The sequence below is a fragment of the Zosterops lateralis genome (genome assembly GCF_965231275.1).
Source record: "Zosterops lateralis genome assembly, contig: HAP1_HAP1_SCAFFOLD_49, whole genome shotgun sequence".
NCBI lineage: Eukaryota > Metazoa > Chordata > Aves > Passeriformes > Zosteropidae > Zosterops > Zosterops lateralis.
In genome coordinates, this window is record NW_028154614.1 from 1284752 (window position 1) to 1356489 (window position 71738).

The 71738-nt window shown below is 48.4% G+C and overlaps 1 protein-coding gene across 1 annotated transcript; it reads left to right on the forward strand.

Moving 5' to 3' along the window:
* Positions 1-38325: 38325 nt before the first annotated feature.
* LOC310923361 (olfactory receptor 14J1-like) lies at positions 38326-39258 on the forward strand (the record flags this gene model as incomplete). The annotated part of the gene is made up of 1 exon (XM_083885402.1): positions 38326-39258. One exon carries the CDS (start codon positions 38326-38328, stop codon positions 39256-39258), a length of 933 nt encoding a protein of 310 aa, XP_083741528.1.
* Between the last annotated feature and the right edge of the window lie 32480 nt (positions 39259-71738).

Consider the following 71738-nt stretch of genomic DNA (forward strand, 5'->3'; position numbering starts at 1 on the left):
CTTGTCCAGGTGCCCATGGCCACAACTGGGATCCCACCTCCAACATTGCCTCTTGTGAGAGATCAGAGGAGATTGTTGGCTGGAAACATTTGGTGTGTGGGGCAGGAAGGGGCAGGTCCAGCCTTGCCTGCCCTGGAACCCCAATCCCCCCAGAGCCTCTATCCCAGCCCAGCAGTGTCTGCCCAGTCCCTGGCACACCCAAGCAATGCTCCACTGCCACCTCTGCAGCCCCCAGCCCAGCTCCTGAGTGACCAGATGGCCCCAAGTCCCACCTGGGGGAAGGGCCCAGGGAGAGCAAGGGGTATTTAAGGCTGACCACAAGGCCAGCACACATCTACAGCTTGACCCCACATCCTCTTGGAATTTCTATCTGAGCATCACTGGAATCCAGGAGTTGGTAGCTCTGTGTGTGCTTCTCTGTATCTTCATCTGCCTTCATCTTCTAATTCCCTGCTCTTGCTAATTTTGAGTAACTTGAAATTGAACAGGCTTAGAGTTTGTGAAGTAGAATGGGCCAAGTAAATGCTTTGAGAAGTGGTTTTTGTTGATTGAAAGTCATATTAAACCTTTTGCCAAAGTTTCTCTGAGTTTCTAAAGTTGCCAGTAAAGGTCATTTGGTTTTATTAAGCTCCTGAGAATCTCTTGTTGGTATTTCTCCAGTGTTTCTAACTCAGAGTACACAAACAGTTGTAATTCCTATTAAATGTCTAATCCAGAGAGTTTTCTGGGAGATGGGGGTCAGGGCTTGTCTGTCCTGCTTGGCACAGCCCAGGCAGGGCTGTCACAGCCACATTGCACACTCCATTTCCCACCTGGACCTGCTGGTGCCTCTGAGTTCTGCCTGCCCAGCCCCAGGGACGCTCTCCTTGTGTGCCCATTCCCCCACGGTCTGTGGGCAGGGATGGCCTCAGTGGGGGCTGTGACATCCTCAGACACTTGGGGGCTGCTGGAGGATTTGACTTCTCCAGAGGCTTGTTCAGCCTTCAGCTCTTCAGTTCAGGAATTCAGTGCCCCAGGGCTCATCAACATTCAGAACACCTTAACAGGCCAAGCCTCTGGAAATAATTTAAGTTTTCAAATCTATTCTAGTTTTTTCAATAGATGTATTCAGAGTAAATATATTGTATTTTAGAAAGACAGAAAATATTTTTAAAGTCTTGTTTAAGTTTTTTTCCTTGTTAATACATTGGTATATGCAATCTCCAATCGACACAGAATCCAAGTACCTTCTAATGTTCAGTTTGAATAGATATGAAAATCAAGACCCTTTATGTCTGACAGTCAATCAGACTCTGTCCCTACCCCCACCCCACCATTTCCCCCATCCCAGCCCTGGGACTCAGAGCAGCCTTGTGCAAATCTGAGCTCCCTCCAGCCTAGGCTGGGCCTGCAGCTTTCAGCTCCTTGGCTCCAAATCCCAGCTGCTTTCCTTGGAGAAGAAGAAACAGAGGGATGTTCATTCATTGTCAGCCAACAAACCCAAGGGAAGGCACAGCTCCATCAAATGCAAAAGTCATTCCTCTGCTGGATATTAAATCCACTTTCCACAGCAGACAGTCTCAGACTAATGGAAAACACTTTCTGTGCCCAGCACAGGTCCCAAGGTCCCCCCAAACCCTCCCTGCCCAATTCTGCCCAGATTTGCTCTTTGCACACACCAGTCACACGCTGAAGTCACAAACTCCCTCTGTGTCCAGAGGGAGGAAAAGAGAGAAAGTGGATGAAGAGCTCTCCTGTGCAGGGCCAAGGTCCAAGAGTCACCAGAATGGGAACCACAACTCATCAGATTTGTGTCCTTTGGGGCCCAGGGACTGCTGGGACTCAGAGGCACAGAAAGGTTTCTTGCCAGCAAACAGAAGTGAACATGATACAGTTTAATAACCATCAGAGCTCTTCCCTCAGCTCTCTGTGATGTCCCAGCAGCATCTGACATGTCCACCATCCCCAGGGGATTTCCATACAGGAACAGTTTTAGACAAAGATATGAGAAGACGTAATTCTGTAATAGATATAGATACAATTAAGATGTTGACTAATGTGATATTTATTTGAACTAAAGAAAAATTGGGGAACTCTCTATAGCTCAAAGCATGAGACCAGGCAATTGAGAGGCACTTGAAGGACCACAGAGCATCTGGAAGTGGAAATCTGGGAGCGGCTGCAAGGACATAGATCCAGCTGGTCTAGTGAAGAGATGTCCTTAGACATGGCCATTTAAACAGGAGAGCTGGAAACACCTAAAGGAAGGGGCGGGGGGGGGGGGGGGGGGGGAATAATAAACAGAATCTTGGTGAAACAAATAGAAGGCAAGATGAGTATTTCTTCTCCTGCCATCTGTATATTTCCAGGGAATTCTTGTTCCATGTGGGAAAACTTTGGTGCTTCTTAAAAGTACTCAAATGACCCAGCTAATTAAAATGTGCTTGTATATTATGAAATGAACAGGGATTAAAACCTGTGCCCCTTTCCAGGCAGAGATCAGGTGAGTGCCCATGAACAGGCAGTGCCACTTGTGCCCTGAGGTGCCCAGCTGGGGTTGGCATCTCTCAGAGAGGAGCTGAGGGAGAGCAGAGCACCTTGCAAGCTGCAGGTCCCTGACAGCCCCAGAGGGCTCCTGTCCCATCAACATCTGCTCTGCTCCAGGCTGAAACAGGGAGCAGCACCGTGCCAGGATGATCAGAGAAGTGAGGTGTGTGCTGGAATTCAATCCCCTCCCCATCCCGCAGCAGCCCTGCCTTTCCCTCCTCCAGCCTTGGTCTCCAGCACAGCCATGGAGGCTCTTTGGGCTCTGGAGTTTTCCTGCAGCCCCCAAGGGCAGCTGAGCCGTGCCTTTGGCACAGTCAGCCTGGGCAGCGCAGGCAGTGCCCAGTAATTCCTTGTGTGTGCCTGGCCTTGCTGTCAGCCCCCAGCAGCGGCTGCGTGGCCCCTTTGTGCCGCACTGGCCCAGCCATGGTGCCACAGCCCCTGTGCAGGCCCAGGGCAGGACAGGAGCCCTGCGGGTGGGAACGGCCCCTGTGCCGTGGTGCCCACGGCAGCCTTGGGGCTCTGTGCCCCACGGCCTCCCTGCTGGGCAGCCTCTGCCAGCTCCTGCACAGCCCGTGGCCCCTGTGGGGCTGCACAGACAGCCCTGCCCCGGGCTCTGCCGGGCTCTGGGCCAGCAGAGAGGCCGGGCAGGGCTGGCCATGGCCGGGAACAGCCCTGAGCCCCGCAGGAGGATGGAGCTGGGCCACAGCCAAAGTGCCCCCAAACCTGGGCCCAGCAGCCAGGGCTGCCAGCGCCTGGGGACAGAGGCTGCCATTGGGGACAAATGTCCTGGGCCCCCTCCCTGCTGTGCCTGTGCCACCAAGGGCACAGAGCAGCCTCCTCTCTGGGCCACTTGCCTGTTTTCAATGCCTTCCCCAGGCGCTGGCCCTGCCCCGCCAGGCCTGGGCTGAGTCCTGCCCCTGCACGCTCCCCCAGGCTGAGATGGACACGGGTGGTTTCTGTGCCAGGCTCTCTGAGCCCAGCCCAGCTCCCTGCCAGCTCTGCCAGCTGCCCTGAGCTCTGTGCAGCACCAAGGGCCTCTCCCCAGCACAGCCCAGCCGGCTCTGGCCCCACAGCTCTGCTCAGGGCAGGGGGCTCTGGGCAGGGGCCCCACGGCCTCAGCCCCTCGGGAGGGCACAGCAGCAGCTGCAGCTCAGACAGGACTCAGCCCCAGGCACGGGCAAGGTGCTGGCCCAAGGGAAAAGGAGGCTCCCCGTGTGCCCTGCTGCCCTGTCCCTGAGCTCCTGAGAGCTCTGCAGCCCCTGCTGCCATCCCATCTGCCCAGGCCAGCACAACAGCCCCGGCCTCGGGGCCCTCCAGAGCTGCTCCTGCTCCAGGCCCAGGGCCCATCCCAGAGCTGGGGCAGGCACAAAGCTGTGCCCATTTCTCTTCATTCCTGCTCTGATGAGGATGGATCCTTAGCCCCTTGGTGGTTGCTGATGAATTTTACTGCTCCAGAGGCCTCTTCTTTTTTGAGCTCTTCAGTTCAGGAGTTCAGTGACAAAGGCCCATAACCATTTGTTCAAAACACTCAAAGAAGAAAAGCCTCTGGGAATCATTAAAGTTTTCTTCTGTGGTCAATTAGACAGAGTGTATTCAAAGTGAATACACCATATTGAAAACAATGCAGAGAGAACTGTTTTGTCCTTGTTTTTTTTCCTTATTTCTAGATTGATACCAGCAATGTCCAATTGACATCCAGCACCTTCCAATATACTCTGAATAGATCTGAAAATCAAGACCCTTTGTGTTGGTTTAGATAGACAGGTATCTGCCAGGGAGGATTGGAGTCTCCCTTGCAATGGAGACTGTAACTCCCCCTGCCCCCTTTTTCTAAATCATTATAAATTTGCAATTAAAAGGTGGTCAGGCAAAGATTTTGGGACTAGGTATAGCAGTTCTTTACTAGGGATATTAAAAATACAAATGTTGTAGTACAAAAGAATTAGCAAACAAACAAACAAGAAATCCTAGAAAACCCTGACAGAGTCAGACGCACAACCTGACCCCGTGTTGGTCAGGGTGTTGGGAACAGTCCAAAAGTCAGCCCTCCTGGAGTGGTCCTGTTGGAAATAGAGATGGTCCTGTAGAAAAAAAGGGTCCAGAGATGGGTCTGGTCTTCCTCGGGGAGTTCCATGAGAACACTGGATGTCTGGTGACACTTGTGGCTCCTTTTTATCCACGTGGAAATGGTTTGGCTCCTTCTCCCTGGGTAGAGCATCTCACAATGGGATGATGTAATGTGTCAATGCATTGCTGAGCTGTAATGGCCCATTAACAGAAGAGATCCCCATGGAGGTAATGGGAGGGTGAACAGAGATAAGAATCAATGCCCCACCCGGTTTTAACAGCTGGCTTGTTATCAGAAAGGCACTTGCACCCTCCCTCCTGGAGATACAACAGATAAAGAAAAAACACCTCCACAACCAGGTTCCAAAAGACAGAATAGAATAAACTTTTTTTATTTATTTTTATTAGAAAACCCAAGCCACCCTTCATGGCTGACAGAAATTAGACTTTGTCCCCAGGCCCTGCCCACCATGTCCCTCATCCAAGCCCTGGCACTCCTATGGATCAGGAACAGTGTGGCCAGCAGGAGCAGGGCACAGATTCTTCCCCTGTGCTGGGCACTGCTTGAGGCAGCACCTCGAGTGCTGTTTCCAGTTCAGGGCCCCTCAATTCAGGAACAACATGGAGGGGCTGGAGCGTGTCCAGAGAAGGGAACAAGGCTGGGGAGGGCTCTGGAACACAAGTCCTGTGAGGAGCAGCTGAGGGAGCTGGGCTTGTTTCTCCTGGACAAGAGGAGGCTCAGGGGAGACAAGGTAGTGTCAGGGCACAGTTTGGACTTGATGATGTCCAAGGTCATTTCCAGCCTTGCTGATTGTGTGATTCTCTGAAAGCAGCCTTGCAGCAGTGTCAGGAGGAGGCCTGGGCCTCGTCTTCAGAAGGTGCAGCAGCCCAGGTCCCTCAGCTTCTCCTGACAGCCACAAAGCCCATCCTGTCAGTCCTGCAGAGCCTCTGCAGCTCCTCCTCATGGCCCACAACAGGAGCCCCACAGCCAGACACAGCAGCCCAGATGTGCCCCCCTGGCCTGGGGTGCCTCTGGCAAGGGAGCAGCGCCAGGCACTGCAGGAGCCTGCAGACAATTCCTGAAGCACTTGGAGGATGATCCTGCTCCCCAAGGGACGTTCCCATGGTGCCAACTCAGGAACGGCAATGGGGAGTGGGGCCAGAGAGGAAAGGGCAACCAGGGATGCGCTGTTTGCAGGGGAAGGGACAGGGGTGGGCAAGAGGAAGAAATTTGTAACAAGGAGTGTAAATAAAGCCAAGGCAAAGCAAAGGAAATGTTCAGGGCAGTTTTAGGGTGGCTGCCAGGCAGCCCTGGCTCTGAGCAACAACGTCTGCAGTGGCACAGGAAACTCAGAGCTGATGGGAACAAACTCTCTGTGTGACTTGAGAGGCCACGCGAAAGCTGAGTGGTTTCCCTGCTGTGGCCCAGCCCTTCCTGGCCCCAGGGGCTGATGGCATTTGTGCTCCCTCAGGTTCATCTCCCCACACCAACAGCATGGGGGTGCTGAGGCCTGCTCTGGGCAGTGCAAACAGGGGCTCCTGAGGCAGTGCTGCCGTGTCTGTGTCTGCAAGGATGCGGCCCCTGTGTGAGCTGGGGGAGAGGCCAGGGCTGCCCAGGGGGGATGTTGTTGGCAGGTGCATGAGGACGCTCTGGGACGCTGCCCTGGGGTGTCCAGCGCAGTGGGGATGGATCAGCCCCTGCTCTGCTGCTCCTTCCCGTCTCCCCCAGGGCCCTTGCAGAGCCCCAGCCCTGCTGTTTGCCCTCAGCCTGCCCAGGGCCAGCCTGGGGCTGCTCCCGGGGCTTTTCTGTGCTGAGCATTGGCCTGGGCGTCTTCTGGAGAGAGCCTGGGCAAGGAGCCTGGAGCCCATTCTTAGGTTGCAGTCTAAGATGGAACCAAAACAATGTATTCTATTGCCATCTGTGAGAACCAGGTGGGGCAGTGTTCTTTATCTCTTCCCTGACATATCTCTCATAACTCCAGGGATTATCTTCTGTTAATGGCCCAGCTGTTAAAACAAGGTGGGGCAGTGTTATCTCTTCCAGAACACATCCTCCCTCCAGGGCCTTATCTTTTGTTAATGGGCCATTGATTTTCACTGCATGACTGATAAAGGTAAATCATCCCATTGTGAGAAGCTACACCCACAGGGAGGAGCCAAGCATTCCTACCTGGATATATTCTCAGATTCAAGACAGCAGAAGCAGCCTTTTTCCACTGGATTCCCAGAGGAGCACCAGACCCATCTGCACCACCACTGGACCTTCAGAGGAAAACTACACCCTTCTACAAGGTCATTGATTCAAGAAAACCACATCTGTCACTCCAGGAGAACTGCAGCCACCAACACCCTGACTAACTGGGTGTCAGGTTGTATTCTGACTCTGTCGGTGGTTTTTCTTTTTTGCAACTGCATTTTAAGTTTAACTTTTTACTTTAGGCTGCGAGGAAGTGGAAGATGCCCCAGGACAGCCAGGCAGGTGAGGAGGAAGTCAGTGCCCTCTTCCTTTTCTCTCCTGCTCCATCTCCTAGCCCAGCACGGCCCCCGGCTGCAGGACAACCCTGCTGCCAACACTGTCCTGCTGGGGATGGACTGGGGGGATCTCCTTCCCCTTCCCTCTGGCACAGAGGAAAATCCCATCCTCTCCTTGTGCTTCCTACCCCAGACAAGAAGCTGAGGATGGAGACCAGGGAGAACAAATCCCCACAGCAGAACCTTATGGAAGAGGCTGTTTTGAGCAGCTCCACAGAACAGGAATCCAACAGTGAGGAAAAGCCCCAGAGATCCCTCAGGAGGAGGGGCTCCAAAACCATCCCAGGATGTTCTGAGGAGGAAAAATCCCTGCAGTTCCAGGAAGGTGGACAGAGCTTCAGCCGGGGCTCTGAGCTGGTCCATGAGCAGCTTCATGATGGGGAGAAGCCCCACAAGTGCTTGGAGTGTGGGAAGAGGTTCACCTGGAGGTCCCACCTGATCTGCCACCAGCGGATTCACAGAGAGGAGAGGCCCTTCCGCTGCCCCGACTGCAGGAAGGGCTTCAAGCAAAACTCCACCCTCATCAGGCACCGGTGCATCCACACTGGGGAGAGGCCCTATAAGTGTCCCCAGTGTGGGAAAAGCTTCACCAGGAGCTCTCACTTGACTCAACACCAATGAAGGCATCGATAAGGGAAGCCCTGAGAGCGCCCCGACTCTGGGAAGAGCATGATTTGAGTCTCCAACCACATCCCCCATCAGAGGACTCACATTTTGCAGAACCCTGGTGACCCACATTCACTGTGATCCATGCTGGGAGGAAATCTGTCCCCTTTCCATGCCCTTGGCAATGAAATTTGGTGGGATTGAAGAATGTGAGGGTCTGTCCATGGCCCTGTCATCGTATTCGATCCCACCTAAGGTCATGGCTAAAGGCAAGAAAGGGACTCTCTTTTGCCTTCATGGGGAAGGATGTCCTTTCCAGGCAGAAGGAAATGCATGGCTGGGAAGAAACAACTGGTGTTGTTTTATTTTTACTTGTATATAGTTTGCCATATCCCTTCTGCTATCTATATTTTTCTGGTTCCTATTTGTTGCTTATATTGTTGCAGTTGCCAGTAAATTGTTCTTATCCCAGCCTGGGGTCTTTGCCTTTTGTACTTTCAGTGGGAGGCTGGAGGGCAGCCAGGGGCGGCACAGTTTTAGTGGGAGCAGGAAATTGGGAAATCCCATACCTAAAGCCTGGCCCGGGGAAACCGAGCATCACAGCTGGTGCCAGCCCTGGCTGCCCTGGCAACAGCCTTGGGAGCGGGTCCCTGGCTGGGGGCTGTGGGAACCTCTTCCCTCTGGGGCCCAGGGACAGGACTACAGGGAACGGCTGGAGCTGCTGCCACTCCCTGCTCCAAGTGCCTCCTTCCAGCCGGGCTCTGGGGCTGCTGGGGCTGCTCTGGGCTCTGCCAGGGCTCTGCTGGGGCTCAGCAGATCCTTTAGAGGAACATCTGACCAGCCTGTCCCCATTCCATTTTATTCTCTCCACTTTGGCGTTGGCCTGCTGGGTTTGACATGGAAATTGGCAGTGTCTCCCCATTCTTCCCTCCACCCCTCAATTATAACATGTATTAAACACTGCAAATAGCCTCATTTATCTGGTGGGGAAGACAGAGGTGGAGAATATTAATAGGATTTGATTTCACAAACCCTGTGATGGTAAAGAAAATGAGGTTTGTCATTTTGGTGTGGTACTGGGTGTTGGAATTTGGGGGTTTACTTCTTGTTCTTATTATTCATTAGTATTACTTTTCATTGGTAAGACTTTTAAATCGTAGACATTATTAACAATGGCTGGATATCACTCACTGGGAAAATTTCCTTGCTTTTCCCAACCAAGATTAAACTGTACAGTCAACTCCGAGTAGCCAGTGGATTCTAAAGATGGAAAATCCTGTTAATGGTGTGTTTGGTGTGGTTTGGAGCTGGGGAAGGGTCTCATCCCCTCCCGGAGGTGCCCCAAGCCCGCTCTGCTGCCACGTCTGCACTGGCGGCCCCTCAGGGCTGCCCTGCCCTGGGGACATGGTGGGACCCCCCTCCTGCCAGGGCTGAGGCTCCTCATGGCCCCTCACAGCCCTTCATGGCCCCACAGAACCTCTCCTGGCCCCTCATGGCCCCTCACGGCCCTTCATGGCCCCACAGAACCTCTCCTGGCCCCTCATGGCCCCTCACAGCCCTTCATGGTTCTTCATTTCCACTCAAAGCTCTTCATGGCATCTCACAGCCCTCACAGCCCCTCTTGGTCTCTCACAGCCCCTCACAGCCCCGCACGGCCCCTCACAGCCCTTCACAACCTCTCACATCCCCTCAAAGCTCCTCATGGCATCTCACAGCCCTTCATGGCTCCTCATTTTCCCTCACAGCCCCTACACTCCCTCACAGTTTCTCACAGCCCTTCACATCCTTTCATGACCCCTCACAGCCCCTCACGGCCCCTCACAGCCCCAGGCATGGGGCTCCTCCCAAAGGAGGAGGGGTCGGGCCCTGCTTGTTCTCCTTTCATTTCGGTCCCTTCCCAGCCCTGAGGAAAGAAAGGCTGCAATGGAGCCTTTCCCCAGCCTTTCCCTCTGGGTTCATTGCGGCTGAAGCTCTGTGCTGGCGCTGGCCCCAGCGCCAACATCCCCGCAGCCCCGCAGGCCTTTGGTGTCCCCCCGTGTCCATTCCCTGTCCCCGAGTCCCGCCCGGCTCTGGCAGCAGCAGGAGCCGCAGCGCAGCGGGCGCCGGCCCGGCCCAGCCGGGGCTCCCGGGCAGGAGCAGCAGCAGCGCCGGCCCCTTCCCACCTGCTCCTGCCTCGCCTTCCAAGGCCTTTGTCCACCTCAAGTCGGCACTAGAGCAACAATCACCCACCAACAGCCCTGATTGCTCAGGGCCCGCCTGTGCTGCCATGGATGAGATGAGCACTGCAGAGCTCTTCCCATCCAAACCATTCCAGGACTGCACGGGGACGAGGGGCTGCTCACTGCCCTCCCTCCACTCCCCTGACTCCTCCTTGTCTCTGCTGGAGCCCACATCCAGCAGCCAAAGGCAGCCCCTGCTCTGGCCTTTCCCCCCTGCCCCAGGGGCTGCCAGAGCCAGGGGGGCACAGGTGACCTTTAGGCTCTGCAGGGCTCAGGCCCAGCGGCTGTGCCAGAGTCAGGGCTGAGGTGACACTCTGTGGGCTGGGGCAGAGGCCAGGCAGAAATGAGCCCTGAAGCAGCAGCTCTGCAGTGGTGGCCACCAGGCCCGGGTTGCCAGGGGAGGCTTCTGGCCATGGCCTGGAAGCAGCTGCTGCTGCCAAGGTGCCTTTGGTGCCTCAGGCTCTCCCTGGCACAGCTCCCAGCACGGCACTCTGCACTTGTGCCTGAGCCCTTCCCTGTCCCGGGGCTGGCCTGGGGCTTTTCCTGCAGCGGGATCTGCCTTGGGCCTGGCACAGGAAAGGCAGTTCCTGCTGGAGTAGGAGGCTCTGCCTGCAATGCACTCCAACAACTTCAGCAAGGCCCTGTTTTCTTAAAAATTTCTTCCTAGAGCAGTATTTCCTTATAATTGTTATAGCTCCTATACTGTGGAGTGAATTACTCTCTTTTTTTATTGACTCGGTGGTGTAAATGAATCTTTCTATCAAATCCAGATCTGAATCAGTCATACCTATATTTATAAAATGTATCTAGTATTCCATTGCTTATCCTGTAGGATAAAATGCATTTTGGTTCAATTCCACCTGTCCAATCTTTAACACATAAACTTCTGACAAAGTCTGGGCCTAGGATTGGATCCAGCCACTTTAAGTTTTTTTCTTAGGTGGAATTTTAAAAGTCTAGACACCCTGGAGGGGTCTGAGGATCCACAGTGGCTGTTGGGTGTCATTTCTCCACCTCAGGACTCAGCAGGAGTTTCTCCAATGCAGAAATGAAGCTTTTGCCTGAAGCTCCCACTGTGTCCATGACAGGAAGCCCTGGGAGTGTCTGGGACATCCCGGCTCTTTGGCAGCCTGGGCACTCCTGGGGTGTCACCGTGGAGCCCCCGTGAGTGCCTGTGGCAGATGGGTGCCTTTGCAGCCCAAGGTGCCCTGGGATGTGCCCATGGCATGGCTGGGACTGCCTCTGCCCACAGGGCTCTTGAGCATCCCAGCTCAGGCCTGGCGCCAGAGTCCCTTGCCATGGCAACCATTTGCAGTCCCATTGCCAGGGCCAGGGGATGCCAGAAGGGATCCCAGAATGGGCTGAGTTGGGAGGGAGCCATCAGGATCCTGGAGTGCAACTGCTGGCCCTGCACAGGACAGCCCAACAATCCCAGCCTGGGCCTGGCAGCGCTGTCCAAAGGCTGCTGGAGCTCAGAGAGCCCTGGAGCTGTGAGCCTTCCCTGGGAGCCTGTTGAGTGGCCCAGCAGCCTCTGGGGGAAAAACCTTTTCCTGAGATCCAAGCCAAAGCTGCCCCGAGTCAGCTCCAGCCATTCCCTGCAGTCCTGTCCCTGGGCCCCAGAGGGAAGAGGTTCCCACAGCCCCCAGCCAGGGACCCGCTCCCAAGGCTGTTGCCAGGGCAGCCAGGGCTGCCACCAGCTGTGATGCTCGGTTTCCCCGGGCCGGGCTTTAGGAATGGGATTCCCCAATTTCCTGCTCCCGCTAAAACTGTGCCGCCCCTGGCTGCCCTCCAGCCTCCCACTGAAAGTACAAAAGGCAAAGAGCCCAGGCTGGGATAAGAACAATTTACTGGGAACTGAAACAAGATAAGCAACAAACAGGAACAGAAACAACAGTGATAACAGAAGGGATAAGACAAACTATATACAGGGAAATTACAACCAATTATCAACTGTCACACCCAGCAACATATTTTATCCTGCATGGGAAGGACACCCTTCTCCTTGGGAGAGAGAGGGAGAGAGTCCCTTTTCTGACCCCAACAATGACCTGATATGGGATCAAAGAGAATGACAGGGCCATGGCCAGATCCTGACGTTCTTCAATCCCACCTAATATCATTGCCAGGGGCAGGGAAAGGGACAGGTTTCCTCCCAGCATGGATCATGGTAAATGTGGGTCACCAGGGTTCTGCAAAATGTTGAGTCCTCTGATAGGGGATGAGGTTGGAGACTCAAATTATGCTCTTCCAAGAGTCAGGACACTCTCCGGGCTTCCCTCACCGGTGCCTCCGTTGGTGTCTGGTCAAGTGAGAGCTCCTGGTGAAGCTCTTCCCACACTGGGGACACTCGTGGGGCCTCTCCCCCGTGTGGATGCACTGGTGGGTGATGAGGGTGGAGTTCTGCTTGAAGCCCTTCCTGCAGTCGGGGCAGTGGAAGGGCCTCTCCTCTCTGTGAATCTGCTGGTGCAGGAGGAGATCTGAGCTGGTCTGAAACCCCTTCCCACACTCGGAACACTCATAGGGCCTCTCCCCAGTGTGGCTCATTTGGTGAATGATCAGTTTGGACCTTTGGATAAAGCCCTTCTCACATTCCCCACACTTGTATGGCCTTTCCTCAGTGTGGATGTTTTGGTGGCAGATCAAGGTGGAGCGGTGGCTGAAGCTCTTCCCACATTTCTCACACTGGTAGGGCCGTTCCCTGGTGTGGATCCTCCGGTGGGAGATCAGGCTGGATCTGTCACTGAAGCTCATCCCACATTCCCCACACTCATGGGGCCTCTCCCCAGTGTGGATGCGCCGGTGGGTGACGAGGGTGGAGTTGTGCTTGAAGCCCTTCCTGCAGTCGGGGCAGCGGAAGGGCCTCTCTTCTGTGTGAATCTGCTCGTGCCTGAGGAGACGGGAGCTGGTCTTAAACCTCTTCCCACACTGGGGACACTCGTAGCGCCTCTCCCCAGTGTGAATCCTCTGGTGGCTGGTCAGGTCGGGTCTCCGGCTGAAGCTCTTCCCACACTCCAAGCACTTGTGGGGCTTCTCCCCATCATGAAGCTGCTCATGGACCAGCTCAGAGCCCCGGCTGGATCTCCAGCCACCTTCCTGGCTCAGGTTGGATCTTTCCTCCTCAGAGCCCCCTGAGATGGGTTTGGAGCCTCTCCTCCTGCGGAATCTCTGGGGCTTTTCCTCCCCATTGGATTCTTGCATTGTGGGGCTGCTCAAAATGGCCTCTCCCATGAGGTTCTGCTGTGGGGATTTGTCCTCCCTGGTCTCCATCCTCAGCTCCTTGTCTGGGGGGGAAAGGACAAGGAGAGCATGGGATTTTCCTCTGTGCCAGAGAGAAGGGGAAGGAGATCCCCTCAGTCCATCCCCAGCAGGACAGTGTTGGCAGCAGGGCTGTCCTGCAGCCGGGGGCAGTGCTGGGCTGGGAGATGGAGCAGGAGAGAGGGGGAAAGGGACACTGACTTCCTCCTCACCTGCCTGGCTGTCCTGGGGCATCTTCAACTTCCTTGCAGCCTAAATTAAAAAAAAAAAAAAACAACGAAAAATTAAACTAAAAACACAGTAGTAAAAAAAAAAAAATCTACTGACAGAGTCAGAATACAACCTGACACCCAGTTAGTCAGGGTGTTTGTGGCTGCAGTCCTCCTGCAGTGACAGATGTCATTTTCTTAAAATAATGATCTTTCAGAAGGGTGTAGTTTTCCTCTGATGGTCCAGTGGTGGTGTAGATGGGTCTGGTTCTCCTCTGGAAATCCAGTGGAAACAGACTGCTTTTGGTGTGGTGAAGCTCAGATTATATCCAGGTAGGAATGCTTGGCTCCTCCCTGTGGGAGGAACGTCTCACAATGGGATGATTTACTTTTATCAGTCATGCAGTGAACATCAATGGCCCATTAACAGAAGATAAGCCCCTGGAGAGAGGATGGGTTGTGGAAGAGATAAAGAACACTGCCCCACCTGGTTTTAACAGCTGGGCCGTTAACAGAAAATAATCCCTGGAGTTATGAGGGATGGGCCATGGAAGAGATAAAGAACACTGCCCCACCTGGTTTTAACAGGTGGCAATGGAATACAAACTTTTGGTTCCATCTTGCACTGCAACCCAAGACTTTTGGTCAAATGCATATTCATGAAGACTATACACATTTAAACATTCCTTTGTGTGCACATTTTCTGGCAATTCTTTAGCTTAGTTCGACCCCTGACCTCATCTGCCTAAAGGATGTGCCATAATTCAGATGTGATTTTGAGACTTTTGTGTTTTATTTCCTCTCGAGGCCACCTGGTCTGTGATTTGGCAGTTATTGATGGCCAAGGAGGGGTTGGTGGTGGATTCCTCCTGGCTCTTTCTGTGTTATTTGCCTGGGATTTTTTTCAATGTTATCTTATCATCCAGACATTTTAGCCAACGTTTTTCTTTCAATCAACATTAGCCATTTCACTATGGTCAGTCAGTTACAAAACACAGGCGTCAGTCATTATTTCCCAACCATAGTCACTTCTGCAAAGATAATTAGCACATTTTAATTTTTTAATATTAATATAGTCTATTAAATAGTATATCTATGTTGTTGTTTATATTTGTATTTATATTTATGTTTATGAATATTGTCTTTATACTATATATTTATAGTTTTATAATATACTTTATTTCAATATTTTGCAATACCATAAACTATAATACTTTTATCACACTGAAATATGCAATCTCCACAGGGATTAGGGTATTAACTGCTAAAGGGTGACAAATTAGACTATATCAAAAGCAGTTTAAAAGAGATTAAAAACTGCACTGTGTCAAAATAATTTGCAAAAGCCAAGATATAAGTGTGAAAGCCAAGAACTACACAGTTATTTCTAACAGGTCTCCTGGCCTAACAGAACACCAGGACTGTGCTAAATGAGCAGATTGAAGGAATTACAAGGATGCATGCTAGGAGTACTGAGGACACATGAAAGGCTGTCTTCGTTTGAAAGACAGGGATCTGCTGGGGAGGGGCAGGGCCTCCCTAGAAATGCAGGATTCTAACCCCCTCCCTCCAAATGATTATACTTTAGAAAAGGAAAGGGGCTTTCAGGCAGAGGGATGAGGTAATGAAGAACAGTTCTTTACTAGTATATATAACAAGGCAAACAAACAACAACAACTACAGCATTAATAGCAAACACAACCAGGAACCTTGGGAGGCATTGTTTCACCAAGCCCGGGGCAGTCCAATCTCTTGGGACCCTGAGAGCACCAAGCTGGAAGAGTGGAAAAAATCCCGGGCTGGTGGATGGGATCAGAAGCTGTGCAGTGGCAGCTGGAATGGCAGGGATGTCCCAGCAGGGCAGGGCAGTGTGGGGTCACAGAGCAGCAAAAAGCCTGAAGGCAGCGCCGAAGAAACGGCGGCAGCGGGATGGGGCTGGGCCAGCAGGGCAGGGGGAGACGAGCTCAGAATTCCTGGGCACATGAGCAGGGGTTGGCAGATTTCACAGGACTGCACTTTGGTGGTGGCAGCAAACTCCTCCCACAGCAAGCAGCAGCCTGCCTGTCCTCTCCCCGACACCGAGAGCAAGAGAGAGAAGCTGCCCCCAGCCCTGTCCTTTTTCCTGCCCCAAAACTCACGTTATCTCCCCCTCCTGACTTTTGGCCACCTCTATATTTTGGTCAAGCACCCAGAATCACTCAGTACTTAATCTCCTAGCAATTTATGGAGAAAAAAATCTGTAAATAAAAAGGGATCAAACGGAACCTCCAATACTCTCCTGCTCCAACTCCTACTTCAGGGAACTTGGGCTCTGTTTTGGTTGGAATAGACAGGGATCTGCCAAGGAAGATTGGAGTCTCCCTTGGAATGTAAGCCCCCTCTCCCCTTTTTCAAATAATTGTAAATTTGCAATTAAAGGGGTGTTAGGCAAAGATTTGGGGGATAGGTATAGCAGTTCTTTACTAGGGATATTAAAAATACAAATGTTGTAGTATAAAAAAAACCAAACATGCAAACAAACAAACAAACAAGGAATCTCAGAAAACAAAGACATGAACAAAAACAAAAACAAAAACAAAAAAAACCAAAACAACCTAAATTGTGATAGAATCAGAAATACAACCTGACACCCTGTTAGTCAGGGCGTAGGAAACAGTCCAAAGTCAGCCCTCCTGGGGTGGCAGAGGTGTCCTGTTGGAAGCAGAGATGGTCCTGTGGAGCCAGGGGTCCTTAGGTGGGTCCAGACTTCCTTTGGGAGTCCCATGGGAACACCGGAGTGCCTGATGACACCTGTGGATCTTTTTTATCTCGGCAGAAATGGTTTGCCTTCTGCTCTGTGGTAGAGCATCTCACAATAGGGTGATGAAATGTGTCATGCCATTGCTGAGCTTTAATGGTGCATTAACAGAAGATATTCGTATGGGGGTAGTGAAAGACTGAGCAGAGATAAGAGATAATACCCCACCCGGTTTTCAACAGCTGGCTTGTTATCAGGGAATGCAGTTACCCCCTCCCTTCTGGAGTTACAACAGATAAGATGAAACCTCCCCAACTGAGCTTTTGGCCATCTCTTTGTTTTTGGTCAAGTTCTCTTTAAGTATCCAACTCTTAGTCTCCTTGGTAATTTATGGGGAAAAAATTCTTTAAAGTAAAAAGGAGGAAACCTAACCCCCAACAAGCAGCCAGCCTGGCTCAGGGCACCAGCCTGCACTTCCTCACTTTGGAGTTCTGCAGTGGCTTTGACTTGCCTGATTGTCCTTGGGAGATATTCTTCTCTTTAATGCTTCATTGCCATGACTATCTGTGCATGCACTGAAGAGAAATGAACTCAGTTTCTGGGGAAATGAGCAGCTGCAAGTTGAGGGTGTGAATTTTAGGTGGTTGATAACTGGGTCTTGCAGGGCCTTGGGGCTGGCCATGGATTTCCCAGCAAAGGCTGCAAAGACACTGGAACAGACTTGTCTCTGGATTTCTCAGTCCCTGTGGATTGGTTTTCAAAACCTGTGGTGGATTGCTGAAAGTCTCTAGGTGCTTGTTGAACTCCAGGAATTTTACCAGAGCAGATTTTTTTGGTTGATTTTCCAACCTATACTCTGAATTTTGAATTTGAACCATTCAAGAGCATAAAACTGAAATAAGTTGGGTTTTATTTCTACCCAGGTTAGTAAAGTTTTTTACCTTTGAGAACTTTGTCAGTCTTCTGCAGGGGTATATGCTTGTCTCTGATGATTTTGCAGTTTTCTTCTTCAATACTGTTTTCATTACATGACTTTTATCAGTATTTTATCAGTATTAAACATCTGAACAGTGTATTTCAGATGAATATATCACAACCCATAATCAGCCTCAAAGATTTCCCAGATTATATGAAGGGGGTATAGCTCTGATCAAGGTCTCAAACACCACAGTCACTTAGAGCTTGATCTCTCAAAGTCCTCATCAGCATTTTTTAAACAGTATTCTTTTCCATCTCCTTTCATGTAAGAAAGGTCTTATTCCTGCCATCATGGTGTCCCACAATCAAAACCCCACAGCTCTGTTTAGTACCTGTAGGTAGTTGAATTGCACTGTTTCCTTTGAAACCAGGTACGTGTTTGGGCTGCAGCCCTTGAAAGAATTCCTGATTGCAACATAATTTTGTGTGTCACAGGAGGTTACTGCTGCTGGGAGGCTCTGTCCTGATCCTTTGGAGAAAATGTTAAAGGATAAATGCAATGGAAAGCTCAGAAAAAAGAGTAATTGATAGTCATACAGATCTTAATTTTGTCAGTTTTCCCTTCCTTTAATTTTTTTAAAAAATAATTGTATTTTAAAGTGAAAGTCTGTTTTTCAGCAAAAAATTATTTGGAAGTTTAGTGGGCCATTCATTCACGCCAAATCTTGTTCCAGTTCATTTGAATCCATGATGATTCAGAAAATTTACAGTCATTCCTCTTGAACTTTTTCTTATCTCTTATCTCTTATCTCTTATCTCTTATCTTTTTCTTATCAGTGGTAGTGCTGACAAAATTTAAAGGGCTCTGCTTTGGACAAAAAAACCCTTTTTATAGATCATCAGATTATTTTCAATTTGGGAAAGAGGTCTTAATTGGTAATAGATTCTCTTAGGGAAAGGAAGATTTTCTATTTTGAGGTGATGTGTTGAAAGAGATTCATGGAAAGATTTCACCCATTTATCTCCATCTGATTTGAGGGGGAAGATGTGCAGGCTCTGAAGAGCAGCATTTGATGGCCTCAAGTTGGGGAACTCCAAACCCAAGGTGTCTGTTTGGGAAAATGTTGATTTCTGTAGAGCAGGTACTAAAGTTGGGGCCAGAGCTGGGAAGTGTGGCTCCCAGCCCAGAGCCATCATCTCCATAAAACCACTGCTCCAAAGTCCTGGCATATTTTGGGATAGCCTGCAGCTCAACAGTGAAAACCAAAGTCTTGTATAAAGAACAAAGAGGGAAATGGAAAAAAAATGTCAAAAGAAAGTAATTTGCATGTCTTGGGAGCAGAGAAATCATTTCAGTGAGCCATCTCTGACAGAGAGTTTTGGAAAACAAACACAGAATGTTAAATTCATTGCAGGGAAAAAGCCAACTCCATGCTCAGGCCATGATATTTATCAAAAGCAAGTTTGTGACTGCAGGAACTCTCCTGCACAGAGGAATCCTGCAGGGCCAGCTGCTCTCCAGAAGGAGCCTGTGAGCTCCATCAGCCTTTTTGTCAAGCAGGGGCCAAGTCCCAAGTGCAGCAAGTGATTGAAAGATCCTGCCCAAGCCCTGCCCAGGTGACCCAAGGTGAAGCGGGGGGGGGAGACCCCAGAGCCTTTTGGGGACACCTGGGACACACCTGGGACCCCCTGAAATCGCTTTGGGAGACCCCAGACTCTTTTGGAGACACTTGGGAACCTCAGGACCCATTTGGGGAGCCCCAAGACCCCCCTGGGATCCCCCCAAAACCCTCTTGGGACCCCCCCAAACTCCTCTAGGCCCCCCTTGGGACACCCCTAGACTAATTAAGGAACCTCCTGGGGGCCCAAGACCTTTATAGGGACACTTTGGGACCCCCAGGGTTCTCCTGGGATCCCCCCAGACCCATTTGGGACATCCCTGACACCTCAGACCCATTGGAGGCACCTAAGACTCTCCCACACCCATTTCGGGAGCCCTTTTTTGACCCCCCCAAACTGCTCAGAGACCCCCTTGGGACACCCCCAGACCCATTTGGGGATCCCCAGCGCCTCCAGACCCATTTGGGGATGCTCCAGGACCCCCCTGGGACACCCCCAGACCCATTTGGGAACCTTCAGATCCCCCCAAAATCCTCCTGGGCCACCCCAGGCCCATTTCTGCCCTTCCTCCTCCCTTTCACCCCCCTCCCAGACACCCCTGGGTAACTTAGGGGATATTTGGGCGTTATTTTGGAGATAGTTTGGGGCAAATTTGAGGAATATTTGGGGGTAATTTTGGCCATATTTTGGGACTATTTTGAGCTAATTTTGGTCTAATTCTGAGGCAATTTTGCTGATATTTTGGGGATAATCTGGGGTAATTTGGGGGATGTTTTGGGGTAATTGTGGGATATTTTGGAGATATTTTGCACTTATTCTGGTGTAATTTTGGGAGATGTTTTGTGATAAATTTTGGGTAATTTTGGCTTTTTGAGAGTACACATTTTAAAGATACTTTGTGGTAATTTTTGTGTAATTTTGTGGATATTTTGGGGTAATTTGGAGACAGCTGAGAGAAAATTCCCTGGGAATGTTCCGAAAAAATTCCCAAAAATCTGCAGGGGGGTGCCTATAATGTCCCCAAAATATACCAAAAAAATTCCAAAAAATGTGTGGGGAATGTTTCTCTAATCCCCCAAAACCCATCTCTGTGTGCTCAGCCTGTGCTCAGCACCCGGCCCCAGCAGTGTCCCAGTGCCAGCCTCTGTGGCATCGGTCCCCACAAGGGGTTTCCATGGCAATGGCCAGGCCAGGTGACCCAGGTGTGGTGTCCCAGGGAGGGCTGCCATGGAAACAGTGGCCAGCCCTGACCCTTTCTGTCTGCCTGAGCTGCCTTTGGCCCTGGCAGTGGCGTTTGCTGCTGGTCCCGCGGCGCCTGAGCAGCCAGTGTGGCACAGGGCAGGTGGCCATGGCACAGCCCCCAGCAAGGGATCCCCTCTGCCTCTGGGCACTGACACCAGCCCTGAGCAAGGGGCCCAGGCAGTGGGCTCAGGGCAGTGCCCGTGGCCACAGCCCCTTGCCATGGCCCAGGCCAGCTTGGCATGATGATCCACGCTCACTCCTGGCCCAGGCCAGCCTTGCACTGCCCTTCCCCACTGCCTGTCTGCACACAAGCACTTCCAGGCCTCTCTGCATTGCCCTTGCCCTCACTCTGGGCTCACTCACACACCTCCCAACAACCCACCTGCAGCTTGGTGCTGCAAGGAGTTCAAAGCTTGTCTGTCCTTCAGCAGTTGGTCTAATTCTACCTTCAGCCAATTCTGGATTTGTGTTTATTGCAGAACTTCCTGTGTGTCTAAAACATTCCTTGCATGGTTCTGCCTTGGGGAAGGGGAACCTCCTTGGTGGCACCTTGGCCTTGGCACACACTTGAGAAGTGTGTCTGAAACTTAGGAGTTTTAGATTTCTAAAAAAGGAAGGAAATCCCTCTCTGCGTGAATGCAGGCAGTTCTGCAAGCAAAGCAGGTCCCAGGTGAGTGAGGACAGCCAGGATGGGGTTGGGGAATGTGGAGCAAGGTTGTCCACACTTGGTCACAGCTCAAGGCACAGCTTCTCTGAGCAGGCCAGACTTCCTCGGGAGAGTCCCTGGGTCAATATGAGTTATTGAATGTTTCAGTCACCTCTTCTCTAAAGAGAACAGTAATAAAATACCTCCTTTCAAATAGAAATGTGTATTTCTTAGAAGCTCTTGGAAACTTTTCTCCATAACTGCAGTAGGAAACCTTCCTAATGAACTGCACCAGACCAGAGGGAAATCAAGGCACAGCCATGGTTTGTCAGCACTTGTTTGATCCTAATGAGCCCCGTGGTGCATTTGGAGTTGAGCCCTGGAACCTCAGGGCCTGGGAGGAGATTGCACAAACCTTTCCAGGAGTCAAAGTAAGAAGAAATGCCCAAATTGTCTGGAAGCATTAATGGGTCTCACTGAGGTCCATCCCCAATACAGGCTCCTCCTGGAGTCCTTGGAGGAGAGATTTGGAAGCCAGGATTGCACAAAAACTTCTCAGAGACTCAGTTTTGGAAGGAAAATCCGAAGTAACTTAAACACTTAGAGTATCTCAAAGTATTAATGAGCCCCACTGAGTGTCAATGCAAAGCTCCCAAGGGACTCATTAAAGCAGATAATTGGAGGCCAATTATCACACACAGCACTCAGACTCAGTGTCAAAAAGTAGTTCCTTAATAAACTTTGAGTACCCTGAAGTGCTAATGAGCCCCACTGAGTGTTGTTACTGACTCAGAATCCCAAGGGACTTGTTAAAGTAGATAACTGGGGCCCTGATTGCACAAACCTCTCCTAGAGTCAGTTTTAAAAGGGAAACTCCAAGTACCCTAAAATAACTGAAGTATCTTGAAGCATTAACGAGCCCCACTGAGTGTCATTACTGACAAAGCCTCTCAAGGGACTAATTACAGCAGATAATTGGATGGCAAAAGCTCTCAGAGATTCCAAGGCAAAAGCAAAACCCAAAGTCCTTTGAAAAACCTGTTATCACTGCCTGCAGTTCTCTGCTCTGCCTGGGGCCTGGGGACACTTTCTTTGTCATGTGCCTCAGTGGGACCCATTAAAACTTCCAGAAACTTTGGACTTGGATTCTGACTTGGAGTTCTGGAGAGGTTTCATCATCTCCCCCTGATGTTAGGGCCTCATCACCAAGCCCCAAGAGGGTCATTTAAAGTCCTTGTGCTGTGTCTGTGCTGCTGAGCTGGGCTGGGCTCCTGGCACAGAGGCAGCTCCTGGCAGCCAAGAAAAGCTCAAAACCACATTTCTCTTGATGAGCAGCTCTTCTCTCAGCCCAGCAGGGCTGGGGCACTGCCTGCAGCCACCCCGGGCACAGCACACAGGCACAGAGAGCTTCAATCACTCAGGGCTGGGAAGGGGCTGACAAGTGCCTGGGGGAGAATCACTCCCAGCCCTTGGCACAGGAACCTCTGGCTGCAGGACAATGCAGCTGCAGCTCCTGCAGTCCTCTCCTAAAGCTGGAACATGCCAATGCCTACAGCCTCTGTGAGTACATTCTCTGCTTCTCTCCTGTGTAGAGCAGCCAGGGGTGCCCAGGGCTGTCCTGCAGAGCAGGGTCCTGCAGCCCAGGGCGCTGTGCTGGGGCAGGGACTCTGCTGCCTGCCAGGGACAGCTCTCAGCCAGCCCTGGGAGCTGCTCCCAGCACTGGGGGACAAGATGTGGGTGGAAGGAGACAGCTGGTAAGGCTTGGAAGTGTTCTCCTTGTGTGGTGAGGATACTGCATTGTTCAGGTGTGCGCCCAGCATGACATTTAACTCCAGAACATTTCCAAGTAGATTATCCAGGAAGCACAGCGAGGCCATGGCTACATAAAAGAAAAATCCTTCTTTATTAATCTATTACTCTGTGTTGCCTGGATGGGAAATTGCACACAGATATTCATCTTTCAGATCAGGGACCAAAAAAAAGAAAAAAGAAAAAAAAAAAAAAAAAAAGAAAAAAGGAAAAAAAAACAACCAACAAACTCAGACCTTACTAAACCAGGCAGTGACAGAAATCAGCACAGGGCCCCTTGCAGGCATCAGTGTCACTTTTCCAGCCTCCTCAGGGTTGCTCTGAGGTTGCCATCAGAGCCTGCAGAGCCAGAGCTGCCCCTGGGCAGTGCCTGAGCTGGGAGGGCTCTGCAGGGCAGAGCTGAGCCCCCAGGGCTGGGCTGGGCTCTGGCAGCACTGGCAGGGCCCAGCCCTGGGCACAGGGAAGCAGCTGCAGGCAGGGACAGCTCCAGGCAGCAGAGCCCTGGGCAGGCAGTGGGGGGAAAGTGCCACCAAGCTGTGCTGGGATATTCAAAGTCCTCTCCAAACCAAACTGTCCTATGATTAATTTTTTTACAGATCCCCATGCCAAGACACCACAAATGTCCAACAGCAGCTCCATTAGCCACTTCCTCCTGCTGGCATTGGCAGACACGAGGCAGCTGCAGCTCCTGCACTTGTGCCTCTTCCTGGCCATCTCCCTGGCTGCCCTCCTGGCCAACGGCCTCGTCATCAGCGCTGCAGCCTGCGGCCACCACCTGCACAGCCCCATGTTCTTCTTCCTGCTCCACCTGGCCCTCAGTGACCTGGGCTCCATCTGCACCACTGTCCCCAAAGCCATGCACAATTCCCTCTAGGACACCAGGACCATCTCCTATGCAGGATGTGCTGCTCAGCTCTTTTTCTTTATGTTCTTCATTGGAGCAGAGTATTTCCTGCTGACCATCATGTGCTACAACCGCTACGTGTCCATCTGCAAACCCCTGCACTACGGGACCCTCCTGGGCAGCAGAGCTCAATCCCCTCAATCTCCTCCCCAACCCTGGATCTGGCACTGTCAGTTCTGTACTCAGTGGGGTCTCCAGCCCTGAACCCCCTCATCTACAGCCTGAGGAACCAGGAGCTCAAGGCTGCAGTGTGGAGACTGATGACTGGATGGTTTCAGAAACATTAAACGGATAGCCAGTTTCTGCAAATCACTTGTAATAAAACTCAATTTTGATACTTTTTGTTGGTTTGGTTGTGCGTTTTTTTCCAGTTTTCTGCAGAGATGCCCCTTTTGTTCCCCTCTCTGCAGCTGCAGCAGCAATGTCTGTGTGCAGAGCTGGGGGCAGATCAGGGCTGGCACAGCAGCTGTGCCCAGGAGCAGCAGCCCTTGGTGCTGCCAGTGCTGCTGCCGTGGCCCTGCCCCGCTGCCCTCCTGGCCCTGGTGTTGCTGTAGGGCCTGAGGGCTCTCGGGGCCGGGCACAGGGCTGGGGGTGGCAGTGCCGGGGCTGCAGCAGGGACAGGCCATGGGCACTGCTGGGGCAGCGCTGACGCCTCAGGGCAGGGCCTGGGGGCTCCAGGCTCCTTGCCCAGGCTCTCTCCAGAAGACGCCCAGGCCAATGCTCAGCACAGAAAAGCCCCGGGAGCAGCCCCAGGCTGGCCCTGGGCAGGCTGGGGGCAAACAGCAGGGCTGGGGCTCTGCAAGGGCCCTGGGGGAGACGGGAAGGAGCAGCAGAGCAGGGCCTGATCCATCCCCACTGCGCTGGACACCCCAGGGCAGCGTCCCAGAGCGTCCTCATGCACCTGCCAACAACATCCCCCCTGGGCAGCCCTGGCCTCTCCCCCAGCTCACACAGGGGCCGCATCCTTGCAGACACAGACACGGCAGCACTGCCTCAGGAGCCCCTGTTTGCACTGCTCAGAGCGGGCCTCAGCACCCCCATGCTGTCGGTGTGGGGAGATGAACCTGAGGGAGCACAAATGCCATCAGCCCCTGGGGCCAGGAAGGGCTGGGCCACAGCAGGGAAACCACTCAGCTTTGGCGTGGCCTCTCAAGTCACACAGAGAGTTTGTTCCCATCAGCTCTGAGTTTCCTGTGCCACTGCAGACATTGTTGCTCAGAGCCAGGGCTGCCTGGGAGCCACCCTAAAACTGCCCTGAGCATTTCCTTTGCTTCACCTTGGCTTTCTTTACTCTTTCTGCTACAAATTTCTTCCTGTGGCCTTCCCCTGTTCCCTCCCCTGCAAACAGCCCATCCCTGGTTGCCCTTTCCTCTCTGGCCCCACTCCCCATTGCAGTTCCTGAGTTGGCACCATGGGAACGTCCCTTGGGGAGCAGGATCATCCTCCAAGGGCTTCAGGAATTGTCTGCAGGCTCCTGCAGTGCCTGGGGCTGCTCCCTTGCCAGAGGCACCCCAGGCCAGGGGGGCACATCTGGGCTGCTGTGTCTGGCTGTGGGGCTCCTGTTGTGGGCCATGAGGAGGAGCTGCAGAGGCTCTGCAGGACTGACAGGATGGGCTTTGGGGCTGTCAGGAGAAGCTGAGGGACCTGGGCTGCTGCACCTTGTGAAGACGAGGCCCAGGCCTCATCCTGACACTGCTGCAAGGCTGCTTTCAGAGAATCACACAATCAGCAAGGCTGGAAATGACCTTGGACATCATCAAGTCCAAGCTGTGCCCTGACACTGCCTTGTCTCCCCTGAACCTCCTCTTGTCCAGGAGAAACAAGCCCAGCTCCCTCAGCTGCTCCTCACAGGACTTGTGTTCCAGAGCCCTCCCCAGCCTTGTTCCCTTCTCTGGACACGCTCCAGCCCCTCCATGTTGTTCCTAAATTGAGGGGCCCAGAACTGGACACAGCACTCGAGGTGCTGCCTCAAGCAGTGCCCAGCACAGGGGAAGAATCTGTGCCCTGCTCCTGCTGGCCACACTGTTCCTGATCCATAGGAGTGCCAGGGCTTGGATGAGGGACATGGTGGGCAGGGCCTGGAGACAAAGTCTAATTTCTGTCAGCCATGAAGGGTGTCTTGGGATTTCTAACAAACAACCAAAAAACCAAAAAAATAAAAAAAAAATTAATAAATTAAAAAAAAAAAAAAAAAAAAAAACCCACAAACAAAAACAAAAACAAAAACAAAAACAACAAAAAAAACCACAAACAAACAACAACAACAAAAAAAAACCAGGAAAACCCACAAAAAACCCAAAAGAAACAAACAAACAAACAAAAAAAGTAGCTATTAAGAAAAAAAAAGTTTATTCTATTCCATCTTTTGGAACCTGTCTGGGGAGGTGTTTTTTTCTTTATCTGTTGTATCTCCAGGAGGGAGGGTGCAAGTGCCTTTCTGATAACAAGCCAGCTGTTAAAACCGGGTGGGGCATTGATTCTTATCTCTGTTCACCCTCCCATTACCTCCATGGGGATCTCTTCTGTTAATGGGCCATTACAGCTCAGCAATGACAGTTAAAAAATATTTGGGGGATATTTTTCCGATATTTTGGTAACAGTGTAGGGATATTTGGAAATAGTTTGGGAATGTTTGTTCTTGGGGGTATTTTGGGGACATTTTGAGAAGATTCCTGAATTATTTTAGGAACATTTCAGAGACATTTTAGAAACGTTCTGTGAATTTTTTGGGGGGAATTGGGAATGTTTGGGGGATATTTTGATGAAGTTGTGGGCATATTTCTGGGACATTTCAGGAATGTTTTGGGAATATCCCAGAAATATTTCAGGAACATTTTTGGGATATTTCAGGGATATTTTGGGGATATTTTGGAGATGATTTGAGAAGATTCTGGGAATATTTTGGTAATATTTCAGAGACATTTCAGAAGCAGTCCACTCACATTATTGGGAATTCTTGGGGAACATTTTGAGGACATTTCAGATATACTCCATGAACACTTCTGGGAATTTTTTGGATAATATTTCAAGGGATTTTAGAAACACACTATGCATATATTTGGGAATATTTTTTGGGGGTGTTTCAGGAGATTTTAGAAACATGCTTGCACATTTTTCGCAATATTCTGGGAACATCTTGGGGGATTATAGGAACATTCCCCACACATTTTTTGGATTTTTTTTCTGGAATATTTCAGGGAAATTTTAGGCACCAACCCCGCAGATATTTGGGAAATTTTTGGGAACCTTCTCGGGGAATTTTCTCTCACCTGTCTCCAAATTACCCCAAAATATCCACAAAATTACCCCAAATTATCCCCAAAATCTCAGCAAATATATCTCAGAATTAGAACAAATTAATTCAAAATTGACCCAAAATATTGCCAAAATTACTCCAAAATATGCCTCAAATTTACTCTAAAATATCTCCAAAATAACCCCCAAATATCCCCTAAGTTACCCAGGGGGGTCTGGGAGGGTGGAGAAAGGGAGGGGGAGGGGCAGAAATGGGCCTGGGGGGGGGGCCAGGGGGATTTTGGGGGTTCTGAAGGTTCCCAAATGGGTCTGGTGTGTCACAGGGGGATCCTGGAGCATCTCCAAATGGATCTGGGGTCTCTGGGGGTCCCCAAATGGGTCTGGGGGCTCCCAAGTGTGTCCCAAGTGTCCCCACATGGGTCTGGGATGGGGTCCCAAGGGGTTCCGGAGAGTTTTTGGGAGTTGCCAAATGGGTCTGGTGTGTCAGGGGTGTCCCAAATGGGTCTGGGGGTGTCCCAAGGGGTCTCTGAGGAGTTTGAGGGGGGTCCCAAAGGGCTCCCCTAATGGGTGTGGGGGAGTCCAAGGTGCCCCCAATAGGTTTGTTGTGTCAGGGGTGTCCCAGATGGGTCTGGGGGGATCCCAGGGAAGTCTTGGGCATCCTCAAGTGTCCCCAAAAGGGTCTGGGGTCCTCAGGAGGTTCCCCACATGGGTCTGGGGGTGTCCCAAGGGAGGCCTAGAGGAGTTTGGGGGGGTCCCAAGAGGGTTTTGGGGGGATCCCAGGGGGGTCTTGGGGCTCCCCAAATGGGTCCTGAGGTTCCCAAGTGTCTCCAAAAGAGTCTGGGGTCTCCCAAAGGGATTTCAGGGGGTCCCAAGTGTGTCCCAGGTGTCCCCAAAAGGCTCTGGGGTCTCCCCCCCCTTCACCTTGGGTCACCTGGGCAGGGCTTGGGCAGGATCTTTCAATCACTTGCTACACTTGGGACTTGGCCCCTGCTTGACAAAAAGGCTGATGGAGCTCACAGGCTCCTTCCGGAGAGCAGCTGGCCCTGCAGGATTCCTCTGGGCAGGAGAGTTCCTGCAATCACAGACTTGCTTTTGATAAATATCATGGCCTGAGCATGGAGTTGGCTTTTTCCCTGCAGTGAATTTAATATTCTGTGTTTGTTTTCCAAAACTCTCTGTCAGAGATGGCTCACTGAAATGATTTCTCTGCTCCCAAGACATGCAAATTACTTTCTTCTGACATTTTTTACCCTTTTCCCTCTCTGTTCTTTATACAAGACTTTGGTTTTCACTGTTGAGCTGCAGGCTATCCCAAAATATGCCAGGACTTTGGAGCAGTGGTTTTATGGAGATGATGGCTCTGGGCTGGGAGCCACACTTCCCAGCTCTGGCCCCAACTTTAGTACCTGCTCTACAGAAATCAACCTTTTCCCAAACAGACACCTTGGGTTTGGAGTTCCCCAACTTGAGGCCATCAAATGCTGCTCTTCAGAGCCTGCACATCTTCCCCCTAAAACCAGATGGAGATAAATGGGTCAAATCTTTCCATCAATCTCTTTTAACACATCACCACCTCAAAATAGAAAATCTTCCTTTCCATAAGAGAATCTATTTCCAACTAATACCTCTTTCCCACAATGAAACTATTCTGATGATCTATAAAAAGGGTTTTTCTGTTTCAAGCATAGCCCTTTAAATTTTGTCAGCACTACCACTGATAAGAAAAAGATAAGAGATAAGAAAAAGTTCAAAAGGAATGACTGCAAATTTTCTGAGTCATCATGGAGTCACCAGATTTGGGGTGAATGAGTGGCCCACTAAACTTCCAAATAAATTTTTGCTGAAAAAAAAAAGACTTTCATTTTAAAATACATTTTTTTAATTAAAGGAAGGGAAAACTGATAAAATTAAGATCTGTATAACTTTCAATGATTCTGTTGTCTGAGCTTTCCATTGGATTTATCCTTTAAGGTTTTTTTTTCCAAAGGATCAGCACAGAGCCTCCTAGCAGCAGTAACCTCCTGGGACACACAAAATTATGTTGCAATCAGGAATTCTTTCAAGGGCTGCAGCCCAAACACGTACCTGGTTTCAAAGGAAACAGTGCAATTCAACTACCTACAGGTACTAAACAGAGCTGTGGGGTTTTAATTGTGGGACAGCGTGATGGCAGGAATAAGACCTTTCTTACATGAAAGGAGATGGAAAAGAATACTGTTTAAAAATGCTGATGAGTACTTGGAGAGATCAAGCTCTAAGTGACTGTGGTATTTGACACCTTTAAATTACCTATATTCCCTTTCAGATAATCTGGAAAATCTTTGAGGCTGATTATGGGCTGTGATAAATTTGTTTGAATTACACTTTTCAGACATTAAGCATTTATAAAATACTGATAAAAGTCATGTAATGAAAACAGTATCGAAGAAGAAAACTGCAAAATCATCAGAGACAAGCATATGCCCCTGCAGAAGACTGGCAACGTTCTCAAAAGTAAAAAACCTTACTGACATGGGAAGAAAAAAAAAAACTTAATTCAATTTTACACTCTTGAATGGTTCAAATTCAAAATTCAGAGTATAGGTTGGAAAATTGACCAAGAAAGTCTGCTCTGGTAAAACTCCTGGAGTTCAACAAGCACCTAGAGACTTTCAGCAATCCATCCACAGGTTTTGAAAACCAATGCACAGGGACTGAGAAATCCAGAGACAAGTCTGTTCCAGTGTCTTTGCAGCCTTTGCTGGGAAATCCATGGCCAGCCCCAAGGCCCTGCAAGACCCAGTTATCAACCATCTAAAATTCACACCCTCAACTTGCAGCTGCTCATTTCCCCAGCAACTGAGTTCATTTCTCTTCAGTGCATGCACAGAAAGCCATGGCAATGAAGCATTAAAGAGAAGAATATCTCCCAAGGACAATCAGACAAGTCAAAGCCACTGCAGAACTCCAAAGTGAGGAAGTGCAGGCTGGTGCCCTGAGCCAGGCTGGCTGCTGCAGGGCTCTGGGACACAATCACAGAACAACTTGGGGCAGGAGGGGCCTCAGGAGGTGCCGCAGCCCAACCTGCAGAGCACGGCAGGGGCAGCTGAGGGATCAGACCAGGCTGCTCAGGGCTTTATCCAGCAGGGCCCTGAGCAACCCCAGCCATGGAGAGGGCACCACCTCTGTGGGGAGCTGCTGCAGTGCTGAGCTTTCCTTGTGCTCAGCTTCAGAATCAGCCTGGACTGCTTTGATTTCTATTTATGCCACTTCAGTTACGGCCCCCAAGCCTCCATCTTAAATCTATGGTGCTAAAGATTTCATCTCTTGTATGTAAACCACAAAGTTTACATTTGCATTTTAAAATACAGTACTCGACACAGAGTACAAACCTGTACACTGGAGCAGAAAATGCCCTCAGTACAGAATAATTTCCTCTTCATACTGCTCCTGGGTCTTGTGGCTGAGCTGACAGACTGCACTGCTGCCAGACTTCCAGTCTAGTTGCTGCTCAGGCCACCTCTTTACTCAAGAAACAGCTGGATGGAAATGCCAAGAGATGAGTCACATTCAAAGTGATGCAAAGGCAAGTGAAGTCATTTAGTAACTTTCAGGTTAAAGAAACAAGAGTCCAGTCCTGTGAAATCTGCCAACCCCTGCTCATGTGCCCAGGAATTCTGAGCTCGTCTCCCCCTGCCCTGCTGGCCCAGCCCCATCCCGCTGCCGCCGTTTCTTCGGCGCTGCCTTCAGGCTTTTTGCTGCTCTGTGACCCCACACTGCCCTGCCCTGCTGGGACATCCCTGCCATTCCAGCTGCCACTGCACAGCTTCTGATCCCATCCACCAGCCCGGGATTTTTTCCACTCTTCCAGCTTGGTGCTCTCAGGGTCCCAAGAGATTGGATTGCCCCGGACTTTGTGAAACAATGCCTCCCAAGGTTCCTGGTTGTGTTTGCTATTAATGCTGTAGTTGTTGTTGTTTGTTTGCCTTGTTATATATACTAGTAAAGAACTGTTCTTCTTAACCTCATCCCTCTGCCTGAAAGCCCCTTTCCTTTTCTAAATGATAATAATTTGGAGGGAGGGGGTTTGAATTCTCCATTTCTAGGGAGGCCCTGCCCCTCCCCAGCAGATCCCTGTCTTTCAAACGAAGACAGCCTTTCATGTGTCCTCAGTACTCCTAGCATGCAGACTTGTAATTCCTTCAATCTGCTCATTTAGCACAGTCCTGGTGTTCTGTTAGGCCAGGAGACCTGTTAGAAATAACTGTGTAGTTCTTGGTTTTCACACTTACATCTTGGCTTTTGCAAATGATTTTGACACAGTGCAGTTTGAAATCTCTTTTAAACAGCTTTTGATATGGTATAATTTGTCGCCCTTTAGCAGTTAATACTCTAATCCCTGTGGAGATTGCATATTTCAGTGTGATAAATGTATTATAGTTTATGGTATTGGAAAATATTTAAATAGACTATATTATAAAACTATATATAAATAATATGAAGACAATAATCATAAACATCAATATATATAGAATTACAAATATAAACAACAACATAGATATACTATTTAATAGACTATATTAATATGAAAAAATTAAAATGTGCTAATTATCTTTGCAGAAGTGACTATGGTTGGGAAATATTGACTAATGCCTGTATTTCTGTATCTGACTGACCATAGTGAAATGGCTAATGTTGATTGAAAGAAAAACGTTGGCTAAAATGTCTGGATGATAAGATAACATTGAAAAAAAACCCAGGCAAATAACACAGAAAGAGCCAGGAGGAATCCACCACTGAGCCTGTGGCCATCAATAACTGCCAAACCACAGACCAGGTGGCCTCAAAAGGAAATAAAACACAAAAGACTTAAAATCACATCTGAATTATGGCACATCCTTTAGGAAGATGAGGTTGGGGTCGAACTAAGCTAAAGAATTCCCAGAAAATGGGGACACAAAGGAATATTTAAATGTGTATAGTCTTCATGAATATGCATTCGACCAAGAGTCTTGGGTTGCAGTGCAAGATGGAACCAAAAGTTTGTATTCCATTCCCATCTGTTAAATCCAGGTGGGGCAGTGTTCTTTATCTCTTCCACAACCCATCCTCTCTCCAGGGGCTTATCTTCTGTTAATGGGCCATTGATGTTCACTGCATGACTGATAAAAGTAAATCATCCCGTTGTGAGATGCTCCACCCACAGGGAGGAGCCAAGCATTCCTACCTGGATATAAACCACACCAGAAGCAGCCTATTTCCACTGGATTCCCAGAGGAGCACCAGACCCATCTGCACCACCACTGGACCATCAGAGGAAAACTACACCCTTCTGAAAGATCATTATTTTAAGAAAACGACATCTGTCACTGCAGGAGGACTGCAGCCACAAACACCCTGACTAACTGGGTGTCAGGTTGTATTCTGACTTTGTCTGTTGTTTTGGGTTTCCTTCACTACCGAATTTTTAGTTTAACTTTTAGTTTTTTAGTTTAGGCTGCAATGAAGAGGAAGATGCCCCGGGACAGCCAGGCAGGTGAGGAGGAAGTCAGTGCCCCTTTCCCCCTCTCTCCTGCTCCATCTCCCAGCCCAGCACGGCCCCCGGCTGCAGGACAACCCCACTGCCAACACTGACCTGCTGGGGATGGACTGGGGGGATCTCCTTCCCCTTCCCTCTGGCACAGAGGCAAATCCCGTCCTCTCCTTGTCCTTCCTCCCCCAGACAAGAAGCTGAGGGTGGAGACCAGGGAGGAAAAATCTCCACGGCAGAACCTCGTGGAAGATGAAGTTTTTAGTGCCTGCACAGCACAGGAATCCAACGGGGACGAAAAGCCCCAGAGATCCCACAGGAGAAGGGGCTCCAAACCCATCCCAGGGGGCTCTGAGGAGGAAAGATCCACCCTGAGCCGAGAAGGTGGACAGAGCTTCATCCAGGGCTCTGAGCTGGTCCATGAGCAGCTTCATGATGGGGAGAAGCCCCACAAGTGCTTGGAGTGTGGGAAAAGCTTCAACCGGAGACACCACCTGATCACCCACCAGAGGATCCACACTGGGGAGAGGCCCTATGAGTGTCCCCAGTGTGGGAAGAGGTTTCAGACCAGCTCCACTCTCCTCTCACACCAGCGCATTCACACTGATGAGAGGCCCTTCCGCTGCCCCGACTGCAGGAAGGGCTTCAAGCAAAACTCCCACCTCATCAGGCACCGGCGCATCCACACTGGGGAGAGGCCCCACGAGTGTGGGGAATGTGGGATGAGCTTCACCTAGAGATCCAACCTGATCAGCCACCAGAGGATCCACTCCAGGGAACGGCCCTACAGGTGTGAGCAATGTGGGAAGAGCTTCAGCGACAGATCCACCTTGATCCGCCACCAGAACACCCACGCTGAGGAAAGGCCATACAAGTGTGGGGAATGTGGGAAGGGCTTCAACCGGAGGTCCAAACTGATCATCCACCAAATGAGCCACACTGGGGAGAGGCCCTATGAGTGTTCCGAGTGTGGGAAGGGGTTTAAGACCAGCTCCAATCTCCTCAAGCACCAGCGGATTCACAGAGAGGAGAGGCCCTTCCGCTGCCCCGACTGCAGGAAGGGCTTCAAGCAAAACTCCCACCTCGTCACCCACCGGCGCATCCACACGGGGGAGAGGCCCCACGAGTGTCCCCAGTGTGGGAAGAGCTTCACCAGGAGCTCTCACTTGACCCAACACCAACAGAAGCACCAGAAAGGGAAGCTTTGAGAGTGCCCCGACTGTGGGAAGAGCTTCATGTGAGTCTCCAACCTCATCTCCCATCAGAGGACCCATCAGAGCTCTGGCGACCCACATTCCCTGTGATCCATGCTGGGAGGACACCTGTCCCTTTTCCTGTCCCTTGCAATGATGTGAAGTGGGATTGAAGAACATGAGGGTCTGGCCATGGTCCTGTCATTGTAATTGATCCCATCTCATGTCATTTCCAGGGGCAGGAAAAGAACTCTCTCTCTCTCTCAAGGACAAGGGTGTCCTTTCTGGTAAGGAGGAAATTTGTGGCCAGGAAGAGCCAGCTGATCTTATTGTAGTTTTCCCTCTATATAGTTTGTCTTATCCCTTCTGTTATAACTGTTGTTTCTGTTCCAGTTTTTTGCTTATCCTGTTTCAGTTCCCAGTAAATTCCTCTTATCCCAGCCTGGGCTCTTTGCCTTTTGTACTTTCAATGGGAGGCTGGAGGGCAGCAAGGGGCAGCACGGTTTTAGCGGGAGCAGGAAATTGGGCAATCCCATTCCTAAAGCCTGGCCCAGGGAAACCGAGCATCACAGCTGGTGCCAGCCCTGGCTGCCCTGGCAACAGCCTTGGGAGCGGGTCCCTGGCTGGGGGCTGTGGGAACCTCTTCCCTCTGGGGCCCAGGGACAGGACTGCAGGGAAGGGCTGGAGCTGACTCGGGGCAGCTTTGGGTTGGATCTCAGGAAAAGGTTTTTCCCCCAGAGGCTGCTGGGGCACTGAACAGGCTCCCAGGGAAGGCTCACAGCTCCAGGGCTCTCTGAGCTCCAGCAGCCTTTGGACAGCGCTGCCAGGCCCAGGCTGGGATTGTTGGGCTGTCCTGTGCAGGGCCAGCAGTTGCACTCCAGGATCCTGATGGCTCCCTCCCAACTCAGCCCATTCTGGGATCCCTTCTGGCATCCCCTGGCCCTGGCAATGGGACTGCAAATGGTTGCCATGGCAAGGGACTCTGGCGCCAGGCCTGAGCTGGGATGCTCAAGAGCCCTGTGGGCAGAGGCAGTCCCAGCCATGCCATGGGCACATCCCAGGGCACCTTGGGCTGCAAAGGCACCCATCTGCCACAGGTACTCACGGGGGCTCCACGGTGACACCCCAGGAGTGCCCAGGCTGCCAAAGAGCCAGGATGTCCCAGACACTCCCAGGGCTTCCTGTCATGGGCACAGTGGGAGCTTCAGGCAAAAGCTTCATTTCTGCATTGGAGAAACTCCTGCTGAGTCCTGAGGTGGAGAAATGACACCCAACAGCCACCATGGATCCTCAAACCCCTCCAGGATGTCTAGACTTTTAAAATTCCACCTAAGAGAGGAGACTGGGAGCTGCTGGATCCAATCCTAGTCCCAGACTTTGTCAAAAGTTTATGTGTGAAAGATTGGACAGGTGGAATTGAACCAAAATGCAATTTGTCCTACAGGATAAACGATGGAATACTATATATATTTCTATAAATACAGCTATGACTGATTCAGATCTGGATTTGATAGAAAGATTCATTTACACCACAGAGTCAATAAAAAAAGAGTAATTTACTACACAGTATAGGAGGTCTAACAATTATAAGGAAATTTTACTCCAGTAAGCAATTTTTAAGAAAACAGGGCCTTGCTGGAGTTGTTTGAGCCCATTGCAGGCAGAGCCTCCTGCTCCAGCAGGAACTGCCTTTCCTGTGCCAGGCCCAGGGCAGATCCCGCTGCAGGAAAAGCCCCAGGCCAGCCCCAAGACAGGGAACGGCTCGGGCACAAGTGCAGAGTGCCGTGCTGGCAGCTGTGCCAGGGAGAGCCTGAGGCACCAAAGGCACCTTGGCAGCAGCAGCTGCTTCCAGGCCATGGCCAGAAGCCTCCCTTGGCAACCGGGCCTGGTGGCCACCACTGCAGAGCTGCTGCTTCAGGGCTCATTTCTGCCTGGCCTCTGCCCCAGCCCACAGAGTGTCACCTCAGCCCTGACTCTGGCACAGCCGCTGGGCCTGAGCCCTGCAGAGCCTAAAGGTCACCTGTGCCCCCCTGGCTCTGGCAGCCCCTGGGCCAGGGGGGAAAGGCCAGAGCAGGGGCTGCCTTTGGCTGCTGGATGTGGGCTCCAGCAGAGACAAGGAGGAGTCAGGGGAGTGGAGGGAGGGCAGTGAGCAGCCCTTTGTCCCCGTGCAGTCCTGGAATGGTTTGGATGGGAAGAGCTCTGCAGTGCTCATCTCATCCAAACCCCTGCCATGAGCAGGGACATCTTTCAGCAGATCAGGTTGTTCAGAGCCCTTTCCCAGCTGGACTGGAATGTTTCCAGGGATGGGGCATTGACCAGCACTGCCCTTCCCCACTGCCTGTCTGCACACAAGCACTTCCAGGCCTCTCTGCATTTCCCTTGCCCTCACTCTGGGCTCACTCACACACCTCCCAACAACCCACCTGCAGCTTGGAGCTGCAAGGAGTTCAAAGCTTGTCTGGCCTTCAGGAGTTGGTCTAATTCTGCCTTCAGCCAACTCTGGATTTGTGTTTCTTGCAGAACTTCCTGTGTGTCTAAATCATTCCTTGCATGGTTCTGCCTTGGGGAAGGGGAACCTCCTTGGCGGCACCTTGGCCTTGGCACACACTTGAGGATTGTGTCTGAAACTTAAGAGTTTTAGATTTCTAAAAAAGGAAGGAAATCCCTCTCTGCGTGAATGCAGGCAGTTCTGCAAGCAAAGCAGGTCCCAGGTGAGTGAGGACAGCCAGGATGGGGTTGGGGAATGTGGAGCAAGGTTGTCCACACTGGGCCAGAGTTCAAGGCACAGCGTCTCTCAGCTGGCCAGACCTGCTTAGGGGAGTCCCTGGATCAATATCAATACTGAAGGCTGCAATCACCTCTTCTCTAAAGAGAATAGTAATAAAATACATCCTTTCAAATAGAAATGTGTATTTCTTAGAAGCTCTTGGAAACTTTTCTCCATAACTGCAGTAGGAAAACTTCCTAATGAACTGCACCAGACCAGAGGGAAATCAAGGCACAGCCATGGTTTGTCAGGACTTGCTTGATCCTAATGAGCCCCGTGGTGCATTTGGTGCTGAGCCCTGGAACCTCAGGGCCTGAGAGGAGATTGCACAAACCTTTCCAGGAGTCAAAGTCAGAAGAAAAACTCAAAAGTTCTTGAGGAATTATTGGGTCCCACTGAGGTCCATCCCCAACACAGGCTCCTCGTGGAGTCCTTGCAGTAGAGAATTAGAAGCGAGGATTGCACAAAAACTTCTCAGAGACTCAGTGTGGGAAGGAAAATCCAAAGTACCTTAAACACCTTGAGTATCTCAAAGCATGAATGAGCCCCACTGAATGTCAATACAAAACTCCCAAGGGACTCATTAAAGCAGATAATTGGAGGCCAATTATCACACACAGCACTCAGACTCAGTGTCAAAAAGTAGTTCCTTAATAAACTTTGAGTACCCTGAAGTACTAATGAGCCCCACTGAGTGTTGTTACTGACTCAGAATCCCAAGGGACTTGTTAAAGTAGATAATTGGGGCCATGATTGCACAAACCTCTCCTAGAGTCAGTTTTAAAAGGGAAACTCCAAGTACCTTAAAATAACTAAAGTATCTTGAAGCATTAATGAGCCCCACTAAGTGTCATTACTGACAAAGCCTCTCAAGGGACTAATTACAGCAGATAATGGGATTGCACAAACCTCACAGAGATTCCAAGGCAAAAGCAAAACCCAAAGTCCTTTGAAAAACCTGTCACCACTGCCTGCAGTTCTCTGCTCTGCCTGGGGCCTGGGGACACTTTCTCTCTCCTGTCCCTCAGTGGGACCCATTAAAACTTCCAGAAACTTTGGAGTTGGATTCTGACTTGGAGTTCTTGAGAGGTTTCATCATCTCCCTCTGATGTTCAGGGCCTCAGCACAAGCCCCAAGAGGGTCATTAAAGTCCTTGTGCTGTGTCTGTGCTGCTGAGCTGGGCAGGGCTCCTGGCACAGAGGCAGCTCCTGGCAACCAAGAAAAGCTTCAAATACAGATTTCTCTTGATGAGCAGCTCTTCTCCCAGCCCAGCAGGGCTGGGGCACTGCCTGCAGCCACCCCGGGCACAGCACACAGGCACAGAGAGCTTCAATCACTCAGGGCTGGGAAGGGGCTGACAAGTGCCTGGGGGAGAATCACTCCCAGCCCTTGGCACAGGAACCTCTGGCTGCAGGACAATGCAGCTGCAGCTCCTGCAGTCCTCTCCTAAAGCTGGAACATGCCAATGCCTACAGCCTCTGTGAGTACATTCTCTGCTTCTCTCCTGTGTAGAGCAGCCAGGGGTGCCCAGGGCTGTCCTGCAGAGCAGGGTCCTGTAGCCCAGGGCGCTGTGCTGGGGCAGGGACTCTGCTGCCTGCCAGGGACAGCTCTCAGCCAGCCCTGGGAGCTGCTCCCAGCACTGGGGGACAAGATGTGGGTGGAAGGAGACAGCTGGTAAGGCTTGGAAGTGTTCTCCTTGTGTGGTGAGGATACTGAATTGTTCAGGAGTGCTCTCAACATGACATTTAACTGTAGAACATTTCCAAGTAGATTATCCAGGGAGCAAAATGAGGCAGGGGCTGCATAAATGGAAAAATCCTGCTTTTTAATCTACTGCTCTGTATTACTTAGATGGGAAATTGCACATAGATATTCACCTCTCAGTTCAGGTTGAGAAAAAAGAACCAAGTAATTTTGTCTCAAATCTTACTAAACTAGGCACTGACAGAAATCAGCACAAGGCCCCTTGCAGGCAGCATCACAATCACTTTTCCAGCCTTCTTAGAGTTGCTCTGAGGTTGCCATCAGAGCCTGCAGAGCCAGAGCTGCCCCTGGGCAGTGCCTGAGCTGGGAGGGCTCTGCAGGGCAGAGCTGAGCCCCCAGGGCTGGGCTGGGCTCTGGCAGCACTGGCAGGGCCCAGCCCTGGGCACAGGGAAGCAGCTGCAGGCAGGGACAGCTCCAGGCAGCAGAGCCCTGGGCAGGCAGTGGGGGGAAAGTGCCACCAACCTGTGCTGGGATATTGAAAGTCCTCTCCAAACTGAACTATTCCATGATTACTCTTTTTACAGATGCCCATGCCAAGACACCACAAATGTCCAACAGCAGCTCCATCAGCCACTTCCTCCTGCTGGCATTGGCAGACACGAGGCAGCTGCAGCTCCTGCACTTCTGCCTCTTCCTGGGCATCTCCCTGGCTGCCCTCCTGGCCAACGGCCTCAACATCAGCGCTGCAGCCTGCGGCCACCACCTGCACAGCCCCATGTTCTTCTTCTTGCTCCACCTGGCCCTCAGTGACCTGGGCTCCATCTGCACCACTGTCCCCAAAGCCATGCACAATTCCCTCTGGGACACCAGAAACATCTCCTACACAGGATGTGCTGCTCAGCTCTTTTTCCCTCTTTTCTTTATCATAGCAGAGTTTTCCCTCCTGACCATCATGTGCTACGACCGCTACGTGTCCATCTGCAAACCCCTGCACTATGGGACCCTCCTGGGCAGCAGAGTTTGTGCCCACATGGCAGCAGCTGCCTGGGCCAGTGCCTTTCTCAATGCTCTCCTGCAGACTGCCAATACATTTTCCCTGCCCCTGTGCCATGGCAATGCCCTGGCGCAGTTCTTCTGTGAAATCCCCCCGACCCTCAAGCTCTCCTGCTCCAAATCCTACCTCAGGGAACTTGGGCTTCTTGCAGTTAGTGTCTGTTTAGTATTTGGTTGTTTTGTGTTCATTGTTTTCTCCTATGTACAGATCTTCAGGGCTGTGCTGCGGATCCCCTCTGAGCAGGGACGGCACAAAGCCTTTTCCACCTGCCTCCCTCACCTGGCTGTGCTCTCCCTGTTCCTCAGCACTATCATGTTTGCTCACCTGAAGCCCCCCTCCATCTCCTCTCCACCCCTGGATCTGGCCCTGTCAATTCTCTACTCGGTGGTGACTCCAGCCTTGAACCCCCTCATCTACAGCCTGAGGAACCAGGAGCTCAAGGCTGCAGTGAGGAGACTGATAACTGGGTGTTTTCAGAAACATTAAACTGCTGGCCAATTTCTGCAAACCATGTGTAATAAAATTCATCTTTGATACTTCTTGTTTGCTGCATTTTGGAGTTCATCTTTCTTTGTTTTACTTCATAATTCGTATCCACAAAGAAATGTGTTTATTTGTGCCATTTCTCATTTTGTTTCTCTGCATTTTCTCTGTGGCCACAGACTGTGTCAGTGAGGGGCTGCACTCTTGGTGGTTTTAAAGGAACTGAAGGATCTCCCAGCCAAGTTTTCTGCAGAGATGCCCCTTTTGTTCCCTTCTGTGCAGCTGCAGCAGCAATGTCTGTGTGCAGAGCTGGGGGCAGATCAGGGCTGGCACAGCAGCTGTGCCCAGGAGCAGCAGCCCTTGGTGCTGCCAGTGCTGCTGCCGTGGCCCTGCCCCGCTGCCCTCCTGGCCCTGGTGTTGCTGTAGGGCCTGAGGGCTCTCGGGGCCGGGCACAGGGCTGGGGGTGGCAGTGCCGGGGCTGCAGCAGGGACAGGCCATGGGCACTGCTGGGGCAGCGCTGACGCCTCAGGGCAGGGCCTGGGGGCTCCAGGCTCCTTGCCCAGGCTCTCTCCAGAAGACGCCCAGGCCAATGCTCAGCACAGAAAAGCCCCGGGAGCAGCCCCAGGCTGGCCCTGGGCAGGCTGGGGGCAAACAGCAGGGCTGGGGCTCTGCAAGGGCCCTGGGGGAGACGGGAAGGAGCAGCAGAGCAGGGCCTGATCCATCCCCACTGCGCTGGACACCCCAGGGCAGCGTCCCAGAGCGTCCTCATGCACCTGCCAACAACATCCCCCCTGGGCAGCCCTGGCCTCTTCCCCAGCTCACACAGGGGCCACATCCTTGCAGGCACAGACACGGCAGCACTGCCTCAGTGTCAGGGTCCGCAAACATATGCGGGGAACCTGATGGTTCGTTTTGGAGATCTCAAAGCGCAAAAGACACAACAGGGGACAAACCAGTTTGCTTAAACAAAAAATGCACTTTTATTTAGTGCCCACAATGCGATAGTAGGGAAAGAAAATAGAGAATAGTGAGAAAGATAGAGAAAGAGGGGAAGGGGGATTATAGCTACCACGTGGAGAGTCGGAGGTCCTCAAGACGTAGAGATGCCCATAGACGCGATCTTCTCCAGTGGGGTGTACACAAAGGGTGCATGGGATCCGCAGAGTCTTTATAGGCTGGTCGGGAAGAGGACCAAGGCGAGTGGAATGGAGCCAAAGAGGGCACTGGGCCAGTGCAGGCACCTGCGTCAAAGTTGGGTGCTCAGGAACAAGCAGCAAGCTGTACCCTTCTAGCGCGGTCAGTATAGTCAGCTCAGTCCACTGTAACGAGCTACTATTGTTCTTGCATTCCATTCTCGTGGAGACGCACATCAGTCCTCGGCAGGCGCCCCACCTCAGCCAGGCCAGGGGCTCTCCCCAGTCTCTCCGGGGGTCTTGGTCTTCAACCATCGGAGACAGTTGTGAGGCATAACACATCCTCGGACAGACTCTGACACCACCCCGTGACTCACGACTGACGACGAAGGTGTTCTTCCATCAGCAGGTTCCGTAGTCTCGTGAAGTCGTCAGGACTCATCCACATTGGCAGCATATCCCAGAAAAACAGAGACAAGAGAGAGGGTGTAGGAGAGAGAGAGAGAGAGAGACAGAGAGAGAGAGAAAGAAGGTAAAATATGGAAAGGGAATAGAAGCAAAAAATGAAACAAAAATTTAAAAAAATTGATTTAACAATTTTTAACAATTTTTTTCAAAATAATAAACATAAATCACCAAATAATTAATATAACAATTTTTCAAAATATTAACTCAAATTACTAAATAATTAATATAATACCATCAATTAAAATCAACAATTACAATTTTCAATCAAATACTTAATTGAAAACAATTTCTTTCACAAAATTCTTTAAATTTTTAAAATGATAATAATTTCTAAACAAACAAAAACAAAAAACAAAACAAAACAAAACAAACCCCTTAATTTTTAATTAACATGACTAAGACAAAGCAACATTAATCAAAACAACAAACCATTTCAAATCAAACTGCTGTTGCAGGCTTAACTTTCGCTGTCTGGGTAGTGCATTTTACGTCAATGACTTTAGGAGTGTCCTTTGCAAAAGGGATGTTAACTAAAACAAGGCCAATCAAAACCAAAATCAAAAGGAGGACGTAGCTGGGACTTTATAAGAAAAGTCACATCCTGTAATTGTGGTAAAATCACAAACACAAAAATTTGAGTGATTTTTAGTATCTACTATTGCATTTTCTACAACTACAACGTCACAGACGGTCCTAAAGCATGCACACCCATTGCTCATATACACGAGCACTGTTCTAGGAGCTTCGTTAGGATGTACTTCAAAATGACAAATATTTTGCTCGGTGTCCAAACAAATGTCCTGAGCTATGATTGCATTACTTTCACAAATGAAACCTTGCTGCTCCCTAACAACACAAGATTCTAAATTGACAGTTTGCCATTTCTCACCAGTTTGACGGGCCCATTCTCTATGCTCGGAAGGATAGAGAATAGCTCCATCATGATTTATACCTAATGCAATGATAGGGAATATCAAATGCACTGAAGCATTACCTATTGTTAACACAAAAGCTGTAACTGTGTTAGTATTGGGGTTATAGGTAAAGTTCACTAATTTCCACCAGGATTGGAATTCTCTTTGAAAATAATTTGAATTGTTCCAAATTATTTTCCAAATTTCAGTAGGAAGAATTCCTTTTTCTTCTTGCCTTATAATTGAGGCAATAACCATCTGCATCCAAAGCTGTGCCTGGATGCAGCTAAGGGCCAAAGAACTATTGTTTTGTGTAGCGCCAGGTGTATCAATTACCAATTTGCTATCATTCACATTTATCTTTTCCCAATTTGGTAATATGTTTAATAGCAATCACTGAAGTGTCCCCAAAGCCAATAAGGACAACTATAATAGTTGTTGTAATTTGGTCAAATCTCTAATTGTGGCAACCAATTTATTCATTAATATTTCTGAATCAATGCTATTTAAAATTTCTGTTTAAAGTATTTATCATGGTTTATATGGCCTTCATGTCCCTCGGAGTTCTCCTGTGGAAAGTAAGCACAACAGAATCTGCCACGAGGAGGCAGGAGGTTAGAATGATGAAAATTGCCCATCCTGTATTTATTCGATGCTCTTTCCCTAGAGCATCAAAGGCTGCCCATGTATATTTATTCAGAGGGGTTTTCAGCACTAGTGGTACTTCCCCTACAGTAGGGAGGTCCACCAAAACAGACTGTCCAGGGCAATGTGCTGGATTGCTGGAATCACTTGGTCCCCATAGTGAGGGAATTATGCTCGGAGCTGTCAGGCAAAAGGCAGAAGGATCAGTAAGCCAAGGATTTGCTGGCTGTTCGGGGGAAAAGGGAGGGGTAATGACTGAGGCAGGTTTGTCTTGGATGCTATCCAAGTTTTCTGCTTCTTGTAGTGCTAGATTTTTCACAGCTCCTTTAGTTATTGAGAAGATGTTACAATAATGTTCAATCTGAGCAGACCACTGTCTTACTGAGGTCCTCTCGGCCACCCCGGCAGGTCGGGGGGTCCCAGTAGTGACTGACTTAGCCTTGAAGGGGCCTCTCAAAACAATTGGTTGTTGTTGTGCAATTTTCTCCACTTCTATGAGAGCTAAGCTAACCACAAACAAGCCTTTTTCCCAGGTAGTGTACCTCTTTTCAGCATCTTTAAAGCCACAAGAGTGAGAGCTAACAGATCTGATCGGGCCTTCAGGACCCCTTTGCCATATATACAATGACAATCCTGAGGTGGCAAATCCCCATTCTGCCTGAAAAGGATCTGTAGGATGAATAGGGCCAAGGGCTTGGTGAGCAGTTGCTTCAAAAAGCAGCAATTTTATTTTAACCAATTTATCATAAGGCAATTTATCCATTACTTCTCGAGGTAGTCCCCTTTTCAGTCCTAGCAACCACAACTGCTGCCGGTTAGAGATCTGTTTTTCCTTTTCTAGTTTTTTGTTAGGAGAAGCAATGTGCCTGACTTTTCTGGGTTTTTCGGGTCTGTCCTCTGAGTGCTTCACTGGTCCGTATTTTCCACTGTTATGACTGTTGTTAGATTGTGTGCTAGGAGTAGCAAAAGGCGAGAAGTCAGTGGAGTCAGTGGAACCGGTTTGATCACTTGTGTGTCCAAGAAATCTTTCAAGCCTGTCTACCGGAGTGGTAGATGCTATTGTTTTTTGGAAAAGAATTACTGTTGGTTTAAGAGACTCTGGCAAACCTCGAATTAGAGGGGTCATAATCTCGGGTCTGACAGGCTGTTGCATGGGTGACTCATAGTCAGAAATCAATTTTCTTTCATGTATCCTTTGCAAGCATGCAGCTTTGTGTATGTTTTCTAGGAGTTGGTCCGGGGTGCCGACTATTGCCAGGGGGTTGTCCCTTTCAAGGGGGCTTAGTCCCCCTGCCCAGTGAGCTGCACGCTGTGTCAGGGACCATGGGGCACGTGTATTCCCTGTTGTTAAGAAAACTCCATGTCCCCAGTAGCCACTTACTTCTTGTTCACTTAATTTAATTTGGTCACCACCAGTAAGTGAAACTCTAAAGACATACTCCGTCTCTGATTCACTAGAAAGTCGGGAGTATTCTTTCTTTAATTTAGCTAATTCAGTGGCTGTGTTGGGTGTTTGTTTGGTGGTTATGTGGGGGTCATGAACCTCTTCATTTATACAATTAAATTCTGTTTTGACAAGAGGTCTCAAATTGGAGCAACAGAGTTCCCCACAATTTTGCATGTGTACTAATTCTTTCTGAGGGTATATCTGTTTAATGCTGTATGTCTCCTTTCCTCCTGTTTCCTTTGGTGAATCTACAGGTTTTGAATTTTTGCTCCGCTCTTCTGCAAGGGAAATCTCCAGCAAATATTTCTGATTTCTTTCCTGTTCTAATTGTTTTTGCAAAGCTTCTACCAAATCTTGCAGGGATTCTATTACTTCTCCCTCTCGATTTCTTTCATGTTCCAATTGTTTTTGCAGGGATTCTATTTCTGCTTTCTCTTCACTTACCCGTTTAAAATGGGTTTCTATGGCTGCCGAAAGGCAGGCCCCCAAAACTGAGCAAAGAATGGTTTTATTTCTGCCCAGTTTATACTTAGCATCATGTTGCATAGAATATATTCTATCTACAGTGTTTTCACACTTAAACCAATTATCTTGTGCCCACTCTTCTCCGGCTGGAGAAGGTCTAGCACCATGCTTTGTTAACAAAGCAAAAAGAATATCCTTATCTTTTGTACTAGAATTTTCACTCATTTTTTTGTGAAGGGACAAAAACCACTCTCAGGGAGGTATTCTTAAAGTTACAAACAATGGCACAGCTAATACTGTGTTTCCCTTCGCTTCCCTGGAATGGGAGAGGAGACCCAGCTGCTTGGGAGGCACTTCTTCACAAAAAACGCCTGTTGTCTCCTCAACTACACCAAGCAGCTTAAAACACAGAGTCCCATCTTTTGCACAGTGAGATCGTTTCTGAAATATCCTGATGACAGGGAGTGCTTATTCGCCTGGGTGTATACAGTTTGCGGGAATTTTCCCTCGCCCCCCTTGCTTTCTAACAGCGCTCACCGAAGTGGCGTGCTGGGTGCGGCTGAGACGAGGGTCCTTCCCCTTCTACAAACTATATAAAACCCGCAACTCCACAGTCTATCAAGATCCTGTCCGTGACGCCAATTTAAATGTCAGGGTCCGCAAATATATGTGGGGAACCTGATGGTTCGTTTTGGAGATCTCAAAGCGCAAAAGACACAACAGGGGACAAACCAGTTTGCTTAAACAAAAAATGCACTTTTATTTAGTGCCCACAATGCGATAGTAGGGAGAGAAAATAGAGAATAGTGAGAAAGATAGAGAAAGAGGGGAAGGGGGATTATAGCTACCACGTGGAGAGTCGGAGGTCCTCAAGACGTAGAGATGCCCATAGACGCGATCTTCTCCAGTGGGGTGATCACAAAGGGTGCACGGGATCTGCAGAGTCTTTATAGGCTGGTCAGGAAGAGGACCAAGGCGAGTGGAACGGAGCCAAAGAGGGCACCGGGCCAGTGCAGGCACCTGCGTCAAAGTTGGGTGCTCAGGAACAAGCAGCAAGCTGTACCTTTCTAGCACGGTCAGTATAGTCAGCTCAGTCCACTGTAACGAGCTACTATTGTTCTTGCATTCCATTCTCGTGGAGATGCACATCAGTCCTCAGCAGGCGCCCCACCTCATCCAGGCCAGGGGCTCTCCCCAGTCTCTCCGGGGGTCTTGGTCTTCAACCATCGGAGACAGTTGTGAGGCATAACACATCCTCGGACAGACTCTGACACCTTCCCATCTGTTTGACTATATGGAGTAGTGAGCAACACTTATTAGGAGCAGTCACACAGTTAAAGAAAACGGGGGAGGACGGTCCTGTAGAGACAAAGGTGTTGGAGTGGTTAAGACCTCAATTACAACAAAGAAAAACAATAACCCAAAAAATCGAACGCCTTGCTAACTTGATCATGAAAGGTCGACTACGTGTTGTTGCTATGAGTGGATCAGAGCCAGCAATCATTCAGTTGCCAATGGACAAGGCAACAATGGACTGGTATCTTCTTAATTCTTCAGAACTTGCGGAAGCCCTGCTTAATGCCCCTAGCCACATCACCTCAGCACCGCCGGCCCCGAAGCATTTGCAATGGTTAGGACAATGGCAGTGGATTGTTAAACCTCTTCGGGAGGATAAGCCTATCCCGAATGCGCTTACTGTTTTCACTGATGCTGGACGACGATCACGAAAAGCAGTTGTCACATGGAAAATCCAAGAACAGTGGCATCATCACATTATTCAGGCCACTCCACAAGACAACCTGCAAACCTTGGAATTAGTGGCGGTCATTTGGGCCTTTCAAACTTTTGCACAGCCCGTAAATGTTATCTCAGATTCAATGTATACTGTTGGAGTTGCGTCAAGAATAGAAGATGCGAGCATCAAGGAAGTCAACAACCCACGGCTAGGAAAACTCTTCATGCAGCTACAGAGAACACTACAGAATCGACAGCACCCATACTCCATACTACACATCCGAAGCCATAAACTGGAAGAAGGTTTAGGAGAAGGCAATGCCAGGGCAGATAAACTAGTAGCAATACAACAACCAGCTCCTCTCCCACGCACGACGGCAGCACAAGAAAGTCACAGCATTTTTCATCAGAATGCCAAAGGACTTGCTCGCGAGTTTAAAATTTCACTTAACGAAGCTCGAGCAATAGTAAAAGCATGTCCCACTTGTAGTTTCCACAATGGAGGCCAAGGAATTGGCCTAGGAGTCAACCCCAGAGGTTTGGAGTCTAATCAATTATGGCAGATGGATGTAACTCATTTTGCAGCATTTGGGAAACTGAAGTATATTCATGTTACAATTGATACCTATAGTCATTACATTTGGGCAACCGCACAGGCAGGAGAACAAGCAAAGCACGTTGAGAGACACCTGCATAGCTGTATTGCAGTTATGGGTGTTCCTAAGGAAATCAAAACAGACAATGGGCCTGCCTATGCCAGTCAGAGATTTGCAAAATTAGGTAGTTTTTGGAACATTAAACATGTTAGGGGAATCCCTAATGTCCCTACAGGTCAGGCAGTAGTAGAACGAGCCAATGGCACCCTGAAGCGGTACTTAGAAAAATATACCGATCTACACGTTCCAGCAGAAAGATTGCTTAGGGCTTTGTTTGTATTAAATCATCTTTGCCTGTTTGCTGACAGGGATGTGCCCCCTGTCATGATGCATTTTCAGAAGGACCCCGCGCCCGTCCCTCCTGTATATGTTACCTATAGAGACCCTAAAACTGGTGTGTGGCAAAGCCCTGCTCAGGTTCTTTACTGGGGAAGAGGTTATGTATGTGTTTCCACCCCTACAGGCTCTCAATGGATTCCTGCTAAATGGACACGTCCTGCAAATCCACAAGAGCAGTCCGGAGGAAAGAAGGCGACACAGGCTTCAGACAACACTTGCACCATTGCTGCTAACAATACAGAAGCAGTTTGGGATCTCCTTCCACATCGAATCTGAGGAGGACGTGCAGCTCCACGTCATTCCCCTGTTGCATGAACTTAAATAATAGTTCTGAGTCCATCCATGCCAAGATAAAACAATTGCAGCAGCATACTGCACTGTTACGCAGGGATGATACATTTTTTGGACTTAATCTTGGGGATTGGGGACTTACTGGATGGCTTAAGGGTTTGGTTCAATTTATACTTGTAGGAATAGTTATTCTGTTTATGTTATTGTTACTTTTGCCTTGTATTTTGCAATGCTTGCAGCGCATGTTAATGTCAGCATTTACATCAAAAAATGTTGCCTTACTTGCTGTAAAAGAAAACGGGGGAGATGTAGAGAGCCTGACTGAAGAATGGCTGCGTTCCAAAGGACATATACTATGCGGCTAGTAAAAGTTTAAAAGGTCAAAGTGTCATTGAGGCAGATCTGGTTTAGTTAACAAAATGCAGAAGCTTCCTGAGGAATGTAGAGTGAGCCATAAAGATAAGGATAACACTAACAGTGGGATTAGTACTTAGCAACGTGTGCGTCATTGGCTGAGAGCCAGTAAGGAGCTATATTTTTGCAATATGTATGAACTAGTTATGAAGTGTATAAAAATGTAACTCAACTGAAATAAAACGAGACTTGCTGACCGTGAAAGCATGAGGCATGTCTACCACGGCTCTATAAATCCCTTACATAGTGTCCTACCTGACGTGTTCCGAGATTGGAACAGGGTCAGTGATTTATTATACAGGTGCTAAAAGAAGACCAATTTGGTCTGAAAAGTAGATGCTGCCTGCAGTGATCAACATTGCCTTAGAAAAATTCTTTTGGGAATGCTGCATTAAATACTACAACACTACAAAGCTAAAAATCTTCCCATATCATGCTTTCCTTATGCTTGTAGCTATGTGCTGTTTTAATTTAATTGGGTCCCTTGAAAACACCTAGATACCCCACGTTTACCATGAACTCAGTTTGAAGAAAATTGTTTTCATTTTTTCTGTATTTAATCTTCTTTTCTATAAAAATGATGTAACACATGTGTTAGAGAGGCAGCATATCTTAATGTGTGTGATCCCAAGCACATTTAACTTATTGAAGATTTTTTCTTTCAACAGTCATTCAGTTTATACGCTCCAATTCATCCTCTTTTCCCAAAAAATGAGGTGTTCCTGTCTTACATGTAGGGCTGTGGGACATAAAATGCTGTTACTCATGATATCTTTGAATGTGATTGCATTGATCATGGGTGTGTGATGGAATCCTGTGCAAATATAGAAAGTTAGGTGGGAAGATTTTCAATCGTACCTTCTGCAAATAAATTGCAGTCAATCAAAGAATTCATTCCCAATGAGTTAACTTTCTCCTTTACAGCAGTTTATTATATTCCTCCTTATTATGATGATAGTGGGTTAAATTAATTTTTGCAGATAACTGATAAAAATTAATCTAGGCCTCCTGTGTTTAACTAGATGTTCTTTATATTTGCAGGAATCTTTCCGTGCAGCAAAGAAAGCCTTCCGGAAGATCAAAATACATGTAAAAGAGACTTTGGCTATAGATCACTGCGGGGGACCTGCAGCACTTGAAATTTCTGCCCTGAATTATATAGCTTGCCACAAGGAGCTGTATGATGTTTGTTGCAGTGTCCAGGTAAGTCAAGGGCAGTGGTGGGAAAGTGATGTGGTGATCTCTTTCAGGAGCTAGTAAATTCAGAATATGTAAACTGAAGGAGAAAAAAGTTACTGTATAGACTTTGTCTTGTAGCAGTTTACTTTCCAGAACAACATTGCTAGGACTAGTGTATGTGTGACTTAGTAAAAGCTCGTTTGTTTGTAGCAGCACATTCTTTCTGAAGTTATTGTTTTCTGGAATAATCTAGGGCAACATGAGCTTTTTGTACCGATTTTTAAATGTAGAAAGCTGAGAGGCATACTTAGGGGTGATTTCTATACTTGCTTGTGAATAAAATTGTTAGCGAGTGCAAATTACCCCTGTATTTTTATTTTCAGGAAGTTATTTGCTGCATGAACGTGAACCCAAAGCTTCCATGTGGTGGCGTGTGATTCCAGTGATTCCAGTTCGACTTTATTATTCCGTTATCGTTCCTGTTGAAGTTTATACAGTTATGTTTTTTAAAGTTATATGCAGTTTGCATTGTTCAAGATGGCCTCCTTTTCCCTCATAGTTTCCCGCCTTTCCCCAGTTGTCATGCCAACCTCCATCCCAGAATAGTTGTTTACCCCATTTCTGTTAACTGTCAATCTCCGAGTTATATAATCCCTCCACCCCCTGTTACATAACTACCCCTTTCCCATTGGTTTAAAGTTTTGACCACCCCACTGTTCAAGTTTGTTCCAAGTTGTTGATTTGTTCCCTGAGAGACCACCCTCGATCCCACCCCCTATTCTGATTCAATAAAAAGCCGTGGCACCCCCCCAAGCTGTTGTCTCTCCAGGACGCAGCCTCGGGAACACGCATCCCCTTGGTTCGCTTACCTGAGAGTCCCGCCTTTCTGTTTTCCGCTTCACCCACACCGCTTGCTGCGCTCGCCCGTCCCTCTGGCTAAGTGGCCCCCGGATTGTGGTGGCGGCAGGGCTGGCCGGAGCCGCTTTCCTTGGGCAAGAAGCCGACCGCCGCAGATTGGTGCCCAACGTGGGGCAGCCAAGGACGCGCTGAGACCGTACAGCTCAGCGGCGACATCTCTGGCGCAGGGCCCTCGAATTGAGAGCTCTGCGGCAGTCCGGTCCATCGGGACCCTTGCTGGATATACCATTGGTGTCGCGCCTCCCCGGTGGTAGCAGCCCTTACGGGTGCGCTCCCGGGAGGACGAAGAGGGCAGCCTCCAGCACCCAGGGAGGTCCTCTTCAGGTGTGGGTTCCCGGACCAATCCGCCTTCGACGCAGGAACCAGGGAAAGGGTAGGTAGGAGTCCCCTGAACCCTCCCCTACCCTCAAGGAGCTCAGTCCAAGCGCCCTCGTATGAGGTGGCTGGCTTGGAGGAGCTAACCGCGCGGTGCTCGCGGAGGGGGGCTTTTCTCCTTCTTGCGGGTCTTTGGTGTTGTTGGTTCCTGAGCTTGTGTTGTTTTATTTATCTGTATTTCGGTTGGTGTCCCGTTGGTCCGTGCACGGGCGCGGACGGGGTTGTTGGCAGATTGGGTATCTGCCGTGGCTTTGTTAAGAACGGGAGTTTTGTGTTAAGGGTCCGGCACCTCCGGGGCGGAGGCGGCGACGGGGACGCTGCCTGACCGGGGTTTTTAGTGCTGTGTTTTTGTGTGTTGCTTTCGTTTTTTACGTTGTGGTGAAGTCCGGTGGAAAAGGATGGGTGCAAGGCTTAGTGCGGAACAGAAAGGTGTCTATAGGTGTTTTGTTGGCGTTTTGACTGTTAATAAAGTTAAGTTTTCAAATGGAGAGCTCAAGCGGTTTGTCCGCAAGCTCTTCTTGCACTTCCCAAAAACAACCCCCGAGGTAGTGACAGAGCCCCGGTATTGGGAGCCTGTCATTTTTAAATTCACAGATTTGGCCGCCTCAGGAGAAGAAAAAGCGGCAAAATATTTATTTTGGTCCCGTCAGCTTAGGACCGCAATGATGGTAATGAAGGGAGTGCAAAAAGGGCAGCCTCCACGTTCTCGTTCAGTTTCCCCTTGTTCATCCCGCTGTGTGTCCCGCTCCCCCTCTCCCCGCCGCGGCATCCTCAGGGGTGCAGCGGGCAAACCCCAGCCCGCCAGCCCTGGCCCCCTCAAGATGCCGGTCCCCCGCCCGGATCAGACAAAGCCGTCTGTCCGAGACGACCGAAGGAGCCCTGGCCAGGCTCCCGAGGCTTTTTCCTTTTCCCGTTATCCTAATAAGCCCCGAGTTAGATTTTCAGTTGCGGGTGGTGAGCTCCCTCAAGATGGCGTCCGGTTGGGGAGAAGACAAGATGGCGCCGACCGCGTGGCACGGTCCTCATCGGTGTCCTCCCTGCCCGCCATTTTCCCTTCCCCTTCCCAGCATCCCAAGTTTTCCCCAACCAATCCCTTCTGGTCTCCTCCCACTCCCCTTCAGGAACACCCCTCTCTTGAAACTCCTCCCCTTCCACTCAAGTCTCCACCCCTTTCCCAGGACCCTCCCAGCTACCGCTCCTCCCAAATCTCCGCCCCAGACCATTCCCCCGAGGGCGTGTCATTCCCACACTCCGACACGCCTCCCTCCGGCAAGCCACCCCCCCTTATAACGCGCAGTCGGTCTCGCCCCTCGCCTTCCGGTTCCCACGCCCCTTCTTCCGGTTCCCACGCTTTGGAACCGGAAGAGGAGGAAGTGGATTCCGGAAGAGACGACCCGCATACACCTTCCCTGGCCCCAGTGACGTACAGGAAGGGTAGGGGAGGGCATGAAGAGATCAAATGGCAACAGCTATCTCAGAACGTGGTTCGGGATCTAATGAAGGCCCTCAAGGAGTATGGACGTGACAGTCCATACTTCCTTGGCATGTTGGAAGGCCAGATCACCGGGAGTGATGTCGTCCCTCACGACATCAAATACCTTTTTCGATGCCTGCACTCCAGGACTGAGTTTCAGCTCTGGTTTGCGACATGGAAAAGGTGTTTGCAGGACGCCCTCCCAGGTTTGTTGGAAGATTCCGACACAGCTCTGGATAACGAGGGGAATTTAATCACACTGGCGCATCTATTAGGAGAGAAGGACTGGGAAATGCCTCAGAAACAGGCAGAAGGTCTCCCAAGGCCTTTGTTGAAAAAAGTTGCACAGCTAGCGGTCAAAGCGTTCTCCACTATGAGGCCGTCAGGGCCCATGGAGTCATATCTAGACATTTTTCAAGGGCCACAAGAGAACTTTCTGCTGTTCGTGGAACGGCTTACAATAGCCGTCGAGCAGCAGGAAGAGGAGGAGGCGGCCAGAAAGCAGTTAATAACTTCTTTAGCATTTAAGCATGCTAATCAGATTTGCAAGCAGGCCATGCTGACCCTGCCCAGAAAGCCCAGGCCGTCTCTTCAAAATTATATTGAAGTGGTCACCGAAATCGTCCCGTTGATGGCAACATCAAAGCCTGACCGCCAGGAGAACAGAAAGAAGAACATCAACGCTACAGATGTCGTTACCAACCCTGACAATGCAGCTGATGCGCAGAGAACACCCAAAACACCGAAACCATGGAGGCAGCCGTCCAGGAGTGCGGCGGACAGAACGTGCGCACGCTGCGGCAAGCGTGGCCACTGGTGGCAGGCTTGTCCGCTGAGACAAGAATTCCAACAATTTAAACAGATAAAAGGGGGAGAAGGGGAAGGCGGAAGGGGAGGAGGCTCCCATCAAAAAAACTAAGAAGGGAGCGCGGGGCCGCCCAGTGCGAAGACCCCAATCGGGCGGTCCAAGCCGGGGGAGGGGGAATGGGGAATTCGGATTTGAGCTGTACCGGACATGTCATTTTAACAGACTTTCTTTTCTCTTCTAAAGGGCAGCAGGGCAGTGCTCTGCAAAGTCCGAAGGAGATTTCACCGGACGTGACAAAAGACTCCCCCTTGAGGAGTTCTTCACCTGCTGGTAATAACACCGATGTGCCTATCTCTGTTGCAGGCAATTCTCTGACGACGACAAGCGATGGCGTCCCGTTCCATCTTCAAGTTACGGAAGGACAGTGGATCCGGGATGACGAGTGGCGCCGCGTGGCAGTCGGAAAGAATAGAGGTACCTGGCACAAAATTGGCACAACATATGTAGTTGTTGGGGACTGCAAGTTCACCCCGCCAGAGATAGAGATTGTACCCCAAACCACTCCCTCGGATCCCGAGTGGTTTGAACTCTGGCTTCGCTGCACGAACCCACCCACATATCTGTCAAAGGGACAAATAATCGCCCAAGCCATACCATCGCTGCCAGAAAGAGTGTGTCCGGAGGGCGATTGCAGGACTTGCTACCCCCAAGTAAGACCGGTCATGCATATCACACAGGACCGACCTGAGGAGGTATGCAAGTTAAGGGTGGGTGAGGAGACCACCACCATCAAAGGTCTCCTCGACACGGAGGCGGACGTGACGGTCATACCCGAACACCTGTGGCCGTCACAGTGGCCATTACAAACTGTGGCAGAGCAAGTTGAGGGTGTAGGAGGCCTTCAATTGGCTAAAAAATCGAAGCACATGGTACAAATTAAGGGGTCCAAAGGGCGATTGGCGAATGTTAAGCCGTTTGTTTTCAAATACAAGACACCCCTGTGGGGTAGAGATGTCCTGTCCCAATGGGGGGCCATAATTGGATTACCGGACTCCCCAAAATGTATTTATGCTGCGGCCATTGAGCAGCGCCCCACTCAGAAACTGAATTGGAAAACTGATTCGCCAGTTTGGGTGGAGCAATGGCCGCTGTCCAAAGAAAAATTGAAGGTGCTGAACGAACTCGTGGAGGAGCAGCTCCGCAAAGGTCACTTGGAGGAAACCAACTCTCCATGGAACACTCCGGTGTTCGTTATCCAGAAAGCGGATAAGACCCGGTGGAGGCTTCTCCAGGACCTTCACCAAATTAATGAAGTAATTGAGGACATGGGCTCTCTACAACCAGGGATGCCTTCCCCCGCCATGTTGCCCCAAAATTATCAATTGGCAGTGATAGACATCAAAGATTGCTTTTTTCAAATTCCTCTGCATCCTGACGACGCCCCACGGTTTGCATTCTCGGTACCTAACATCAACCGAGAGGCCCCAAGGAAGAGGTACCACTGGAAGGTGCTACCGCAGGGAATGAAAAATTCTCCCGCCATCTGTCAGTGGTACGTATCTTCCTTGCTAACCCCCGTACGTGCAGCCGCACACCAGGCCATCATCTACCATTATATGGATGATGTACTCGTGTGCGCCCCCAGCGACGACCTGTTGGCACAAGCGCTTGACCTGACAGTGACTGCACTGGTTGCTGCAGGGTTTGAGTTGCAGGAAGCCAAAATTCAAAGGGTGCCACCGTGGAAATACCTCGGTCTCGAAATTAATAAGCGGACCATTGTTCCGCAAAAATTGGCTATAAACACAAACATCAAGACTCTAGCGGATGTGCACCAGCTGTGTGGGGCTTTGAACTGGGTGAGGCCTTGGCTGGGTCTGACCACCGAGGACCTGGCGCCCCTTTTCAATTTATTGAAGAGGGGAGAGGGGCTGAGTTCCCCCAGGTCCCTCACCCCGGAGGCACGGAAAGCCCTGGAAAAGGTTCAGGAACTACTGTCCACCAGACAAGCAAATCGGTACCGTCCTGATTTGCCATTTCGTTTTATCATTTTAGGTAACCTGCCACACCTCCACGGAGTCATCTTCCAGTGGGACAGCGGGGTGACCAACATGCCCCGGAAGGACCGCGGCGGGAGGGATCCACTCATCATCATTGAGTGGGTCTTCCTTAGCCACCACCGGTCCAAAAGGATGAGTCGCCCACAGGAGCTCATGGCGGAGCTGATCCGGAAGGCCAGAGTCCGGATTAGAGACCTGGCCGGATGCGACTTTGAAGTGATCCACGTGCCGATTCGGATAAGTACGGGCCAAATTTCAAAAGCAATGTTGGAGCACCTGCTTCAGGACAACAAAGCATTGCAGTTCGCTCTAGACAGCTACACTGGCCAAATTTCAATAACTCGGCCAGCCCACAAAATTTTCAATTTGGACTCACAATTCAAATTGAGTTTAAGAAGTGTTCAGAGCAAAAGGCCGCTCGATGCCCTGACTGTTTTTACAGACGCGTCCGGAGGATCCCATAAGTCGGTAGTGACTTGGAAGGATCCTTAAACTCAGCAGTGGGAGTGTGATGTCGCTGAGGTGGAGGGATCCCCTCAGATTGCTGAGTTGGCCGCAGTCGTCAGGGCCTTCGAGAGGTTCTCTGAACCTTTCAATTTGGTTACAGATTCAAGTTATGTTGCCGGGGTAGTATCTAGAGCGGAAAATTCAGTACTGCAAGAGGTGTCCAACCCTGCATTGTTTAGTTTGCTCTCGAAGCTGATAAAGCTAGTCTCCCACCGAGAGCAACCATTCTACGTGGCTCACACAAGGTCGCACGCGGACTTACCGGGGTTCATAGCGGAGGGTAACAGGAGGGCGGATGCTCTCGCTGCCCCTGTCGCTAAGGCCCCATTGCCTGACGTGTTTCAACAGGCCAAGCTCAGCCATCAGCTGTTTCACCAAAATGTACCAGGTCTGGTCCGGGGATTCCACCTGACCCGTGATCAGGCCAGGGCAATAGTGGCGACCTGTCCCAGCTGCCAGCAGCATGCAGTACCCACCTTGCATGCCGGGGTCAACCCCCGAGGGCTGAGCAGCAACGAGGTGTGGCAGATGGACGTTACTCACGTCTCCCAGTTTGGGAGGCTGAAGTGCGTCCATGTCTCGGTGGACACGTTTTCCGGAGCAGTCTTTGCCTCTGCCCACGCAGGGGAGAAAGCAGGGGATGTCATCAAACACCTCCTTCAAGCCTTCTCCTTTCTGGGCATTCCGCGAGTCATCAAAACAGACAACGGACCGAGTTATGTTTCACGGGATTTCCGCAACTTCCTCCAGCAATGGGGAGTAGAACACAAGACCGGCATCCCCTACTCCCCGACAGGCCAAGCAATTGTGGAGAGGATACACCAAAATATCAAAAGAGTCCTCAACCAACAGGGCCAAATTGCTAAATTGGAAACGCCCCAAATTCGACTTGCCAGGGCACTCTACACAATAAATTTTCTAAATTGCTCATTTGAATGTATGAATCCCCCGATCATTCGACATTTCGGAGGGAGTCCAAATTTGAAATTGGAATCAAAACCGCCCGTCCTCGTCAAAGACCCGGAGACCATGAGGGTAGAAGGACCGATGGATTTAATCACTTGGGGGCGCGGATACGCCTGTGTTGCGTCGCCTGGAGGACCCAAATGGGTTCCGGCCAAGTGGGTACGTCCTTATATCCCCAAGGCCTCCGAAAAAGTGGACCAGCAAGTGAAACATGTAGCCCTAAGGAGGAAGAGAAAGCCCGTGCGTCCGGTGAGGAGAGAAGGGTCCGCTCCTAACTTCCCCATTCCTCAATGGCTTTTTGGTTAATTTGTTTCTTTTTGTCTGTTTAAGTTGCAGAAGGACCCAGCCAACCTCCACCTGAGAGCCCCAGGAGGACAACGCCTGTTTCATCTGGCCACAGTCCTCGCAGTCCTTGGTCCGGCCCTATCCTGGGTCGTCCCTCAGCCCAAGGCTAATGTCTGGAGGACACTCGCCCGAGCCATGGGACAGGATCACATCTGCCTGTCCCAGGGCTCGGCGAAGGACCCGATAGCGTCGTGCCTGGTGGGGATCCCGTCCCAAGAGTCAGAGCTCCCCCCTGAACTCTTGTGGTGGAAGACCAACTTTAATGAGAAGCCCTTCCCAGAGTATAGCCGCCATTATAGCGTTGATCGCTCCCTTCCCTACCCAATAACCAACCCCTTTACCCTCTGGAAAAATTGGATTCAGTCAAATGTCCTCCCCGTTTCTCCTGATGAGCCCCAGGAGCTGGAACTCCTGGGGTCCTCCCCGGCCACATTTTGCGTTCAGTTTGTTTATGTTCCCATTCCCTCAGAAGAAAGATTTTATCATTTTTTGCCCGAAAAAAAGGTGTATTATACTAACCCATGGTGTAAACAAACTGCACATGTGAAAATGGCTTCCACCCTGTCCCATAAGCCCCTCACCCTTCCTAAAGGTCTTTTCCTCATATGCGGCGACAGGGCTTTCACTGGCATCCCCTCTCGCCTTCTCGGAGGTCCTTGTACCCTTGGAAGATTGAGCCTGCTCGCCCCAAACAAAACAATGATTATGGATTGGATTGTTAAGAATACCTCAATTCACACAATCCAAAAAAGAGACCTGACCGACCTCGACCCGGATTGTGAATCTGACGTAATCCACTGGTCCCAGGCAAAGGCGACTGCCATCACTATTTTTCTGCCCTGGGTATCAGTTGCCAAATCACTGGGAGAATTAGGTCGATTGGAGTGTTGGGTTGCTAAGCAGGCGAACGTTACGTCTTCCGCTTTGTCTGATCTCCTAGCCGACGAGGAAATAACCAGGAAGGCGACGCTGCAGAATCGGGCAGCAATAGACTACCTCTTACTCCTCCACCATCACACGTGCGAGGAGTTTGAGGGTCTTTGCTGTTTCAATTTGTCCTCCAGGGCTGAGAATGTCCGACAATCCATCAGGAAGATCCAGGACATGGTTCATGATATAAAGCAGGAGACCAAGGACTGGTTTGATCAACTATTTGGAGACTGGGGACTCTCTGGCTGGGTCAATTCAGCCATAAAGACTGCACTCCTGGTGTTATTACTATTATTTTTAATTGGAATCGCATTTGGAATAATTCGCCGCTACACCCGAAAAGCCATCACTGCAGCAACGTCATCCCTCAGCATCAACAACGTGTGGGCAACAGTTCCCCCACTGGAAGAGATTGAGATGCAAGAGTTGCCACCCTGGGAAGACCGAGACAGCCCCGACCCAGAAGATTTCCTCCCCGAGGACGATGACTGTTTGGCATTTCAAATGCAGACACTCTGTCCTCCTCTGGATGTTGCCTCCGGTGTTGATAGAGAACTTTTCAACAGGAGAATGTAAAAAATCTTTATATTCAGTCAGACTCTTACCATTAAATGTTGTGTAGCCTACTTGTTTCCTAATTAATATAAAAATTTAAGATTTCTAAACATTAATTTGGGCAAAAACCCCTGGCCTGTAGTGAATTTGGTATATCTTTAAGGTTTAGGATAGTGTATAAATGCCAGCATGTACACAAGTGTTAACAATTTTTTTAGTGAACAGCAGAGCAATTTTCTGGATAAACTTCAGTCTCAAGAGCATATTTAATTTATCATTTAAGAAGATAATGATCATCAGATTTCCCTGTTTAGTCTCTATCTGCCTTTTTAAAGATGTTTGCATCTTTGTTCCTCCTTACTGGCCTGTTCTGTAAAAGTCATATTTACTGAGATCTGGCAGTTGATGTTACTGGGATCAACATGTTTGCCGCAACCTCCAGGCTGCAGCTGCTGTATAACATACAAGTATTAATATGGTCCCACCTCTTCTGGTTAAGAGCTGAGCAAAACCAAATCTGCCTTTTAAAAATGTGAATTTTGTTTTAAAAAAATTCACACCATGGCATAGGTTTGGTTTGTTTGTTTGTTTTTCTGTTGGATCAAGCTGCTTTTTTAGCAGGCAGAGAACAGGGTGCTTCCATATTGTCTAGAAAATTCATGGGATTGATAAGTCATAAAAAATGGCTCTCAAAAGCAAAAAACCTTACATCACTAAGGAGGTTTCCAGTAATACAATTTAGAATAGAATGGGACCCAGGTGGTGAAGAGCTTGAGAAGTCAAGGAGAGAAAGAGAGAAGATGAAAGTAGACTCTTGATAGGAGAGTGCAAAGTCATACAGGACTACTCAAAGATCCTATTCAAATATGGGAAAGTTAGCTTTTGACACTCAAAGCTATTGGCCTGATTAAAAAGCACCAACACTGTGGTATAGTCTTGGGATGCCTTCTCCACCTATTTGGTGTGTATGGCCTTAAAAAAACACATCTAATATGTTTTTGTGTGCTGCTGTGGGAGACACATACTCCCATCTTTCTGTCTATCTATCTAGATAAATGTGGCATATGTGTATGTTTACATGTATAGCATGTATATATGGCACACAGAGATGGAGCAAAACTTGTAGAAATTAAAATATCTCTGTTTATTGTGTGATAGCATTCTATAAAGGGCCAGGTAAACATCATTGTACCCTATGCCTTGCTTCATGCCTCAGGGTACAACATTGTTTTATATAACTTGCTATTGTAATACATTACTAAAGTATAGATGCACGGCTTTTAACTTTTTTTAAAATTGCTATTTGGTATTTGTTCTGAGTTTGAATCCATAAAGCCAGATGTGTTATTTAGCCAATATTCCAGACTTGGAAAGGTAGTATACATACCTCTGAATTAATTTTTCATAGCTAAAATGTCACCGTTTCATTATCAATATATGAGGATCTTGCTAATCAAGTTGCCTCATGTCTCATAAGATACTAGGAAGTAACTTTATAGTTGAGTATTTCTGCAATGTCCTTTATAGGGAGCTTGTTTTAGCAAGGTATTACAGGAAGAGGGGATGACTCTGTCTGCCAAATTGCTGCTCAGAAGGTGTAATCTGTCAGTGGACAGAGAGGCCCTGGTTTGTGTGAGGCTTATGCAAAAAGTAAGGTCTAGTGGCCTTCTGAAGTGTGAGATGGCTTTATTAGAATGTCTGTCAGTATAAGTAAATAGTATGTTCTGCTAAGTCTGTCTTCCAAGTCCATTTCTTTTACAGGATCACATAAAGAATACGTATTTTTGTGATGTGAAAAGACACTAGCACTGTAGCTGCTTTTTATCAGCACTGATGATTTGAAACGTACTTGTCTTTTGGCACTTGTATGCAGACATATGTTGTACTGTTTGTTTCAACAGGTACTATCATAGTTGTGACTCAGATTTCACAGCTCCCTTTGTGGTCTGGCCTGCTCTGATGGAAAATGGTACTGTACTTGTGAAGGGAGAAGTAGTCACTAGAAAAATGGTTCAGGTATGTATTTTGTTAAAGGAATACGTTAAGGGAAGTCAGTGGATTTCAACACTGTTTTTAAAATTTAAAAATATAAGTTTTTAACTGTTCCCTATATGGGTGGAGTAGTATATCAAATATCAATTAGGTTTTAGTGCCTTATCCTGTACATAGGATGAACAGTTCCATTTTCCCTAGTGTATTAATTATGCAGATGTATGGTTGTTGTCAGAGCCTGTTCTAAGGAGAAAGCTTACTGTGTTTCCTCTCTTTCCTCAAACTTTGTCTCCAGCATGGCAAGTCTGCTTGCAGAGTCTGTCTTTATTAAGCCTTCTCTCTCAGAAGAGGTTTTTCAAACTCTTCTCTTGTAGTGTTATCGCAGAAGCAAACTTAGAAGCAGAAGCTGCATCTGTGGCCGTCGTCTTGTGCCTGGTCAAGTAAGCCTCAGCTGAATGTTTGTAGTGTTAACAGCATCAAGTATTTTTACGAGGAATATAGGCAACCTGTTCAAAATGCTGGTATGCCACATATTCATTTCAACACTGGGAATAAATGCCTTTGCTCGATGGTCTTGAATGAGGTGAAGCTGAACTTACAGATAGTTATTGCCTGGTATAATGATCAGTAGAGATACTGTATGAGAAGCAGATCATAGTTAAATTCTCAAAAGTATCAACTGTGTATCTTGGAATGGTTTCTGCCTACTCCCCTTGTTTTAGTGCCCTTCTGAATAAATAATTGGATCATCTAGAAGTATTTCAGTCATTTTGGAGTACATATACAACACATAGGTCCTACCTCCTAGAATTAGTAACCTAAATTTACTCCTAATTTTCTAAATGCATCAAAGGAGTGGAAAATAAGTGTAGGGTGAGCAGGAAGGGAAGGTGGTACAACTAAGCTATATGAAACTTTAGCAAGTTCTGCATATGGTATGGTTACACAACATTTTTAATTATTTCTGTAAAAAATGTGTATATTTTTCTAGTTCTTTTCCCATCTTACTAAATGGAGATAGGTGCCCTCAACTTAAAATGGGAATATTGGAAATGTGAGAGGCTTTGGGTAGGGCCCAATTTTTTGTGTGTGTGCAGGCTGTGAAAAAAACGCTAGAAAGTTGTTGAACTTTGTAACAGTAGAGCTGCACTGATAGATACATGCAGATTTTCTGAATGTTGATGGGTCCCCAGATGGCTTTCTTGGGTACAGTTCTTTAGCACACCTGATTTTCCTTTTCTCTTCATCTTGCAGATGACTCGAAGCCGCAGTCTTTCAACAGTGCGGTTCAAACCTTTGTGTAAGTTGGTAACTTGGTTCCTAGGGACTCATGATATTCACATTAAGCCCTTGAATGATTGAACAAAGGAACAAAATAACATGTTGAACGTCCTTGATTCCAAAATACTTGCCCAAGTCTTAGTTTTAAATTGGGTAGCCCTTTTTTATATGTAGAAAAAGGCTAAGATTTCTGACCTGGAGATTGATTTGTTTTTTCACTCTACTTGGACCACTGTCATGGTTTCTCTCCGGTGGTTGTCTTCACTGTGGCCAGTGCTGTAGTAGTAAAACTTGCTTCCTTCCCTACACAAGAGACAGTTTGCTGCTGCACAGCTGCTGGCTTCCTGCCTTTCAAATTCCAAGGAGATGGCTAAGTGGTGACAGTGAAGTGAGGGATTTCAGGCAGTACGAATATGTGCCTATCTTGAAGCCAACCCAATTTAGAGCTTTAGAAAATATAGTTGCACTGAAATGTATCTTTTTCTTCCATAGGCCGCTAACATGTTCCTACGGTGCAGTGCCTCTGGATTCAACAACTTTGCTGGTGCCTTTTCTCTTCAGAAATACCTCAAATCTCTCAATAATGTGCATGACAATTGTCAAACAGAGTTTGTGTTCAGTGTGTTTTGTAGAATTATAGAAGGCTTATTTATAATTTTAGAATGAAAGCATGAGGCATGTCTACCACGGCTCAATAAATCCCTTACAATTGGCGCCCGAATAGCCAATTCCCCTTTCCCTCTTAAAAGAGCTGTGTTGGGTTCGGGTCACTAAGACGGCGGATCTCGGCGCTGCGCCTTGCTTCATCGGAAGGAGTCGTCAGGCCACTTCGCCCAGAGGAATACACCGGTATTCTCTGCCGATACGCGCTGCCGAAGCCTGAGGGTTGCAACGGTACCGAGTAAGCATGGACAGGCAAGCGGCGTATGAACTTTTTACTACTTTTCTTAGGAAGCGGGATATTAAGGGTGTAGATTTAGATAAAGATCTGCCAGCGCTTTTGGCGCATGCGCTCTCGTACAGGTTCTTTTCAGACCCTCATAGTGTTCATGATTTAGCTGAGTGGCGCAGATACGGAGATCGTTTGTGGGATTTAGTGTTAGATGATGATAAGCCAGCAAAAAAGATGAGTAAATTTTGGAAAGTAGTGCAGAATGCGTTACTTCTGGTTCAGGCGGAAAAACGAGCGGCGGAAAGCGCTCGGTTAGCGCAGGCGCGAAACCGGGACTACGATCCTTCCGCACCTAATCCCCCTATGTTCGCGTCGGTAGAAATCCCAGAGGCCCCCCCGCCAGCTCCCCCTTTTCCTGCCGCTCCCCCGCCAGCTCCCCCTTTTCCTGATAATCCTGCCGCTTCTCCGTCAGCCCCCCCCTTTTCTTATAATCCTGCCGTTCCCGCGCCGGTCCCACCGTCAGCCTTGTCCGGCTTGCCGCCGGTACTCCCATCTGCCGTTCCGGTTCCGCTCGGACCACCCCCCCCTCCCAGTAATGCCACGGAGCCGTTCCCCGGTGCCCTGTCGGATATCGCGGAGGCTAAGGCAAAAAAGAGAAGGGAGGCATGGGCAGCGTTGGCTAAGCAAGGCATTAATGACGGCGACTTAGATCTGGCAGCAGCGGCCCAGGAACAAGTTCCGGCAATGTCGCTGGCGTTCCCTGTCATTTTTCACCAGCGGCAAGGGGCGCCCCCAAGAGCGGACGTGACACAGTTAGATTGGAAACTGCTAGCACAGCTCCGTGCCACCGTAGCTCAGTTTGGGGTCACCAGCGAGCCCGCAAAACAGATGTTAGATTATCTTTTTAATTCTACGGTCTTGTTGCCCGGAGATATTAAAGGCATAGCTCGTTTAATATATACCCCCCACCAGAAAATACTTTTTGAGGCGCGCTGGAAAGAAGAAGCAGCCGCTTCTGTTGCTTTGCCGCGCCCTGCGGGAGATCCTCTTCAGGGAATTACATTAGATGAGCTCATGGGCGATGGTAACCACATTCCTTTAGAACAGCAGGCTGCGTTAGGACCGGAAAAGCTTAGAGAGGCTATGACGGTTGCAAAAAGAGCCATGGATAAAGTTCGGGATCCGGGAGGTCTCCCCATCTATATGGGAATTAAACAAGGTCGCGAGGAACCTCTTGGTGCATTTGTAGATAAGATTATGACTGCTTTATCCAAAGCAGGCGTTGCTGATCACATGCGTGATGCAATCCTGAAACAATGTGTTATTCAGAACGGAAATTCATCCACCCGGTCCCTTATCTCGACTGCACCAGGAGATTGGACTGTTCCTGACTTGTTAGACAAGGCTGCAGCACTCCCGGCTGGCAGTCAAGTTTTTATGATACAGGCATTAGAAAAAATAGGGGAAAAGATAAGTGAAGGTCTGAATAATCAGGCACAGGCTCAGCAACAGGTATTAGCTGCCCTTGCACCCCTTCAGGCCCCGGCAGTGCAGCGCCGTCCAGCTCCCACAGGAGCTCGGATGAAGTATTTTCGATGTGGACGTACCAGACACATACGTCAGGAATGCACCGTGACACAAGGCGACAGTGGACTGGTATCTTCTTAATTCTTCAGAACTTGCGGAAGCCCTGCTTAATGCTCCTAGCCACATCACCTCAGCACCGCTGGCCCCGAAGCATTTGCAATAGTTAGGACAATGGCAGTGGATTGTTAAACCTCTTCGGGAGGATAAGCCTATCCCGAATGCGCTTACTGTTTTCACTGATGCTGGACGACGATCACGAAAAGCAGCTGTCACATGGAAAATCCAAGAACAGTGGCATCATCACATTATTCAGGCCACTCCACAAGACAACCTGCAAACCTTGGAATTAGTGGCGGTCATTTGGGCCTTTCAAACTTTTGCACAGCCCGTAAATGTTATCTCAGATTCAATGTATACTGTTGGAGTTGCGTCAAGAATAGAAGATGCGAGCATCAAGGAAGTCAACAACCCACAGCTAGGAAAACTCTTCATGCAGCTACAGAGAACACTACAGAATCGACAGCACCCATACTCCATACTACACATCCGAAGCCATAAACTGGAAGAAGGTTTAGGAGAAGGCAATGCCAGGGCAGATAAACTAGTAGCAATACAACAACCAGCTCCTCTCCCGCGCACAACGGCAGCACGAGAAAGTCACAGCATTTTTCATCAGAATGCCAAAAGACTTGCTCGCGAGTTTAAAATTTCACTTAACGAAGCTCGAGCAATAGTAAAAGCATGTCCCACTTGTAGTTTCCACAATGGAGGCCAAGGAATTGGCCTAGGAGTCAACCCCAGAGGTTTGGAGTCTAATCAATTATGGCAGATGGATGTAACTCATTTTGCAGCATTTGGGAAACTGAAGTATATTCACGTTACAATTGACACCTATAGTCATTACATTTGAGCAACCGCACAGGCAGGAGAACAAGCAAAGCACGTTGAGAGACACCTGCATAGCTGTATTGCAGTTATGGGTGTTCCTAAAGAAATCAAAACAGACAATGGGCCTGCCTATGCCAGTCAGAGATTTGCAAAATTAGGTAGTTTTTGGAACATTAAACATGTTAGGGGAATCCCTAATGTCCCTACAGGTCAGGCAGTAGTAGAACGAGCCAATGGCACCCTGAAGCGGTACTTAGAAAAATATACCGATCTACACGTTCCAGCAGAAAGATTGCTTAGGGCTTTGTTTGTATTAAATCATCTTTGCCTGTTTGCTGACAGGGATGTGCCCCCTGTCATGATGCATTTTCAGAAAGACCCCGCACCTGTCCCTCCTGTATATGTTACATATAAAGACCCTAAAACTGGTGTGTGGCAAAGCCCTGCTCAGGTTCTTTACTGGGGAAGAGGTTATGTATGTGTTTCCACCCCTACAGGCTCTCAATGGATTCCTGCTAGATGGACGCGTCCTGCAAATCCACAAAAGCGGTCCGGAAGAAAGAAAGCGTCACAAACTTCAGATAACGCTTGCACCATTGCTGCTAACAATACAGAAGCAGTTTGGGATCTCCTTCCACATCAAATCTGAGGAGGACGTGCAGCTCCACGTCATTCCCCTGTTGCATGAACTTAAAAAATAACTCTGAGTCCATCCATGCCAAGATAAAACAATTGCAGCAACATACCGCACTGTTATGCAGAGATGATACATTTTTTGGACTTAATCTTGGAGATTGGGGACTTACTGGATGGCTTAAGGGTTTGGTTCAATTTATACTTGTAGGAATAGTTATTCTGTTTATGTTATTGTTACTTTTGCCTTGTATTTTGCAATGTTTGCAGCGCATGTTAATGTCAGCATTTACATCAAAAAATGTTGCCTTACTTGCTGTAAAAGAAAACGGGGGAGATGTAGAGAGCCTGACTGAAGAATGGCTGCGTTCCAAAGGACATATACTATGCGGCTAGTAAAAGTTTAAAAGGTCAAAGTGTCATTGAGGCAGATCTGGTTTAGTTAACAAAATGCAGAAGCTTCCTGAGGAATGTAGAGTAAGCCATAAAGATAAGGATAACACTAACAGTGGGATTAGTACTTAGCAACGTGTGCGTCATTGGCTGAGAGCCAGTAAGGAGCTATACTTTTGCAATATGTATGAGCTAGTTATGAAGTGTATAAAAATGTAAGACAAATTGTAATAAAACGAGATATGCTGACCATGAAAGCATGAGGCATGTCTACCACGGCTCAATAAATCCCTTACACAAACTCATTCTAAACTAGGCCAGAGTCTGCACAGGCTGTAAAACTTTGTCCAAGAATCAGGATAAATATTCAATCAGTTCATCCGTTCCAGTAGAAACAACAATTCATAGCAGGGAGAAGAGAGTAAAAATCTCTGCACTTAGCAGTTAGGGCAGAGAGCTTGGAAAGAAAATCATGGACAACAGTCCTTGTTTCACAGGCTGGGTTTTTTTTCTTCAGCCATGATTCCTGTTCTTCCTCACCTGCTGACATTTATTTGGAGACACCATTTTACTATATGAAAAAACATAATTTTCAATTTTGAAGAGTCTGATCCTGTAGATGTGTGTTATATGTGATCTGAGACAATCTCAGATCAAGACTCTCCTGGGACCTTGAGGCAGGATAATCTTGTCTGTTCAGCTGGCACATCCAATAGATGCTGAGCTTCCCAAGCCTGTGATGGTCTTGCCTTCAGCAAAGGGGCAACAAATTATCTTGCATGCAACCAAGACTAAGAGCTGCCTGAGAGCAGCGAGTTAGCTCTAAGTCTGCACACCCCAGCTTGTATTCTAGTCACTTGTTCATCCATATTCTCATGCCTAAAGATCTCACCATGACAACAAAATATATAATAACCTGCATTTTCAAATTTCTTTGTGACTTCCATCGGGTCAAAAAGTAGTAATAAAGAATCACCTAAAAATAAAACAAAGGTTTTCTCATTCTGACCCCAGAAGCCATGACTGCTCAAGAACAAACTTCCCTTGAGTGGTTTTAAATTGCTTGCTCTCCTCAGACTGATACACAGAATGTTACCAACTGTAACACTACTCTGAAAATGGATCCAAATAAATACAAGTTGTGAATCCGCTCAGTTTACAAATGAAAGGATTTTTTTTTTCGTTTCCAGAGACCAGTCCACCACCCTGCTTCTAAGGCTTCTAAAGCAGCAGGTTAGACTCTTCTTTGACATCTACCCTCAAGCACCTATGCAGAAAACCCACCTTTTATGGATATCTCTGCAACCCACGTTAAGATGAGTGACACTAAAAGCATCAATTGCCTTCAGAAATCAGGAGAATGATGTTTCTTTTTTTTTTTAAAAAAAAAAGTCATTTCGGAAAGCACACCCGTTGCTTGGCTGACCTTTTTCTCTCTATTCATGTCCTCCTAAACCTTGAAGCAGTTTCCAGAACACATTTCCCACTGCTGAAAGGTAAACCCCCTATTAATTTCAAACAATACACGGCTGTATTTACCCAAGACCTAAATAGGTGGGACTCCAGAGACACAGTGCGGCACTCCCACCCTGTAACAGGATCAATCAGGTTTATCCACAGACCAGGGTCTGTGAAACGAGTGAAAATTTCTGTGGTAGTTGTGCTACTGGGTACAGTTCCTGGGCTCTGGTGGTCTGTGGGAGCTCTCTGGTGTTCTGTCCAGAAACACAAAAATACTTTCCCTGAGGCTTTCCTGTGCATAACTCTTCTTGCCTGACAGTGCCACTTTCAGCAAGCAGAACTGACAACCATGGGCAGTACTTATGCTGTGTCTGCCTAAGTGCACCGAACAAAAGTACAGGCACAGGAATTATACACAGAATAAAAGTAAAAATCTGTTTCCTTACACACGAGACTGCAGTGCAATTACATCTATTCAGAATTTTGTTTTAGCAGCATCAATGTGGACTACTGCATATTCCCACTTCTAGAAAGTCACATTTTATGTCCCTACTTTAAAAAACCTTGCAAAGAAAATATCAAAGATTGCTTTTTGCAACTCCTATCTGTAAGAAGACTAAGAACAAGCCTAACTAGTTTTCAGAAAGAACAGAAAATCCAGCATTAATCATCTACCAAGATCCAACATTTCAACATTTTCTCATTAATTCATGCGCTTGTCTGCCCACCTACTTAAAAACCCGAAATATTTCAACACATAATGAATAAATCACAGGAAGAAATGTAATGAGGTATGAAAGTAAAGTGGAATTCAAATACGTCATCCATCAGTTACTACCTTCACCATAGATGTGGACAGGTGTTAAGAACTAAGCATAGAGCAGCATGAGATTCCTCCTGCTTCTCATTCCTTCTATGGCAATTCTGAAATCCTTTTCTACATTCAGGAGAAAATGCTGCAATACTATTATTGTTCTGTGTTTTATGCACACTGATATAGCTCATTCATTCCCGCTGAGTTTCAGTTAAGGCATTGCCAGCCTTGCAGAGAATACAGGAACAGTTTTGCTTCAAATGTCCATGGATTTACAAACTGTTTTACCCTCAGTAGTCAAACATACAGAAAATTTAAAAAAAAACTTTGCATTTTTTTTGTCTCTGAAGAAAATTTGTGATCAGCTTCCATTTGCCTAGCTTTCACCCCCTTGCCAGCTTCTCTTTAGCATTCTGCAAAATCCTGACTGCAGCATGATGACTAGGGAAAGGCGTCGGACCGACATGACAGAGCAAGGAAGCCAGAGAAAAGAACAGCACACTATTTTTCCTTGTCATCTCCGAGGGAACAAGTGAACAAGTTGTGCTGGCTTTACTCCACAGACACCAAGAAGCAGCCAAGGCCACCTCCGTTTAAGGGGGAGCTCCCCATCACTGTGCACTCTTGTGAACAACAGAGGACAGGCAAATAAAGGCCAAAAATGCAATGCCCAAATAATTTAAGGCAGTGTAAACATTACAAGGTTGTACAAGTAGACAATAAAAGATGACAACTGATTTAAAGCATCAACCACTAAAGCCAGCCTCTTTAAACAAAAATTAGATTTATTATCAGACAATTAGAGCAAATACTTTCAGATTGGATCTGTGGACAAAGGATTTTGTTTTGAGAAGAAAGCACTGTATATTCTTTTCTTTTTGCTGTCAGACTGTAAAAACATTGACTACCCTTAATTCACTTGCTTTTACAATAGCATAGTCATTCATTCCTCACCACACCCATATATACTTTATCTTCTATTCATACTCAAAAGCTAAAGTCACATAAAAAGTTCTATATGACACCTCTAAGGAAAGCAGCACTAACCTTAAGAGTATTAAAAAGGAAAATAAGCGTGATCATTTTTCTAGTTAACATCTATCTCCATTTACAAAATCAGTTTACATTTAAAAACTCAAAAGGAGTGTGTATCTCTGAGGAACAACTTGTATCCACACCAGTGGAGAGGGGTGCACATCAACATTAGTACTTTTACTTGTATCAGTTTTTGAAGCACTGCCTACTTGTCTGTACTCAACATGCTTCTGGTTCACATTGTGGAAGTTCCCTGCACATGGCAGCTTGAATATTTTTAGATGGGACTGAGCTTCCATAGTTACTCCAGGGAATTTCATGAATATTCAGTATACAGGACCAAAAGAATGCTACATCATATTAAAACTCCAACTTACACAGCATGGGAAAAAATACATTTCACAGTAAGTGTTTCACATTACAGATCCACCTTAATTGCACTGCTCCATCTGCTGCTGTGGACATACTTATCTGCCTGAAATTATTGGAGGGGGGAAGCTAAGCTTTCTAAAGTGGCCCCTTTTTTTTTTTTTTTTTTTTGCCTTGACTAGATTTATGGACTCAAGTATTGTTTTTAAAATGAAGCTTGATTCGTGATTCTAAATACCAACTCTGAGTTATTATATCCTTTTTAAAGGTTATCTATAAAAATATCAATAAAACTTGAAGTTTTAAACTCTGTTTCACCACATTCAGAGGGAAAGCCATGGCAAAAACAGGACAAAAGTTAGTGCTTGATACGAAGCTGACGGGAGCTACTGTAAGTGCTCTTCTGAGAAGTGCCCCAATAGGACATCCCTTTCAAGGCCTTCAAAAAGTTCAGAAATGAAGGTGCTTGAGCCAGCAGGTGTAAGCAATTAAACTTTTATTCATGATCCTTTACATATGACTAAAAATGTTCACCACAAAATGCAAACTTGTACTTGTATTCAGCAGTGAAAACAGTCACCTCTTCATAGTAAAGCACCATAGCACATCACAGAAGAGTCAGAAATAGATTTCATTTGTCAATTTTTCTCCACACAATGTACTTGACAAAGTTGAAGATTTTATCGAAGGCTAAAAGTTCCAGAACAAATTCTATAGTCACCTGAGTGTTTGGCAGGAACAGTACTATTCAGTAGCAGTTACTTTTTTCTGCCTTTTTTGTAAAAAAGAGCTATTTTTCACGAAAATGAGACAGACACAATTGGGCCAAACATTGAGATGTATATTTCACCTGCATTTTTCAATGGGAGACAAACAGAACAGTTTGCTAGTAGGAGTACCTACAACAACTATAAGAGCAGTTGCCAAAAAAATGGAAAAAAACCTCCAGCTCATTACAGCTGATTGGTAGGGCCAACCCACTTCCAGGCACCTATAACTCCATTCAGTTTTATTCATTACGTTTAACTTGCATTTCATTCATACTACATTTAAAAAGACAACATGATTTTTTTTTTTTTAAGTTAAGTTGTGTACATGTACACAGTTTTGGTAGTCTTTTAAAGCTGTAAAATGTATACATAAAGAGAGTCTAATGACCCTATTACAGATTAAAGAGAAATAACCAGAATCAGTGTTACATACAAAATAATATTCTACCACAGAAACCAATACAGTTATCAAATAATTAATTAGAGAATAAAAGTGTTATACAAAAAGAGAAATGGTGCCTTTTTATCACTTCACAGCAGCATATAAGAAGGCAACGTTAAGAAAAGTGCACAGCAGAAAAAGAATTGTTTTGTTTTCCGAAACACTTGAATTTTTCTTCAGATGTCAGGCTTCTGTCCATGAACACATTGGGTTAGGATTGTTTATATTTTCTCCCAGAGAATGTATTCTCTTCTTGCATGAATTCTCAGTAAGGCGCTTACTCTGACATGTAGGAACGATACATCAGGGCCACGATAATCGCTGCTATTGCTGGGATCACCCAGTTGGACCATGAACTAAAGGGAAGTTTTTGAAAAAGCAGATTAGGAAGTGAGAACCAACAAGTTATAAAAACAAACAAACAGAAAAGTCATTGCTTAAAGAGGTCCTTCCTCCCCACTTCAACAAATACTTCAAATTCAGGGCAACAGAACACCTGGATTAGCCAGTAATACTCCAGACAAGGGAAGAAGCTTGTACAGTAAGGCTTTGTACTGGAGCTTACAAGAAGTTTGCTTACTAGAGAAGAGTAAAACCCTAGGCACATTTAAAGTCACGGTGTGCTGACCAGAATGTCATTCATTCAAAACCCATTTAAGTAGCAGCATCACAATGACACTTCTAAGCACTCAAACTCCCCACCCAGAGGGTCACAGAAGAGTCCTCTGAGGTTTCAGCAGTAGGCAATTGTCAGCAGGATATAACTTTAGAAAGTTTATTCAGTGGTTTTCCAAGCTGTTTTTCAACCCCCTCCCAATTCTGATAGATCTTCCTTCTTCTACACAGAATCCTCTTAGACTTCCCTCAGATGCAACAGTGGTAGCAAATTTTAAAAGCAAGGCATCCATGTCAGTAAAATAGTTGGCAATGGCTTTAAGAGTCTTCCCTTCACGTGGCAGACTCCAGAAATAAAGGCCTGTGCAAAACAAATCATTTGGTAGATACTGACACCCGTCAATATGAGCAATCACTTCACCTTGCAGGCTACAGCTATCTGTAGAGATCTATGCAGTTTCAGGAACTAGTTAATCACTGCATAGTTTGGCCATTGGCTGGATTTATAACCGCTGCTCCAACACTGCAGTTTTTTTATAGCTGACTTCATCCAAAGCCTCCTTGCCCATCCAGGCTGGGCATTTGCCTCGTCGACTCATCTTTTGGCACACAGGACAGTCTGTTCCTGTGCCCTCAAAATCTCTGTTTTGAAGAACACCCAGCTTTCCTGAACTCCTTTGTTCTTAAG